The sequence below is a fragment of the Capricornis sumatraensis genome, chromosome X (assembly GCF_032405125.1).
Source record: "Capricornis sumatraensis isolate serow.1 chromosome X, serow.2, whole genome shotgun sequence".
NCBI classification, from domain to species: domain Eukaryota; kingdom Metazoa; phylum Chordata; class Mammalia; order Artiodactyla; family Bovidae; genus Capricornis; species Capricornis sumatraensis.
The window spans coordinates 133,690,901-133,751,848 of record NC_091092.1 but is presented as its reverse complement, the minus strand read 5'-3'; the positions used below and the strand labels follow the sequence as shown (position 1 = coordinate 133,751,848).

Here is a 60,948-nt window from a genome sequence, read left to right as displayed (position 1 = left end):
ATCTTGATTATGCATACTGTTTAAAAATAACACCATACCGAGGACAGAGAGAGAGTATATATGTATGGTAAAAAGGCAAGTGAATGAAGCTATAATTTTTATTTCATTTCTCGTAATACATCCACAGCTATTTCCACCTAAATAGATCTTTAAAATAAGCATACACAGGTATTGACTATTATCTACAAATATTTATTGTAACACTTGAATAGAACTACAGGAAGCCCTTGGCACTGATAGAAAATATTGATTCACTGTTAGGTTACAAAAATTTATACATAGCAAAATTTAATGCTCTTTACATAAAAAATATTAGACTACTTAAACAAAACTTTCAAAAATTCCTGGTAAGAGCTACCAGAATTAGAAAAGTAAAATTAGGCTTTAGACACTGCCTCTTCTAGAACACTGGACTCAAACAGCACCTCCACTGCTGGAAAAAATATTTAGGTCTGTCATGCAACAGGAAAACAAAACACCAAGCTATTCTGGAACAACTGTTCTACACAGAAGAGATCGTCTCCCGATTTAGAAAAAGAAAAAATAGTCAAGATCCAAATAGGCATTTTTAGGCATTAACAACAACACCAACAAAAAGAATCCAAATGAAATATTATACTTGCTGTTCAATTTTAATAGCATCTGATAAAGGTATGCTTCCTTTCATTTTAACACATTTCTGCATGTGGATATGTTTAAAATCCAGGAAACAGCCAAACCACAAGTTAATTCTTAACATGAATATACATAGTTAACCCTATTATATTATGCAGCCCCCTTTAAAAGCACTGATGCACCCAACAGTTATATGTATCATTTCATAAAGAACAACACAAAGTTTACCATCACTAATACCCAATACCTATAGTCACTTAATGTTCTGAAACACAATGATTTAAAAGGCAAGTTTCTTTTGAAGATGGCTTAAACTCAAGCATTTGGGTTTTTTTTTTTTTTTTCTTTTCCTGAACATTGAACTTTATTCCAGGAAACTTAAGATTTAGATAAGAAAACGTGAAATAAATACCAAACCTAATTGAAATTAATTCAGTATTCAAGTCTATAAAAGTAGGAGGTCTGTGGTCTGTTGGTAATTAGGTTTTGGGTAGTTGGTATGAAATTGTAAACTTGCTATTCAGACCACATAAAAATGGTTTTGAGTGGTGGTCATTTTAATAAGGTAACACTTCTTCATTAAGAAAAACATTTGTGGAACAAAATTCTTTGAAGGATTTGGGGTTACCTATTTTAAGTTCTTAGAAATTGAAAACAAATACTCATTAAGGCAAAGCTGACATTTATGTAAAAGAAACCTATTACAAAAATTGATTTTGGATAGCTTGTCAGTCTGAATCTAGCTTCATCCATGGGAGGTAATGCAGAATTATTATAATGGGCTCATTTTAGCATTCTTGAGAGAAAGAAAAAAAAAACCAATTTCTGACTGGACCAGGAAATTAGTATGTCCTGGACTTAAGAGGGGTGGGGAGGTCAGCTATTTTTCTTACAAGGGTCAACTCTAAGAATCACTTTATCTTTGAGCCACAATTTCATACATGTCAGCTGTCAGGAATGCAATGTCACATCAATTCCATTTTAGTTCCTATTTAGATGTGTTTGAGGACAGATGGTAGAAAGGAATGTGTGGTCATACCGCCTGATGCTGTGATGGCATGGTCCTTATCAAGGGGTATCGGGTTCTCAAAGCCTGTCTTGGTGGGATTGTGAACATGCCACAAATTTCAAAAGGATAAATATTCATTTTGTTGAAGTGTTGCCTTTTAAAATGGCTCCCATGAAACCTCCAATATCTTGTAAAGAAACAGAGTTACCTACTGGAAGGTTTTCCTAGAAATACATCCCAGCAGCTTGAGACAGACAGTGAAGTGTTTGGACTTTTACGTGAGTTTGTTTGGTGGGGTACACATCTGTACTGCAGAGCAGCTGTCTGATGATTTGTCAGAGCTGTAAATTCGTTGGCTGAGACCCTCTGGCAAACATTTATGTGTAAGAATTGAGTTGTTCTTTTGACCGAGACTGGATATCTTGCAGTTCCTGTTCTTCCTTTGCTTTGATATCCTGGTAAGCCTGCATTTTGCTTGCATCCTTTAAGTAAGCCCAGTTAGAAGACAGTATCATGAGGAAGTGGATCTGGAAAAGAAGGGTGAGCATGATGGCTAGTGAGCATGTGAGAAGGCAAAGCGAGCTGTGAAGGCAGATTAGACGCTCTGTGCTGTAAAAATGGAGAGGGTTATTCCGGATTAATATTCATTCTGCTATCAGAGGCATCGGAGACTGAGTGCAAGCTCTGCTAGGACGCTTCATATTAAAAGGGTGAAAAAAGTTAGTAAACAAACATAATGAATCAAGAGAAAATGGCCCAAGTTACTGTTAAGAAAAGGCAAAAATGAAATACGACAGGGTGCTTTTTACCATTTTAAGAGTCACTTGAAAAACGAAGGCAAAAGTTCAGAAACACGCTGTGTGGTTATTTTGGAATGAGTGTCGTGCAAAGATCTTTCCTATCTGTGGACAAAAATCAATTTCCCCAAAGGCCTGAAAGTGTGAACGGTGTTTATTTTGAGTAAATAATATAAAACTACATATTTAACATGGAAAAATTAAGTGAATGTCAAAACCAAAATTAAGAACTATCAGCAAAGCATGCAGTCCCTGTGTTAACACACTTTTAGTAGTGAAACTAGTTTTCGTGTATAACTGCCATGATTTCATTTCACAAAACGTCAAAATCATTATGATCATTCTTTACAGTTTGATGTGGCAAATGCTTCTTTCCCGCTTATTTTCCTCATCTTTCCTGCAAAATCTATATATCAAGTTCCTTATATTTCCTTCTCAACATATTGGAGACTTTCAGATCCAAGCACAATTACTTTCCCCATTAGAATCTTACGTGCAGTTTGAGAAGTGGCTATGAGGAATCAGTTACTACTCACCCCAATCCAACACTGTGAGGTTATCCATTCTGTGGGCTCTGAAAGGACTGATGATGTTGTGTAAAAATAAAACTACAAATGAGCTCTTTTTCTTCAAATTTTTGTCAGCTTATTTGAGGGGCATTTATTTGGTAGTGAGCCCTATAATCATTAAAAATACGGTAATCAGATTTAAAAAATATTTATAAAATATTTTCCAAACAGAGTCTGAGAAGACCAAATCCAGATGAAAACGGTTCTCTTCCAATTCATCTTCAGCACGTGTGTTCATTACTGAAATGGGTTATCAAGCAAGCAAAAATAATGGAAAACACAGGTATTCCAGTTTTAATACTTCACTTAGAGATACTGCTCAGAGTTTAAGTTCAAAGAACTTTGTTAAAAAACAAAGACATTGTTTTTCAGTGGCTGCTCACCAATGTCAGTAAATAACTGAATCCTTTCCACAATGTGGAAATAGCCAGATCTCATCATCATTTTGGAGTTCATGTACGGTAAGTCATTTGAGTAATCTACCATGCAAAATGAGTTGACTAAAGCGATTTACAAATTACTGTAACAAAACTGCAGAAGCCTAGGCTCTGCTTTAGTCTGGGGGTCAGTGATACTTCACGCTACGGAATATAGCTCTCTAAAGCTCCTTATTGGCCTTATGCAACTTAGAACTTAGTGCAGCAATCTTCCCGACTCTTAAACTTCAAAACCGCATAGTTATATGTGGTAGCCATCATGTAGATCAGCTGGTGGAAGAGAACAGAACAGGACAGTAAGATACAGGCAGTGCGGGCCTCTGCCCCGACACTTCTAAACTCGGCCGGGGATGGGAGCCAGCTCAGAGCCTAGGGTGTTTCTTTTTTGCCATTTGTAAGCCCATTATATCTCGCACACTCAAGTTTCTGGAGTCTCACGTATACAATAAGTCATCAGCCCAGAGAACAGGTCCCCATCCTGAGGGAATAGAGGGTTGCCTCCACGTGGGGAGGGATGACATCAAAGGTTGGACAAACTCTGAAGGACTCACGTCCTCATTTCTCAGCACTTGAGGTTCCCCCTCACTCTACCCACCTTAGAGCTCTGGACACCACAAGCCAAGCCCTCCCAAGTTTTCGGTCCACGTGATACACACAGACACACGCCTGTGTGGTGGCATCTTCCGTATTTGTGAACCGGTCCTTGTGCTAAAATTTCCTTAACTCTCAGGTCAGCACTCACAGCCATGCGGACACACAGGATGCGGAAAAGCTGACATGCCCAAGGCAACTGTGGCAGCCTTGGCAGCTATGGCAAGCTGTAAACAAGCATCTTTTTCATCATGTGCCCTGGTTTTTGCATTTTTGTGACCTCACTCTTTCTGTGGTCCCTCATGAGAGTGCTAAAGGGCCGTCTAGTGTTCCTAAGCGCAGGGAGACTGCAGGGGACCTGACGGAGAAAATACATGTGTTCAGCAAGCTCCAGTCAGGCCTGAGACACACTGCTGCTGGCCGTGGGTACACTGTTCATGAATCAGCAATGTATACCCCACAAGATGCCTTTAAACGGAGGCAAAAGGATTCTTCCCACCGAATCTGAATCTCATCACCTACCATGAATGCCAAGACCAGCACCTCATCCTTCCTGCAAGCTAGACACGGGGTACGTTTACATAGGGGCACCTGAACCGAGGCAGAGTCCCAGGTGTGTTGGCTGGAAGGGAAGTCTGTTAGGATGGTGCCTGCAGGAAGGGGGCCAGCACTCACCAGGGCAATGACGGTGGCGCCAGCTCCGGCACAGGCCACGATGAACAGGTGATAGGACATGTAGAACTAGGAGAGAACCGGGCACCGAGGTGAGCATTCTGCGGGGGAGTGATGGCCTCCTCTATTCTGGGCGCACTCCCTCTTCCTCTGTAGGGCTGATTTCTGAAGACCGGGCACATGCTGGGCTTAGCTGGGGAGCTTTCAGAACTTGGCAAGAGGCTGTACCCCAGGCCAGTTACATGGGAGTAGCTGGGGCTGCTCCCCACGAACAGGGTATTATCTTGCTCCTGCCTGCCTGCTACCTGCGGCCCAGATCATGGATGTACACACCCAGCAGCCAGGTAGGCGGGCCCTGATTATTGCAGTTGTTCCTTACTTCCTAAACCATGTCAGGATCATCTTAAATGCAAGCTTCCACCAGTGCATTTGAGAATCTGCTTTTATATAGTTATAAGCCAAGGCCTGAAGACTTTCTAGGGCAGAGAGATTTTTCAACCATAGTGTGTCAGGATTTACTGCCAAGTAAGGGTGAATAAGCAATAGCAGCAACTCAGTCTAATCAAAAGAATAAGTTGCCAATGTATAAAAATTCAGTTGTATACAAATTGAGGGCAGTCCTCTCTGGGAAAATTTACATTGGTCCTATGACAAATGTTCTACTTTGAAAAACGATCTGAAGATGAAGAACTGAGATATATTCAGACTGGGCAGGATTGGGATCACTCTCCAAATATCACCAAAAGAGAAAGCTGTCTGGTGGGGCAGGACCGTCACTCTGGATTCAGCCATGGCACAGGGCCATTGTCTAGGTAGAAAATGGTGGCTCAGCGCCCTCTCGTGGTCTTTCTCCCTAGGCGCACCCTTTGCCTCAGCCTGAAGTGCCCAGTGGTCGTCTAGGATCAGCTGAGGGGCCGGGGCCTACCTCGTTGGTGTTGCAGATGTTTTCCAGGGCCGAGCCACATATTCTTCCTGGGAAAGCATTCCAAGGGATGATTCCTAGAAAGTGAATCCCAGCAGAAGGTTAGTGATTAGCACAAATGCCAGTGCCCCTGCTTGCACTGGGCCCCTCCACTTTCAGAGGCAGTTACAACACAGTCACATGCTGTGCTCTTCATCAACAATTGATGTATCTGCCCTCTGCAGAAGAAACTTTCTGGAATTAAAAAAAGTCCTATTTGGACAACAGGGCAAGAGCAAAGGCAACTGGTCCATGAGAGAATTAGACAAATTATGCTTTGGTTAGTTGAGCTGATATTCATGAACTCGAGTTCAACAGCTGCAGGACAACCCCCATCCTACCCCCCTTATAAGGCATTTCCTCCTCCTGAAACCAAACACATCTCGCCTTGAACTTCATGGTCTGCGGCCTTGCTCCTCAAGCTCTTTCACCATGATTGGCCCTGACTCCATTCTGAAAGGGAGAGGCTATGCTCAGAAAGGTTCATGGCAATTTGAGAGGAATTTGTTTATATTCTGTAATCTGCACTTCCATTTTGTATGTCTTTGCTTTTCTGTTCCTTTTTGTTGTGTTTTACAAGTATCTCAGAACTACTTCTGGATTGAAAGTCCAATTGGAAGCTTGGAAAACCACTGTACTTCCTCACAGAGTGAGGCCAGCTCAGCCTGTGGTGTCCTTGCTGTATCCAACTCCCCTCTGCTGCTTTTTCTGTCATTAATGCCTCGATGTACCCTTAAATATGAGACACACATCAAGTTCTCTTGTCTCCCAGGAGGTCAGAAAGGAAGATACTTAAAAACTATTCCTTCTACCTTTGTTATGGACCAGTAGTAAGTCTTTGTTTCAGGAGAATAGGAAATGATGAAACCACTGATTTCAAGAACAGAAGATTTTTAAAAATGATTACTGATGACATTTGTAGTGAATGCTGAAGAGTAGGGAAATGATACATGCACCTAGATATTCATTTATAAATCTTTTAAAAATCAGTTTGAATCTCTGTTTTCCATCTATTCTAAAGAACAGTGTAGCTGAACCTTTGGCTCTAAGAGAAGAGCTCAGTGCAAGGGGCATTTTAGGTTAAGTTTTGTATTATGGTTCAAGGTAAGATGCTGAGGATAAGCCAGACAGGAAGAAACCTCTTTTAGAAAAGCTCTGAAAGAACAATTACTTCCTCTTCAATTCTAATGGAAAACTTTTTTTCCCCTAGTTGATCCTGCCAAGAACAGGATTTCCACCATCCTGGACAGAAGTACTACTGAAACTGCCTTTTCTCATTCAGGAGGGATGTCTGGTTTGCAGTGATGGACAGGAGGTGCCATGGCCCTTTCTGTGGCCTCTCAAGATGAACTGAACTTAGGTGAAGTGCCCACTCAGAAAAATATGTTTGAATAGATATCCAGCGCTCAGCTTTGTTAAGAGTCCCTTTGGATGACTTTAAAATATGCCTGGATTTTATGTTGTCATCTAGAGCCGCATCTCCTCTCCTGAATCTTCAAAGTCTCTACTCACATCCTGAGTCTCCAGAATCTCATCTCCTGAGTGTCCAGAATCTTGTCTACAGTCTCCTCTCAAGACTAGCCTAGGTCTTCTCTCCTTTCCCGAGTCTTATCTCCAGAGTCTCCTGAGTCTTCAGGGTCTAACCTCCAGAGTCTCATCTCTTAAGTCTCCTCTCCCGAGTCGCCTAACCCTCTTCTCCTCTCCTGAGTCTCCCTTCTTGAGCTCCTGAGACACCAGGGTCTCATCTCCTGAGTCTCGTCTGCTCAGTCTCCTGACTCTCCTCTCTTGAGTAGCGGAAGCCTCGTCTGCTCTGCTGAGTATCCTAGGTGTCCTTTCCTGAGTGTGCTATCCTGAGTCGATAGTGTATCCTGTCCAGGGTCTTGTCTCCTGAGTCTCATTCGCTGAGTCTCCAGGGTCTTTCTCCTGACCCTCCTGTCCAGGCTCTCATCTCCTGTGGCTATAGATCTCCTCTCCTGAGTCTCCTGTCTCTCCGCTCACGAGTAGCCTAAATCTCCTCTCCTGAGTCTCCTCTTCACAGTCTCCTGTCCTGAGACCCCGGGCTCTCATCTCCTGAGTCTCGTAACCCTCATCTCCTCTCTTTAGTCTCCTAAGTCTCTCCTGAATCTGCTCTCCAGGGTCTCGTCTCCTGAGTCTCTAGTGTCTCTTCTCCTAAGACTCCAAGGTCTTGTCTCCTGACTCTGCTATCCAGGGTCTTGTCTCCAGAGTCTCATCTCCTAAGTCTCCACTGTGTTGTCTCCCGAGTCTCCTAACTGTCCTGTCCTGAGTAGCCTAAGTCTCCTCTCGTCTCCTTAGTCTCCTGTCCCAAATCTCCAAAGTCTCCAGTCTTGGGTCTCGTCTCCCAAGTCTCCCTAGTTCCTCTCCTAAGTCTCTAGGGTCTCATCCCCTGATCTCCAGAGTCTCGTTTCTTCAGTCTTCTCTGCTTTCTTCTGCTCTTCTCCATCCTAATGATTATTAGAATTATTATTATTACAACCCTGTAATAATTTAGACCCGCATATGCACATAGAACACAAATCACGGACTGCACAGGAAGTACCATATTGCCGGATGTCCACACAGATCTGCTCCACTCCTGCTGTCCCGTTGGTTTGGGGGGACTTGATGACTTCACAGGTGGACCATATGTTGTAGAACATAAACACTGGCACTGCCGAGAAACCAAACACACCCAGCCAGGCCACTCCCAACACATAGGTGAGGAAGACGAACTAGGACAAGAAGGAGAAAGAATCTTCACCAACCAGTGCAATCCCTGGGAGGAAGAATTAATATATTTCTCCTAATACTGAACTTGCTGGATGCAGTCACTGGACCATAGCAGATACAGGGAAGTTTTGGAACTTTACAGTTCCCTATTTAGTAAGGACGTAAGTAGCCAAGGCAGGCTGTCCCTTGTCCAAGGTCACTGAGCTAGCTGGGACAGGGCCTCCTTCAGCCGTGCCTTGTAAATATCAGTTCCACACTTACCAAGGTGTGTGGATGCTCTCACAGGCCACTGCATTAGAACCCTGTTCCAAATTGCCTTTATTCTACATAATAGAGGGGCTGTAGAACAGCCACCACTATAGGAAGCTCTTTCTGGAAAAGAACCTGGGTAGTTTCATGGTCCTGTGAAATCACTAAAAAGCATTGGATGCACCTTTACTACATTTACAATAGCCATGAACACAAGCTTAGTGCACAGTAAACCTGCTCAAATGCTCATTTCCCTCTAGTCTTGCTTGGTTTTACATCTTTAAGAGTCCTCACCTCAAGACAGCAGAGAGCTCAGTTGGTGTCCTCAGCCCTGCAGCCTGTGTGTTTATCTTCCTCCTTCCATGACTTTCTGCCTCCATGTGAGTGCATCTCTCTCAACTCTCCAGCTGTTTTCTTCACATCCGACCAGTTTTCAAATGCCAGACCCACACATCCAGCTGCTTGGCATAGGCCATTATAAACCCCACTTCAACGACCCCCCCCCCAACTCCAACTCCAAAAATGCCTCCTTCCCATCTCTCCCTCCACCCCTGAGTCTCCTTTTGTGATAGAGCACTTTCTGACCCTGTCTCTTACCAAGCCCCTTACCAAGCCTCTGTCCTCCACTAGGTCAGCAAACACTGCCTGTGAAAGGCCAGAGAAGGAACTGGTCAGGTTCCACTGGGTCACACAGACGCCTCAGCTTTGCTGAGTGAATGCAATCACAGACCACATGTCAGCAAGGGAAGCCGGTGCCAAAAACCACACCAGACAGAAAAAACTTGAATTTTGTATCATTTCATGCATACTCACCATCCCACTGATGCATCGGCCACAGGCAGTTGTTTTAAACTCCCCATGCAGTTCTTTCACTGCACTCGTGGTATAGAAGCCTTCTGCCAGCAGAATGATCCCATACAAGAAGAAAAAGGATGCAATTCCGTAGATGACATACTGCATCAGTTGAATTCTGTGAAAAGAAGATCCCAAGTGGTTACATTCACAGCCTGATTTTGGCCTCTGGAGGGAGGCTGTGAGGGTAGGTGACATCCTGTGACAGCCGACCCACTGATGGCTTCGGTGGGGGTGCCGCAGACAGGCACCCCTGCCCAGACCACAGCAACCTGGACCCTTCTTCCAAGGGGTGGGCAACTTCCCAGATGAGGGCGATGTTTCCTTTGGGCGGGGCCCTGATGGACTTCTAGTACTTACTAGATGATACTCCTTTGCATGTAACTAAATGCAGAGATTGACGAGTTACAGCCACTCATCCAGGACACACATACAGCCAGCATTTCAACTTGGGTCCAGTGGACGGCCTGTTCCTTCCACCACAGCAGAATGTCTCCCAACCAGGCTTTGTGCTTAATGGTTTTCTGCTAAAACCCCTAAGTAAGCATTCATGGCCTCTCTATGGAGTAACTTGGGTGAACGCTTTTTGCACAAGACACTGTCATAACACAAGTGATAATGTATCAAGCAGGTTTAAGATACAAAAAGTTAATTCACATCTAATTTTGTCCTATGAAAGCCAACAGAAATGCAGATGACAATCTTTGGCTGCCCAGTGGAACCAGCTGGTGAGTTAGAGACTACAGGTACCTGGGTCCTATATCCCCAGAGATTATGATTCAATTAGTCTGGGGTGAAACACAGACCTTTGGATTTTTTTAGAGCCACTTACCAGCATCACCAGCTAATTAAACTACCATGCTTTCCCGAGGCTCAGTCATGGTAAATATTTCTTGGTCTTTTTTTTGTACCCAGTTGGCACTCATTGAATCCCTTGTCCTGCTTGATCCTCCTCACAGCTTCCCCAACTGCTGATTTCTTTGAATCATTTCACAGATAAAAAATAAAATTTCCCGAGGACTCTTCCAACATGCTTCCCTTATTATTTCATAAAAATTCATTCCTGCCTATTTTCAAAGGGCTGGTAGAAAAGTATCTCCCAATCACAAGGCACCTAAAGACTGTCAGACTTTGGGAGTAAGGAAGGAAAAAGCAAACAGTGAGGGGCAGGGGAAGACACACGAAGACAATCATCAGTACACTGCTGCCGGGCAGGCACGCTTATGAGAATCCATGCATGGGAGTTGGACACTCAGGAGGATTCTAGGATAGCAGGGCTGAGGCCATACCCCTAAGTCTTCCCCTTTTCTGAACTGGAGGATCCCCGGGGATTTTTCCTCTGCTTGAAGAATGAACGTCCAGGTCCTGCTCCTGTAGACTTCGGGTGGGGCTAAGCCATCTTCTCTGACAGCACCGGAGGGCATCTGTTACTCGGGGACCGTGGTAACCCTCGGTGAGAGGATGGGCAGTGTTGCACCAGCCCCCTTGGCCACACGTGCACTGTGTCTTATGTGTGCACCGTCCCATTCCCCAGGCGCAGTCCTATCCCAGGTCCCCAACACCCACTGCACTCCTGGCCCTTTCTTTTCCCTTCTTTCCCGGCCCTTTTCCTGTCTATCCCTGGGGAGCGTGAATGAAAGGCATCCATTTTCTCCCAGGGGCGTCCACAGCAGTCTTTCTGCAGCCCTCCTGGGGTGGTGGCACTTTAAATGCACTTCTAAAAGGAAGGAGGCAACTTACACCTCACTCAGCAGGGCATGGTCACTGGTGTTGGTGGAGAAGTGCTGCTCCAGGATTGCCACGGTGCCTGCCAGAGCCACGTGCCCACAGCCGCAGAACAGGGCGACACCCGAGAAGCAGAGGATGGTGGCCACCAGGGAGGCGTAGGGGACTCCGCCCAGACACTTGATGCAGCATTCAAAGCAGCCTGGACCCAGGGGAGAGAAAACACGGCTGGTAAGGGTAAAATGCCTACGACTTCATGAAGACCACGCATTAACAGAGAAGGTCAACTCTTCCCTCTGCCCCACATGCTCTTTGGGCAACAGCTCAGCATCGCAGGGGCCAAGGGGAGCTGTCCCCATCTCCTTCTGTGGGTGAGGACCTGGGGGCTTCAAGGGGAAATGAAGCTTAATTTGTTCGGGGTGTGTGGCAGAGCAGCTAAGTGACAAATTGTTATGGAGTAAGGCACAACTCTACCACTTCCTGATTGACCCAGGGTTGAGGTTAGGGGACCCCTGGTCAAGTGACAATGAGAAGCAATCACCCCACTAACAATGTCAGAAGAATTTCAGTGAAGCTGCCGTTCTATGAAGACAAGTGACCATCAAGTTCCCCCCAGCCTCACCTTTATGGGGTTTCAGGTAGCTATTTCTCTATTTTCACAGCGGCCAAGGGCTTTCCCCAGCCTCTGACCTCCTGGGCAACCAGAAGAGTCAAATACAGTAATTACACTGTTGCTGTGATCAGAAAAATATCAAGGGAATCAGTCTGGAAAAGGGGTGGGCATATGGGTCCCTAGAAGTACCAAGCCACCCAGATCCACTCAAATGGGCTCACTCAGGTTTCATTCATGTCAATACCACAAATCAGCTTAGCTTTTAAATAAAAATGTTCCCCCAGAGCCAGGCAGCACAAGCAATTTAATCATACTCATCCCCCGAACCCACCTCCTCAACTTCCACCTGCCCCCGCCCAACGCACATGTTGAGAGTAAGAATCCAGAACTGGTGGGTGACGTTTAAGTACCTGAAGCGGGAAAAGGAACAGGGCTGCGGTGGGAGGGGACAAAATGAGCATCCATGAAGTGAAATGAAGGAGAGAGCCACAGTTCACTCTTCATTCTTGAGAGAAATTAAACTCATTCATTTTTCAAATCAACTTTGACTTGAGATGTCCATAAGGACCTCCCCAGGGACTGAGTCAGGTGACATTTTCAGTTCGGAGACACTTTATGTTTCAGTGGGGCAGTGCAGGCCTCAGGGTAATGTTGGTCCCTCTCCTGACCTCCCATCCCTGTTTATACTATCCAGACCCTTAACTAAATGGCTTGTCAGGGAAATCGAACTCTGAATGCATTATGATGTTTAACAGCAATCAAGAGCAGTTCATGACTTCAGGGCAAGCACATTAAGGTGGCTAAATTTCTTTCCCCCAAACGGCCTTTACAGTAGATAGGGAATGACTACCCAGCATGAAACACTGGAGCTAGGTCTTTCCATTTTGATGATCATTCCATGCTAAACTAGGGTTTGCTTAAACCTACCCTAGGAGATAACCCCATCTCTCTCTTCAGTTCATTGGAAAGTAAAAATGCCAGGCCCTCATAACAAAGTGTTCTTCCTTTCATTTCAAAAGATGACCAGCTATTTTCAAGAAGACCAACCTCCCTGAAATGGACTGATGAAACTGCCCAAAATGGGACCCAGTACACAATACAATTCAAGTCCACTAGCAAGTCGGTACCTTAAAGAGATTCAGACATGTGAGATTTGTGAACACAGATGATGGAGGTCAATCTCATTTTGTCCTATGACTTCCTAGCAGGTTAAAGTGAGGTAAGAGGAACGCAACTAAAAGCCCAAATTCTCCAGGCTCCCAAACCAACAGCAACTAAAATTCCTGGCCTTGATATATGTTGCATCATACAAGAGAGAAAACAGACCTCTTTTTTCTTGTGTTGTATCATCCCCACTTCTCCCATTCCCAGGCTCCACGATGAAGTTAGGGACAAGATGAATGCCTGCTTCCATGGCTAATGAAGTTATCTCTGGTCTCTATTGGATAGAGATGTGTGGCCTTGAGACTGCTGGCCAAGATGGTGGCCACTGGGCACATGTGGCTGTTTAAATTACTCAAAATCAAAAGTTCAGCTCTTCCTTTGTAGAAAGTCACATTTCACATGCTCAAGAGCCACAAGGGCTTTTGGCTACCATCTTGGACAGAAGAGATACTGGAGATTCTCTCACTGGAGAACACTGCTGTTGTGGAAGATCAATTTTGACGTGCCACATACTCACTTTCTTGTGACCTGAGCTAGGTTCTGAGTTTTACTTTGGATTTCATTCGTTCAGTCCTTTTTGAAGATCTAGAGGGTGATAAGCACTGTTGTTGGCACTGGGAATACAAACATAAAATAAGACGTCTTCCTTGCCTTCAAGGAGATCAGCTAGATGAGGAACAATTTCTATGGCACACCGTGATGACTACCAAGACAGAGGCTGCTGGAGGGCCAGTGGATGGTCAGGTGGAGGAGAGAGATACAGTAGGACAGGAGGAAATATAATTCAAATTGGAGAGGGATCCTGAAAGGCTTTCTACAGTAAAACCTAGGATGCCAAATACGTGAACAGCTGACACGGGGACACTGATACATAGTCTGATAAAACTTTAAGAAATCTGCGTATTACTGGTGTACATTATCTTACTAAGCCTACATCCCTTCTCATCATCTGGGATTAGGGTTAGGTGTTATAGTGCAGTGCACTCACCCTTTAACAAGAGAACGCAACCTTCCAAATCCATGGTTGCAACTTCAAAAAATCTTTCCTCCAAATGGGCTAGAGCTGTCTGCTTCTTTCAAAGGAAATGCCACAGCTGTTCCGTGGCTCAAAAAAGACAAGGGTGGATCAGAAGAATGATGCTCTTCAGTCCCCAATTCACCACCAGATCAAGGCTAACATTTTCCTCCAATTTGTCTCTCTCATGGACTAGAACAGCAGGGGAAACCAGAGACTCAAGACTTTCAGGATCACTTCAATGAAGCATACTCTCTCAGCAGAAGCCAATGCTCTTAGGTTTTGGGTGGGTTTTATTTATGAACATGGAACTCTGGCTCCTGTAGAAGTCTCCATATTGGTCAGGGCTGTTGCATGTGCACACCTAAAACTCTTATGGACCCTGCTGGCCACCAGGAGCCAAAGCCTGTGAAATACATCCTGGGAAAAAACTATAGGAAATAATAGAACTGGATACAGAGGTTATTCTAACATGGTTGGCCAGTTACCCACAAGGCTACAGCTGCATTTCTGGTGGATATCCAACCAGCTGTGGATGGATTGCTCCCCACTGTACATTTTCTGTCAGTCTAGAAGCCATCTCTCCCTACACTGTGTAACATATCTTTGAACACGGGGTAATTTGGTCATATGCCACACACATCCCAGAGGAACCAAGAGTGCTGCAAAAAGCTGGCAAGGAAAAGCTAAATATGTTTCTAAAATATGATATCAATACTGTTAGTGTCCTCACATTAAGAGCATTTCTGACCTATGGGTACGTGTTGGCAGAGGTAGGGGGTGGAGGCCATGGTGACGCTGTGCGTTCAGGCTAGCCTCACAGGAGTACACCAGCACAGCCCCATGGAGTCCTGGGTTTACTATAACGCTCCGCTACTGCCATCTTGACATTCTTACTACTTTCCGCACAAGGGTGTCTGAATTTTCAATTTTGCACTTGGCCTACAAATTATGGAGCCAGTCCTGGGTGTACTTACGTGAGTGGAGACAGGAGGGGTTCTTCCTACTTTATATGCCCACTGTGGCATGGTTTTATTTCAGTGTCAGATAGAAATATAGCCTAGAAAGGCAGATGTCACCTTGCCTACCTACCACGTTGTCCTGAGCACAGCAACTGTCCCATGAGGTCAAATGCCTGGCATGTGGGAGAATTACTAGCTTCCCCTTTGCTCTGAGAGGGAGTAGGAATCACCCACTGTACTACCCCCAACAGAGCCAACACTCCAGGTTCTGCTAAACCAGGAATCTGCAAACTAGAGCCTGTGGTTTGTCAATAAAGTTTTATTGGAACACAGCTTACATCCCTTCATTGACAAATTGCTGGCGGCTATTTCTGCTCTACCAAGGCAGAGCTGGGTAGCTGTGACAGAGAGTGCGTGGCTTACAAAGCCTGCAACAGTTACTATTTCCAGGAAAAGTTTGCAGACCCCTATCTGGAGGCACTGACGTGCAGACTGTGGTCTGAGGACCAGGAGCACCAACATCACCTGTGAACATGGGAAAGATGCAGAGTCTCGGGTCCCACCCTAGGACAACTGAATCAGAAAATCAGCAGTGCGGCGGGGTAGCCTGGCATCTGGGCTTTCAGACGAGTCCCACAGAGGCTCAAATCTGAGAACCACAGTCCTAATGAGTCGTGCCAGCTCTTCACTGTGGCAGTCCCACCAGCTTTCTTTTATTACCAGCCAAACTCCGTTGACAATAAACACCGAACACCATGAAACAATTTCCTGGCTTCTGGCCAAGATGGAGTATCAAGGAGCCAGTTTATCCTCCAGCCTGAAACCACAACCAAACTGAATGAAACCTATGCAACAATGGTCTTCAAGGTATTAAGACAGCAGGCTGTGAAGGACCACCCATGGCGAATGAGTCAATGATTAAAATAAGTTCTCAACACAACCAAAGAAGCCACGTGAAACGCCCTGCGACACGTTTCAAAGACGCAGTTGGTATGGGGTCACCTGAAGGTGCAGCTCAGCTCTCACTGGAACAAGAGAAGCTTTTCCCCATAACCTTGCTGTGATCATCATCTCGGGTACTGGGGTTTCTTAATGGCCTGATTGAATGGAAGCTGTCAGTTAAGCAGGGTAGTAACGGATATGGGTGGACAAGAGCACTGGGAGGGAGGGCACAGCTGTCCATTTATTCCATCTCATTCCATTAGCACATTCAATGCTCACCCAAGTGTCTCTGAGGTCCCATGGACTGGGCTGGACACTGGAGACTCAACAGCCAGCTAAGATAGGCGAGCTACATGCTAATGCAGTTTATAGCCTGGGGGAAAACAGACATTATCCAAATGGCGTGGGGATCAGAAGTGCTAGGAAACAGTAGGGACTTACTCAGTCTTTTGGAGGGTGACCGGGGACAGCCTCCACAGCTTAGACATGAAGGGTGGGTTTGAGCTGAGGGATGGTTAGGGAGGGTGTTCCAGCAAACAGGAACTGCGTGAACAAAAGCTCTGTGAGGGAAAAAGGGCACGGCGCTTTCCTGGGCATGGAAGATGATGCCAGAACTGAGAGGGTATGGGAGGAGGGTGGGGCAAGGAAGGCAGAAGGGGGTCTAGGGGAGCCGGATGCACTGGAGGCTTTCCAGGCCACCCAAAGGGATCTGGACTTTGGCCTCAGAATCACAGGACACCACCAAGCCTTTCTGACCCTGGGGAACAGACCGGGGCTGCGGAAGATTCCTCTGGCGGATATGACAGGAACAAAGTGGCACTGGAGATGAATAGGAGCTCACTGCAATGGTGCAGGCAAAAGAGGACAGGTGCTTGGACCAGGGCAAAAGCAGCAGAAGTGGAAGAAAGGGATGCGTCAGAGAGAGGTTTGAGATGGCAAGTGGGCACAACTTGCTGTGAACTCAAAGCAGGGGTTGGGGATGGGTGCTGAGAACCAAGAGTGACTCCTCCATTTCTGCACATGGAACCCCATGGTGCTGTGCTGTTCCTTGAGCTGGGGTTGATGCAGGAGGGCTAGGCTTTGAGGACAAAGATGCTGAGTTTAACCCTCCTACACTGTTGGTGGGAAAGTAAATCAGTGCAGCCACTATGGAGAATAGTGTGGAAGTTCCTCAAAAAAACTAAAAGAAAGGTTACCATATGATCCAGCAATCCCACTCCTGGACATATACCCAGACAAAACTCGAATCTAAAAACATAACATGCTTCTCTATGTTCACAGCAGCACTGTTTACAATAGCCAAGACATGGAAACAACCTCAATGGCCATCGACAGAGGAATGGACAAAGAAGATATGGTGCGTACATACAATGGACTACTACTCAGCATGAAAAAGGATGAAATAATGCCATTTTGGAGCAACATGGCTGCATACTAAGTGAAGTGAGTTTGAAAGAGAAAGACAAATACAATATTACTTATATGCGGAACCTAAAATATGGCACAAAATGAACCTGTCTATGAAATAGAAACAGACTCATGAACATAGAGGTCAGACTTGTGGTTGCCAAGGGGAAGAGGCATGGGGGAAGGAAGGACTGGAAGTGAGGGACTCAGTTCAGTTCAGTTGCTCAGTCATGTCCGACTCTTTGTAACCCCATGAATCGCAGCACACCAGGCCTCCCTGTCCATCACCAACTCCCAGAGTTCACTCAAACTCACGTCCATTGAGTCAGTGATGCCATCCAGCCATCTCATCCTCTGTTGTCCCCTTCTCCTCCTGCCCCCAATACCTCCCAGCAACAGGGTCTTTTCCAATGAGTCAACCCTTCACGTGAGGGGGCCAAAGTACTGGAATTTCAGCTTTAGCATCAGTCCTTCCAATGAACACCCAGGACTGATCTCCTTTAGGATGGACTGGTTGGACCTCCTTGCAGTTCAAGGGACTCTCAAGAGTCTTCTCCAACACCACAGTTCAAAAGCATCAATTCTTTGGGGCTCAGCTTTCTTCACAGTCCAATTCTCACATCCATACATGACCACAGGAAAAACCATAGCCTTGATTAGATGGACCTTTGTTGGAAAAGTAATGTCTCTGCTTTTTAATATGCTATCTAGGTTGGTCATAACTTTACTTCCAAGGAGTAAGCATCTTTTCATTTCATGTCTGCAATCACCATCTGCAGTGATTTTGGAGCCCAAAAAAAGTCTGACACTGTTTCCACGGTTTCCCCATCTATTTCCCATGAAGTGATGGGACCAGATGCCATGATCTTCGTTTTCTGAATGTTGAGCTTTAAGCCAACTTTTTCACTCTCCTCTTTCACTTTCATCAAGAGGCTTTTTAGTTCCTCTTCCCTTTCTCCCATAAGGGTGGTGTCATCTGCATATCTGAGGTAATTGATATTTCTCCCAGCAATCTTGATTCCAGCTTGTGCTTCTTCCAGCCCAGAATTTCTCATGATGTACTCTGCATGTAAGTTAAATAAGCAGGGTGACAGTATACAGCCTTGACGTACTCCTTTTTCTATTAGGAACCAGTCTGTTGTTCCATGTCCAGTTCTAACTGTTGCCTCCTGACCTGCATATAGGTTTCTCAAGAGGCAGGTCAGGTGGTCTGGTATTCCCATCTCTTTCAGAATTTTCCACAGTTTATTGTGATCCACACAGTCAAAGGCTTTGGCATAGTCAATAAAAGCCGAAATAGATGTTTTTCTGGAACTCTCTTGCTTTTTCCATGATCCAGTGGATGTTGGCAACTTGATCTCTGGTTCCTCTGCCTTTTCTAAAACCAGCTTGAACATCTGGAAGTTCACAGTTTATGTATTGCTGAAGCCTGGCTTGGAGAATTTTGAGCATTACTTAACTAGCATGTGAGATGAGTGCAACTGTGTGGTAGTTTTAGCATTCTTTGACATTGCCTTTCTTTGGGATTGGAATGAAATGAGTTTTCCAAATTTGCTGGCATATTGAATGCAGCACATTCACAGCATCATGTTTCAGGATTTCAAATAGCTCAACTGGAATTCCATCACCTCCACTAGCTTTGTTCATAGTGATGCTTTCTAAGGCCCACTTGACTTCACATTCCAGGATGTCTGGCTCTAGATGAGTGATCACACCATCGTGATTATATGGGTCATGAATATATTTTTTATACAGTTCTTCTGTGAATTCTTGCCACCTCTTCTTAATATCTTCTGCTTCTGTTAGGTCCATACCATTTCTGTCCTTTATCGAGCCCATCATTGCATGAAATGTTCCCTTGGTATCTCTAATTTTCTTGAAGAGATCTCTAGTCTTTCCCATTCTGTTCTTTTCCTCTATTTCTTTGCATTGATCGCTGAAGAAGGCTTTCTTATCTCTCCTTGCTATTCTTTGGAACTCTGCATTCAGATGCTTATATCTTTCCTTTTCTCCTTTGCTTTTCACTTCTCTTCTCACAGCTATTTGTAAGGCCTCCCCAGACAGCCATTTTGCTTTTTTGCATTTCTTTTCCATGGGGATGATCTTGATCCCCATCTCCTGTACAATGTCATGAACCTCCGTCCATAGTTCATCAGGCACTCTATCTATCAGATCTAGTCTCTTAAATCTATTTTTCACTTCCACTGTATAATCATAAGGGATTTGATTTAGGTCATACCTGAATGGTCTAGTGGTTTTCCCTACTTTCTTCATTTAAGTCTGAATTTGGCAATAAGGAGTTCATGATCTGAGCCACAGTCAGCTCCCAGTCTTGTTTTTGCTGACTGTATAGAGCATCTCAATCTTTGGCTGCAAAGAATATAATCAATCTGATTTCGGTGTTGACCATCTGGTGATGTCCATGTACCCGAGGTCAGGGGCAGCGGCCGAGAGGAGCTACTCCATGCCAAGGTCAGGGGCGGTGGCCGAGAGGAGCTACCCCACGTCCAAGGAGCAGCAGCTGCGTGGGCACAAGAGGGCCGAGAGGAGCTACTCCACGTTCAAGGTCAGGAGGGGCGGCCGTGAGGAGAACCCCTCGTCCAAGGTAAGGAGCAGTGGCTGCGCTTTGTTGGAGCAGCCATGAAGAGATACCCCACGTCCAAGGTAAGAGAAACCCAAGTAAGACGGTAGGTGTTGCGAGAGAGCATCAGAGGACAGACACACGGAAACCATAATCACAGAAAACTAGCCAATCTGATCACATGGACCACAGCCTTGTCTAACTCAATGAAACTAAGCCATGCCGTGTGGGACCGCCCAAGATGGACAGGTCATGGTGGAGAGGTCTGACAGAATGTGGTCCACTGGAGAAGGGAATGGCAAACCACTTCAGTATTCTTGCCTTGAGAACCCCATGAACAGTATGAAAAGGCAAAATGATAGGATACTGAAAGAGGAACTCCCCAGGTCAGTAGGTGCCCAATATGCTGCTGTAGATCAGTGGAGAAATAACTCCAGAAAGAATGAAGGGATGAAGCCAAAGCAAAAACAATACCCCACTGTGGATGTGACTGGTGATGGAAGCAAGGTCCGATGCTGTAAAGAGCAACATTGCATAGGAACCTAGAATGTCAGGTCCATGAATCAAGGCAAATTGGAAGTGGTCAAACAAGAGATGGCAAGAGTGAACGTCGACATTCTAGGAATCAGCGAACTAAAATGGACTGGAACGGGTGAGTTTAACTCAGATGACCATTATATCTACTACTGCGGGCAGGAATCCCACAGAAGAAATGCAATAGCCCTCAAGGTCAACAAAAGAGTCCGAAATGCAGTACTTGGATGCAATCTCAAAAACAACAGAATGATCTCTGTTCGTTTCCAAGGCAAACCATTCAATATCACGGTAATCCAAGTCTATGCCCCAACCAATAACACTGAAGAAGCTGCAGTTGAATGGTTCTATGAAGACCTACAAGATCTTTTAGAACTAACACCCAAAAAAGATGTCCTTTTCATTATAGGGGACTTGAATGCAAAAGTCGGAAGTCAAGAAACACCTGGGGTAACAGGCAAATTTGGCCTTGGAATACGGAACGAAGCAGGGCAAAGGCTACTAGAGGGAGGGACTAGCAGATGTAAACTTTTATGTATAGGATGGGTAAACAACACAGCCTTACTGTATAGCACAGGGAACTATATTCAATATCCTGTGATAAATCATAAAAGAATCTTAAAAAAGAATGTCTGTATGTATATAATTGAGTCAGATTTGTAGTTAAATGAGTGCAGATTTTCCTGCATGAAATATGGAAATCCATGAAATATGGATTCACTTATAGGATTATCTAATCTTCTTAATTGTGTGTGCTTGCCTGCTAAGTTGCTTCAGTCATGTCTGACTCTTTTGCAACCCCATGGAACATAGCCCACCCGGCTTCTCTGTCCATGGGATTCTCCAGGCAAGGATACTGGAGTGGGTTGCCATGCCCTCATCCAGGGGATATTCCCGACCCAGGGATCGAAGCAGCATCTCTTATGTCTCTTGCATTAGCAGATGGGTTCTTTACCACTAGCACCACCTGGGAAGTCCCTTATACTTCAATTTTTAAAAAAAGTTTTTTTTAAGATGTTGAGTTCCGTTTCAGACGTGCTGACTTTGAGGTCATCTGATGCCATCCAAAGGGAGAGATTCCAGGGGGTGATCAGACATTGGGTCTGTAGCTCAGATGAGCTGATGCTGGATGCTGTCAGCTTCTGGATTGCAGTGAAAACTTTCAGAGGTCAAGGAAAGACATGGGAGCGCTGAGCACTTCCAAGTGCTTTGGACCCTTTCTTTTGCCAGGCATGGTCCTTGGACAAGCAGCAAGAGCTTCAGCAGGGAGTTTGGGGGAAATGCAGAGTCTCAGGCCCCACCCCAGGACCAGTCGAGTCGGTGGAATCTGCGTGAGAACAAGCCCCCAGGAGTGAACATGGAAGTCTGAGAAGCCCACTTCCAGTCACCAGTCCTATCTGTCCAGTCCCAGGTGCAGAGCCCCGAGTCCCTGTGAAGTGCTTGCTTTTGTGTGCAACTGTGTTTGGTGTTTTTTCCAAAGCCTGCTGGGCTTGGCCCTAACTCCAGCCACTTGCAAATCAAATGGCAAGTTCCAGGGGCCACAAAGAAGAAAACACAGTGTTCCAAGCTGTTCAGCCGCCTTGAAAAGAGTGCCACTAGAGTGTTTCTTCTGAGCCAAGCAAGCACTGTTAAGCTCAGATTTTTCACAACAAAGATGCTTTAGTGTCATACCACTGACAGGGTCTGAGAACACAGACCTATCCCACCTCCCCCGTTCAGACAAGCACCTGGGTTTTGGGCTGTCCCCAGCAGGAGAAGTCACAGGCCAGGCTGATGTTTTTTTTTAAAAAAGAGGGAGGTGGTGCCGAGTATCAGCAGAGCACCACACCATGCAAAGTGGATGCCAGCTAAGCAAGAGCAATGCTTTTCTTGGATATTCCGATAAATCCACATGCTGAGTTTTCCCAAGCTTCAAACCAGCAATGACAACGCTGGTGAATATGAACCAGAAAAGGGCAAGGAAAGCATTTTTTTTGATGACTGTGAACAACTCATGGAAAAAACAAATCACTGCTAGGCTTTCTAGTGCATTTTACTAGTAATTCTCAGTGCCTCTCACCCGGCCCCCTGAACCTCCATTAGGTTAGTCACATCTTCAGCCTTCATTTAGCTGGTCTCTGCGGCTAAAGAGAATTTTCGGTTTTGATTTGCACAAAAACTCCAGTGTGCGTTAGTCTAAGATGGTTTAAATATAAACCACACAGTAGGGAGAAAAAAAACAGGCCTCACCCTCTCAATGGCCATTTTGTCTCCGGCATCTCTAGAACCTTTTGTGCAGAACAACAGAAGAAAACTGGCTTTGTCCTCAGGCTCGCGGATGCCCGTTGCCATGGCTGGGAGTTCACAACGGCCCAGTCATTTGCCCCAAGTTGTCTGTGATCCTGGCTGCAGCTCTCATGCTGGCTCCCAGGAGGGCTGGCAGCAACAAGGGCTCAGATTCTTCCCCAGGGAATGAATGTCTCTCACACACACACACCCTCAACTCAGGACCCTTCTTGCCACTTTACTAACTCCTAACAATCCATCAAATTAAAAAGAAAAGAAGTAACCAAGGTTTGCAACTTTCAAACAACCAGCAGAAAAATGGAAGCTCCTTAGTTAAGAGACGTTAAGATTGGATGGTGGGGGACCAAGGTCTCCCTGACTTAGTTCTCCACCAGGAGTGACTGTATCCCCTTGGGGACATGGGGCAACATCTGGAGATACCTGGGGTTGTCAGGACTGGTGGAGGGGATACTCCTGGCTCTAGTGGGTGGAAGCCAGGCATGCTGCTCAATATCTTACAGGGCACAGGAGAGCACCCCTCCCTCCAACAATTACACAACCCCAGTGTCTGCAGCACCACGGGGGAAGAGTCCTGAGACAGTGCATGCACACACGTGCTGCACAATGTTCACATCCCTGGTTTTCACCTGGGGACGACTCTGCCCCCAGGGGAGGTGTGGAGACACTGCATCATCACAGCTGGGCAGGTGCTACTGGCAGGTAGTGGCTAGAAGCCAGTGATGCTGTTCAACACTCCACAGTGTATAGGACGGTCCCCAGCCCAAACACAACAAAGACTGAGGCGACACCAAGGGTCAAGGATGAGAAACCCTGCTCTCAGGCTACCGTGTACCATCCTGGTCTGAGACACCAGCATGACCACCAAATTCTACAATTAAAAAAAAGAAAAAGAGCTTAAAATAACCTTACTTTGTTTAAAAAATATTACAGACAGAAGTTTACAAATTTTGCTGTCCAAGAGAATTACCTGGAGCACATGGGAAAGCCCTGATGTCCAGACTTTCCCCGAGACCAAATTAAATCACAATTTCTGGAGGTGGGATTCAGGAATTAGAGGTTTTGCTTTTTTGCTTAAAAAAAAAAAGCTCCCCAGGTGATCTTAAGTTGGAGAACACGTGTTCTAGAGCAGACATCAGCCAACTGTGGCCCATGGGCCCAACTGGGCTCTCCACAGGGCCTGTGAACTCAGCACACTTTTTTACATTTGAAATGATTGTGAAAAAAACCCAAACTCAAAGAATAATCCTGCTTCGTGACACAAGTATATGGAATTCAAAGTTCTGTGTCCAGAAATAAAGTTTTACTGGAACACGGCCGAGCTCAATCCTTTCTGTACTGTATGTGGGTATTTTCAAGCTGCAAAGGCAGAGCTGAGTAGTTGCCAGATATTTACCATCTGGCCTTTTACAGGAAAAGTTTGCAGCTCACCCTTCAAGAGCACTGGTTCTCCACCTTTCATGTGCACATCAATTCCTGGGGAAACTCCTTACAATGCAGGGTCTCTTTAGGCAGGTCTGGGCCATTGCTCCTCACTGAACCTCCTCACTGAACCACAAGGGCAGAAAAGAGGGGCTCTCCAAGGGGGGCTGGTGCAGCCTTGAGAGACCCCAAGACTCCGGAGGTGCAGGAGGCCCAAACTGTCTTCATGATAGCATTAGATAATACTGACTTTTTCCCACTGTTGACGTTTCCACAGGAAAACTGCCAATGGCTATAGCACAAATCAGGCAGTGGCACCAAAGTGAATGAATCAGCAGTTCATTCCTTACCACCACACACTCACAGGGAGAAAACATTGAGTTTCAGTTTGATGTGGTTGAAAAAAATTATCAACTGTGATAAATCTACACACCCTGTTGAAGATTCTATGCAATGAAATGAGGACACATCCAGGACTTCTGTAGCATTCCAGAGCATGATGCAAAGTTCAAGTGCGACTGAGTGTCAAGCTAAACTAGTATCTTGTTTTCTGGTGGACAGCTGTTTTTTTCTTTAAAGAATGACTAACACAGTATAGTTATTAAGACTTAGGAAGAAGACAGATGGCCAACAAGCATATGATAAACAATGCTCAACATCACTCACTGAACATCAGGGAAACGCAAATTAAGACCACAATGAGATATCACCTCATACCTGTCAGAATACTATCCAAAAGACAACAAATAACAAGTGTTGGCAAAGGTGTGGAGAAAAGGAAACCCCTGTGGGCCACTGTTTTCCATAGTGGCTGCACCAATTTATAGTCCCACCAACGATGTTTTCTTGTTCTCTGGATAAACACTCAGAAGTAAAATAGCTTTGGTTATATTGGTAATTCTATTCTTAATTTCTGAGGAATCTCCACATTAATTTGAAAAGATATATGCACCTCTGTTCACTGCAACATTACTTATAATAGCCAAGACATGGAAACAACCTATGCCCACTGATGGATAAATGAATAAAGATGATATAAGAACTACCATGCGTGCGTGCATGCTAAGTCACATCAGTCATGTCCAACTCTTTGTGACCCGATGGACTGTAGCTCGCCAGGCTCCTCTGTCCATGGGATTCTCCAGGAAAGGATACTGGAGTGGCTTGCCATTTCCTCTGGTTTGATCCTGAACCCACATCTCTTATGTCTCCTGCCTTGGCAGGCAGGTTTTTTACTACGAGCATCACCTGGGAAGCTCAAGAACTACCATATGATCCAGCAATCCCACGCCTGAGCATATATCCTGAGACAACTGTAATCTGAACAGACACATGCAACCCAATGTTCATTGCAGCACTATTTACCAAGACAGGGAAGCAACTTCAGTGTCCGTCAACAGACGAATGGATAAAGAAGATGTTGTTCAGTTGCTAAGTCATGTCCAACTGTTTGCAACCCTATAGACTGCAGTACACCAGGCTTCCCTGTCCTTCACTATCTTGCAGAGTTGGGCAAATTCATGTCCACTTAGTGGTATATATATACAATGGAATACTACTCAGCCATTAAAAAGAATGAAATAATGCCATCTGTAGCAACATGGATGGACCTAGAGATTATCATACTGAGTTAAGTCAGAGAAGGACAAACATTATGTATCACTTATAAGCAGAACCTAATTTTTAAAAATGATGCAAATGAACTTATTTACAATACAGAAAAAGACTCACAGATTTCAAAAACAAACTTATGATTACCAAAGGGGAAATACGTGGGGAAAGGATAAAATAGGAGCTTGGGGTTAACATATACACACTACTATATATAAAATGGATAACTAATAATGACCTACTGCACAGCATAGGGAACTATACTCAATATTCTGTAATAACCTATATGGGAAAAAAAATTTGAAAAAGAATGAATATATGTGTAACTGAATCACTCTGCTGTACACCAGAAACTAACACATTATAAACCAACTATACTTCAATAAATTTTTTACAAAGATGATATGATATATATCTTATGTGTACGTCTCACATACACACACAATGAAATACTACTCAGCTATAAAAAAAGAACAAATTCTTGCCATTTGCAACAATATGGATGGACCTTGAGGGCATTCTGCTACATAGGGTAAGTCAGGTGGAGAAAGACAAATAGCATATAATTTCACTCATATGTAGAATCTAAAAAAACAAAAAACAATTCATAGATACAGAGAACAGATTAGTAGTTACCAGAGAGGAAGGGGGTTGGGGGTTGGGTGAAAGGGGTGAAGGGGGGTCAACTGTTAGTCTGGTGATGGACAGTAACTAGATTTTGTGGTGGTGACCACTCTGCAGTGTACACAGATGTTGTATACAGATGCTGAATTACAATACTGTACCTGAAACATGATACACACACACACACACACACACAGACTTGGCTATCTGGCACAAATTTTCTTAAAAACGATGTAAATGAGCTTGTCAACTTCAAAGATAATAAGCGACAGTACCTGTTGCCAATCAATTTTGGAAAACTTGCACCTGTGAAAGGCCCAGCTTCCCAGTACTCAGAAAACTTCTTAATGAAATCAGTGGTGATGTTAATAAAATGTGACTTTTGGGATATGGTGTAATAAAATGTGTCAATACTTGGAAGATTTGTACCAGCCAGAGAACCGGTATTTTCCAAGTGACCAATGCAGGATGTTACAAAATCATTCTCCAATACAGACCGATCAGACTGCAAGGGAGAGCAATAGATTTTAATGGAACGGAGTAGAAAAAGTTCACTAATACCGTTTCAGATTCCACATTATCAATAATCTATAAGAAATCACCACTTGCTGGATATTGGTGTATTATCAAGGAAGAGTTCCACAAAAACATGAAAAGGCCATTAAAACATTCCTCCCTTCCCCAACCACCTATCTGTGAGAGACTAAGCTTTCTTCATATACTTCAGCAAAAACTAGATGCTCCAAGATGTGAGTGAAGGCAGAGGCAGATGTGAAGATAATAGCTATTGAATATTAAGCCAGGTATTACAGAGATCTGAGAAAATGTAAACCAGTGCTGCTCTTCTCACTCAAGCTTTGCCTTGTTTGGGAAGAGTTATCTTTCTTAAACATTATTTTTGTTACCAGGTAATGGGTTTACTAGTAACATTTTAAATAAATAAGTTCATTATTTTTTAAAGGATAGAATATAATCTATTTCTGAGGTCAAATACTAATAAAGACAATATAAAAGAAATTATATAACTTTTAACTTCTATGATGAAAACATTACTTAAGTAATATCTTCGTTATAATTTCTAATACAAAAATACCTAGAGATATAACCCACATGAGCAAAAGCTTTTGGGGTCTTCAAGTATTTTTAAGAGAAAAAAGGGACTTTACACCCCAAAGTCTGTAAACCACTGGCATATACCATTAAGAAGGTATCATGAAGTCCGTGGACATGGGAGCTTCCTGCTAAAGACTTAAGAAAACACCTAAACGATAGGTTGCTTCCCAGTTCTCTTAAGACCTTCTTAGAGTCATTAATGTACAAGCCCAACTGTATAATGCCAAGAACACTGAAACTATTTTTAATGATATAAAGAGAATTGTTTTGGGATATCCTTCTAAAACCTGGTCCTAAAACCTGTGAAATCAAAAATTTTCATTTTTGTGGCATGTTGTGCAATATGGCTTGGAGTAGGAGATAAGCAATCATAGAAAAGGAAAGCTATGTTCACATGGTGAGAGCAAATAAAGTTAAGACACAGATCTTGTTAGTCCCATCCTTCACCTTCTTTGGGGACTGGCTTTGGTTTTCTTAAAGACCACGTGTGTGCTCTAAGCCTAGTTAAGTGGGGAGCAAAGAACCAGGGAAATCTAGGCAAGTTGGGGATGCGTGTGTGCTTGCTCAGTTGTGTCAGAGTCTTTGGAAAGCTAGCTCTAAATCTAAATGACAGAGGTTTTAAGAGCACGGAGATCTGTAGGGTGTTCAGGAAATTTGAGGCGCCCCTGCAATACTAAGCTTTAGCACCACTCAACCTCCTTGACCATCTAGGTTTCAGGGTCTATGTGTTGCTGGATTGCACTGAGTTCAGTGATTGTCTATGGAATTGCTGCTATATGCAAGGCACTGTGCTGGGAGCTGCAGGGATTTGGTTTGCCCTCCTGGTCTTGACGCTTTGGAGTGGGGTGAGGGACACGAACACAGCAGAAATATTCAAGTAGAATGAAGAGCGAGGTGACTCAGGGACATGGGGAAGGAGGTAGAGGCATCTCCTTGGCTTAGTGTGGGGAGCTTAGGAAGGGGCATGTGGGTGGCAGTGGTGTAGACAGGCCTTTAAGAATAGAAGGATCCTGTGGTTAGGACAGATTGACAGGCATGAGTGAAGAACAGGACTGATGTGGTTAGGTGCCAGTAGGGAAAGTTGAGGGCGTGTGTGGTGGAGTTTGTCAAGGGCATTGGGACAGTGTCAGGAGACAAGCTGGAGAGGTAGGCAAGGCCCTCCTGCAGGGAGGTCTCTGAGCCAGCCTGCAGCCTTGGGTGCTTCATTTTGCAGGCAGTAAGGAGAGAGGGAAGGTTTGTGAACAGGCGAGTGACATGATCTGAGGTGTGCTTTTAAGAGATTAATCTGGTGCTAGTGTGTAGGCTGAATTGCAGCGGGTGCGAACTAAACTCTTCCACTGTGGGTGGCAGCAGAATGGGTCTTTTTGAGTTTTATTCAAAGGGTGCAGGGTGTATTCAATGAAGGCAGGAAGGGTAAAAATCAGACAAAGCTTGGAGCTGTGAAGCAGTCAAAGTCACACAGCATTTTACAGGCATGGCTCGGTGAGAAAACACGAGAGAATATATGTGAACGAATTTTCTTAGGGGCCACTCCAGAAAATATCAACTCACCCAGAGACAGAGGTTGTGTGGAAAGAAAGGGCTTACAAAGGGACTCAGGGGATTGGCAGACATGTCACCACCTTGCTCGTTTCATGGGCACATATGTATGTCAAAGTTGATCCAACAGGTCACTTTACATGTACGCAGGTTGTGCATATCGACTGTAACTCAAAAAAAAGTTTTTAAAAATGACCTTTCTCTTTTCAAGATATGCTTCTTAAGTTCAATTTTTACAAAAGATGCTAGTAATGGTAAAAGGTTATAAGTCCCTTTTGGAAACTAAGGATTGACAGCCAAAGTCAGGAGCCTTAACAACCACATCGACCTGGGTTGGGTGGGCTGGTGCGGGGGGAGGGAGATATCCTACAGCTACAGAACCTATGGGCTAGTTGGTGACAGGGAAGTGTAGGGGCTACTGTCATTAAGAAGAGAAGCCAGTGCTTTAAGGGGACACGTGATACATTTCCATTTTGAAACGTTTATATGGCTTGCAGCAGGTAGCCTTCTAAGACACCCCCAATGGTCCTCATCTCCTGATATTCATACCCTCCCTCACAGTATGGGCTAAACCTACTGACTAGCTTCCCTGATTAGGTTTCAAAAAACTGACTTCCATCTTCCTAGCACTCTCTGTCACTCTTGCTGGCACACTCTCCCACTCTCTCTGATGAAGTCAGTCGCCACATCATGAGGGAGATATGGGAAAGCCCACATGGCAAAGAATCAAGGGAGGTCTCAGGCCAAGAGCTAGTGAGTAGCTGAGGCCCTCAGTTCCACAGCCTTTGAGGAACTGAATCCCAACAACAACCACAAAAAGTGATCTAGGAAGTGGATTCTTCTATGGTTGAGCCTTCAGATGAGACTGCAGCCCTGGCCAAAGCTTTCAGTCACAGCCTTGTTAGAGACCCAGAGACAGCTAAGCAGAGTCCAGACTCCTGACCTACAGAAACTGAGATGATATATGTTACTGTTTCTGACTATTGAGTGTAAGATTAATCTGTCATGCAACAGTAGATAACTAATACACAGCTTCAGCTCTGGTATATGCCTGCAGCTCTACAATAGAATCTTTAAAGCATTTTTTTAAAAAATGCAATGACACAAACATGCAATGACAATCTTAAAACATCAAGAGAAGTTTGCTTCAAATTCACTCTCTGCTAGGGGTGTGGTGATTTACTTTGGGCATCTTGATAGAAGACATGTATACAAGTTGCCTTTCAATTTCAAGTTTATGTTGCCCTTCAGAAAGGTATTTTGACCTGAAACAATACTTTACCAAAGATGTTATCATGGGGAACTATTTTTTCCATTAAGATTTTGATCCTCCACATATACAGTAGTGGTGGTCAGACTTCAGTGTGGCTCTGAATTGCCTGGGGAGCTTATTAAAACAAATCAAATTCCTGGGACCCACCCCAAAGGGGGAATCTGGCAATCTGAACATTTAATCAGCATCCTTGGTGATTCTTTTACTTAACACAGAAAATAATACTCGCTAAAGTACAACAAATGGAGTAATAGATGAAAACAGCCCATGGTATCTATTTAACAGGACTCGGTTTATTGTGGGAACACTCAGAAAAGGGCTTGTAAGAGGCCAAAGGGGCTGAGCTTCCAAAAAGAGCCAAGGGACCCTCTGAAGAAAGACTGAGCTTTAGCCTAAAGCCTGTGAACAACCAGTACCCCAGGGAGCAAGGATTCTGGAGCCTGGAGAGAAGAAGGTGAGGGATCTTGGGTGGAGATTTTAGGAAACTGAGTGACTAGCAAACTGTTTAGGTCTTGCCTACCATAAGTGACTGGATTTATAACGAGTGCTAAGAATACAATCACTCTAAGTCAGGGGGTGGCTTTTTTTTTTTTTTAATGAAAAGGGCCAGATAGTAACTTTCTTTGGCTTTACAGAGCATATGGCTGAAACCACTCAATTTTGCAGTTTTTGTAGGAAAGCAGCCACAGACAATCTGTAAATGAATGACCATAGCTGGTTCTAATAAAACTTTATTCACAAAAACTCAGTTGTGATTTTTGTGTGGTGAAACACAGTTGTGATCATCAGCCTGGTCTAAGCCACGTGCTCATAGGTCTCCATAATCTCCATCTATCACCACTGGGAAAGAGCACGGGACCATGAACAGGGTTGTCTTAAGACCACAGAAAAGACCTATTTTGCTCCTACTGGCCTGACATTTCGCCACTAGAGTTACTCCTTGGGGTGAAAGCACTGACTCTGGAAGTTCCTAGAGAAAACACAAGCTGCTCTTCAGAGAAAGTCTCATCCTACCTAGATGACTCAGACCTCCAGAGCTTTCTGCTTCCCGGTGCACAAGCCATTTTACAAAAGCTTTTGATAGATCTAGAAACACACGGGTATGGGTATATTTGTGAGTGAACAGGGACCCCCGAAAGAACACAGCTTGGGGAGGCAGGAAGACTAACCTCTAAAAGCAGACTTGAGCTGCTTCCCAATGTCTCCAGTTAGCTCTCTGGGGCGGGGGTAGGGGGGTGGCGGGCCAAAGAGTTCAAGACGAAATTAATTTTAATTAACTCAAACTGAAAACATACAACATGGGAGGGGGTACTATAAAGGTAACGAAGATCAGATGTCACTGTTTCTAAGAGACTACAAATTGCTGCTTTGAATAATCCAAGTCAGTTTCTCTAAAACCAGATGCTGTACCTGACAGAAAGCCCCAGATAGACACTCAGTTCTGACTGATCTCCTTTTCATCTCTGCTTTCTTTGTCTGCTCTGAGCTGAGGAATAGCACAAGACCGAAAGGCAAAGCGAGTTCTGTATGTCACAGACACAGTGGCAGCCACTGCTACATAATTGAGTACTAAGCATGTATCAACAATATAGCTGATAAAAAGTTGCACATTTGTAAATGAAAAACTCTACGTATATGACTGACATAATAGCCTTTGGTAAATAAGTTATAAAATAGTTACCTGCCCTATACTGGCACATTTTGGGGTGAAAACTTCAGGTAATTTGAAAATGGAATAAATAATCCACAGCAGAAAACAAAACGCAAAGAACTCTTCAAAAACTCAGAAACATTATGGCATGAACCTGGGCTAGAACATGCTTGTACTGTGTCCATTGTTCACCTCCATGTAACCTGAAACACCCTCAATCAGTGGCAGCCATCAGACACACACACCGGGTGCTTCCCCTGGCCATAGCTGTGTAAACTGAGAGTGCTTCTCCAGCCAGACTCCGGGGAACAGCTGCCCTGCCCGAAAACTCACACGACACTGTCAGACCCAGGGCTGTAGTCCACACGTGACCAGCAACAGACACCAAAGATGCACGCAGAGAGATTACAGGTTCCCCACCTTGAAATACAGTTCAAGTGTTTTCAGAAGAGGCCTCAAACATAGTTGCCTTACCACTATAGGTTAGGACAGTGCGACAAGACAGTTTAACACCAAATCCAATAGGATTTCCCGGGACTCTCATATCTCAGGTGTCACTCTATAGAATGGATCCATGGCAGAGAAGTCCCAAGCTAGGGGGCCAGAGGGAGAAAGGCTGGGGATCTCAAGGGGCCTGCCTTCTCAGGTCCCACCTGGGCAGATAGGAGGAGCTCAGCAGTGTGACCTGATGCACAGTACTACGCAATCTTGGTATTTGGCTGAGTGTTGAGCAGGAAGCCCCTGTGTTCGGATTTCCATGGCTGCCCGGGAATCTTGGCCATGGAAATCCCAACACGGGGGCTTCCTGCTCAACACTTGCCCAAATACCAACATTCCTCATGCTCTCCCCACACCTTCAGTTCTAGTCCGTATGTGAGAGGGTGATCTCTTTGGACTTCTGGAATTATCTAAAACATCTGAGTCCAAGCATCAGAGCCATTAGGATTTGTGAGCTGGCCAAAGGGGCTTCCCTGCTGGCTCAGTGGTAAAGAACCGGCCTACCAATGCAGGAGATGCAGGTTCAATCCCTGGGTCTGGAAGATCCCCTGGAGAAGGATGTGGCAACCCACTCCAGTATTCTTGCCTGGGAAATCCCATGGACAGAGAAGCCTGGAGGGCTACAGTTCATAGGGTCGCAAAAGACTTGGACATGCCTTAGTGACTCATCCACAAGAACAACAGGAGGGGAACTGGTGACTGCTGAAGGGAGTGGTCTTTGTACTCCTTACCTGGTAGACTGAAAGCAGAACTACACAGATTTACCAGTGTCTGAATAGTCATTCTTGGTCTTTTAGCTTACAGCTGCATTAGGTGGCAGCATCTTACATGTCACTGAATTATATTCAAGAAGATGATGAGGGGCATTTGAGAACTTCTCCCAACTCCTATCAACTGCTTTCTCTTTGCTTTCTCCAGAAGGAGACAAGCCAGACCCATTTTCACTGCCCCATCCCCCACTCTCATTCACCACGATTTTAAGGAAAGAAATAAGAGGAGGCACATTTTCAGACAAGTGGCTAAGAGAATCCAAGGTCACCGGCCTTTCAAACTAACCAGGCCTCGGTGCATTAACAACTGGCAATTCTTACACCTACCTCCCCATAAAGAGGGACAGAAAGGACAACGGAAAACACAGCAATTTCTCAAACTTTTGAGAGTAAATCCACCTCAATTCCTTCTTCTGTCTTCTCCCTTCTTGCTTTTGGACCTTGCTCTCAATTAGTGCTTCTCGAACTGCATTATGCCCAGGAATTATCTGGAAAGTTCTGAAAATGCAGACTCGGATTCAGCAGGCCTCAGGGGGGCCTGAGACTCTGCACTTGTAACAAGCTTCCAGAGGATGCCAATCCTGCTGGCCCATGGACCATATGTGGAAGAGAGGATCTAAATTCTCTCTGATGACACTGACTGAAGCCCTTGTGACAACCTGCAGTAGCCTGAACCATGCCCTACACGTTAAGCACAATATTCCATCGAACGCAACTGAAGCCCAAAGGGCTCCTTATTTCCCAAGTGCCACCGCTTCAGGCCTAGGTCCCCAAGGCAGTGTCACCCGAGGTGGCCCTTGTGGCCACCCGCCCCTTGATTTCCTGGAGGCCCAAAGAAGATCGTGGATGCCACCTGGTCAAAGAAGTTAAACAATTCAAAAAGAAGAAAGCAGTACAGATGGTGAAGGATTCACTATCCAAGTGCTAAAAATGTAACTCCACAGAGAAGTTTCACCCAAAAAGGAAGATGGGAAACGACTGAGGCAAAGGAAACTGGAAGCACCTTGACGTCCCTCACGGGGAGTAAGCAGTTCGGGGGGAGGAGGTCTCTGCCACACTGCCTGCATTTTCCTTTGGCAAAAATCTCCCCGTTGGCATGGACCAAAACCTCTTCCCACTGTCTGTCCCCCACTGGAAAGAAACTGAGAACTCTGCAAAGGGGGAAAATAAAAGACACAAGAGCCATATGGAATCATCTATTTTTTCCCTCACACCATCTGGTTTGGGATCTAAGCACAGAATGGCAACTGCGCTGATTGAGGAGACAGCAAAATCTCTGGGCCACTGGGAAGGGGACACCATGGCTAGGGTCAGTCCCTCCCTCTGGGGATTTTCTTTCTCTCCCTCTGACAAGAACCCGCTTGATCCTGGAATTCTCACCTGAAACATCACCCACAATGTGATTAACTATTAGAGTTCTACAGTTTCTCATCATACCACTCCAGAATTCCCAAACCTCTGAAAACTAAGGTTGGTTTCTTTTTGGGGGTGGGGTGGGAGTGGAGTTCATCTGGCAGCGAAACCCATCCTGCTCTGAATTCCCTTGATATCCAGAACTGACCTTGAATGGCCCAGACACTGTTCACAGATGTCATCGACCTGAGTCCAGCGCTCCAGAAAGATCCATGTGTTGGACTTGAGGGGCGCACCCGGACCTTGCTGAGGACACGGCAAGTGCATACGGTATGTGCGCCACATCACTTTTCAAAAGCCCCAACTCTTCTGAATTCTTAACTAAATTAAGAATTTAGCCCCAACCGTTACAGATAATGTGGAGACCTTCTTGTCATGTTAACAAGTACTGCCCGTGGTGTAACCATCACCACGATCTAATTTGAAAACACCTCCATCACTCCATAAAGGATCCTTGTACCCTCAGCAGTCACTCCCCAACGCTGCCTCCCCCAGCCTCTGGCAAACACTCAGCTATTTTCCGTCTCTCCGGATTTGCCATTTCTGGACGTTTCATGTCAGTGGAACCCTGCAGTATTTGCTCTCATGTGTCATCTTTGACTCAGCATCCTGTTTCTGAGACCCATCTGTGTTGCAGTGTGTAGTATGCGTCCCTCATTCCCTCCCATCGCCGCACAGTATTCCACTGTATGGATACATCGTGCCTAATGGCAGTTTTTTAAAATCAAGCTTCTAGAACCTTCCATCCTTCAAAGGCTCCAAGAGAACAAATGTCTGGTGGCATTTCTTGCTCACCTCTTCGAGCTGGCACTACACAGGCACACAGAGCTGGCACCTAGTGGCCAGAGTTGGAGCGAAGGAATATGTCACTCAAGGTATAGAACTAAATCCAAAGACAGATTTCATGTTAATTAACCTGAAGCCACAATTCAGGTTTTAAAGGAAAAAAGCTTTAATTATTAAGTGAATGACAGGTGCTATGACTTTGTAACTCAGTATAGGTCTTACACTGTACCTCCAGATCGCTCTTTCTAGACTTTTCGGTTCTATGCTGTCATTTCTGATTTATTCTTACAGAAGTAAGAAGACATTTCAGATGAACGATGCTATGGGTTCACACAGAATTCCAGCAATAACTTGAAGCCTGGTGTGTTTCTCTGACCCACCACCATCTCTTTGTATTCCCATTTTAAGTAACAAAACCACTGAATCTAACTCTGTGTGGACTTCAGGGATGTGGAAGGTGGGTGTGCATATCACTCAGGTTTCTCCCCTTCCAGGTCCCCAGACGGGCTGATGCACAGTTCACTCAGACCTAGCACTTAGATGTTTTGAGAGGCCGGTGTTCCTCTGAGCAAGGAGACTAGAGATCGGACCCCATGGACCTACCTGATGGGGTCAAGTACCAAGTATATGATCCTCATTTCATGGGCTCTGAGTTTTCCTTCTCAAAGGTAACAGACTGATGTTAATAAATCAGAGGGCTGAAGAGCCATGTGGCCAGAGAGATGTTTGGGGCCACTGACAGCACTCTCAGAGCCCAGGCTCCTTAAATGTCCCAGCTCAGTTCTTAGTCCCATGATGGGCACGTGTGACTGCCCCCTTCCCCGACTGGTGGTTCAAATATTAGACATTTCGTGCTTAACCCCAAGGCACATCTCATTGCACCTTGCTCCCTTTGAGAAGAAGAGGTGAGGGGAAAAAATAGGGAGGAGGGAGAAGAAAGAGGGGAAAGATGGGGTGGAATGGAGAGGAAGAGAGAAAAAGAAAGATGATGAAAACAATGTTTAAAGGGCCACTTCCACCCCAGCCCCTGTAAACAAATGAATGCATCAAGCAAAACAAAAAACAGCACCAAACCAAAAGAGCTATCACAAATCATATTAAAGATAACAGTTGAGTTGCTATGCGAATGCACCCCGAGGCTGTATTTACCTGGACTGCTCAAGGGGTTAGCCCTGTCCCCCAGGGTTGGCACGGGACGGTACTGGTGGTTCTTTGAGCCTGGGTACATCCAGTGGTACCTGCCAATTTCCATTTCAGCTCTGCTGTTCACTGCCAATTTCAGGTGGCAAAGAGTCAGTGTCTCTATCTCCAGCAAAGATTCTACATCAGCATTTTAATGTATTCTTTTACCATATAATTAAAGGAAACGACGAATACACAAAAAACGCTATTGAACTGCAACATTGCAGTACATCTTATCAACTCAGCATGATACGCTGAGAGCGTTAGCATCTTCTCCTCCATTTTTGAATTTGACAAAAAAATCACCAATATTTTCTTTCTCTGTTTTCTCCATCTCCTCCCAATCCTCCTCACCCCTTCCAATGCTCGTGTTAGGCAGACGCTGTTGATAAGGAAAAGCTGGCTTCTCACCATTGTATTTTTTCTTTCTGTTCAGTTCACTTTCAGACCCACAGAGCACAATCATCATTGTTGCTACATAAGTGAAGGTGAACCCAGGCTTGCTCTAATGCTAGCTAGTTCCAGCCAATAACCCCATGGTCTGCTGAATCTTAGGTGACACTCCTGTTCTCCCAATGACATCAGCAGTATTCTCTGTCATCTCATCTCATCTAAGCTCAGGACATCAGAGTCTAGAATTTTCCACATTCAGTCTTGTTCCAATGATCTCCCAGTGTCTTGACAGAGAAAGGGCTGTGGGCACTGGGCTTGAAGCAGGGCTTCCTCACACACAAGGCGACAAGTGGCCTCCTGGGGACTCAAGTAGGTCCCAACTGGTAATCTGACTATATGTCGTACTTCTTAGGGAACCAGACAGAAAACTATCTACCAACTTGCCTGACACAGAATCAGATGCTGGTAACTGTTAGCTGAATTACAACCCTGAAATCCCAAGAGACCATAAGGTCACTGTGCCTGGTTTCTAGCCGAGAATCCTATCAAACCTAATGATGGGTTACAGCATCCGGGGTGCCACAAATATTTAAGGATTAAACAAATGGTGCTGACATTGATGTGGGGGAATTATTCCATCAGAAGAGCACATTACAATGCCCCATCAGGCATCTTAGACCACTGAGGATGAGGACTAGGCAAACCATCACATGGTAAGGTAAAAGAGCGAATGCCCTGAGCAGAGTCACTGAACACCTCCTCAGCCATTATGAAACCTGACTCTGCTCTCCACAGTCTCTGAAAACTCTTGTGGTATTTCCACTTGGGAAGTGGAGACCTACGTTTCTAAGTGGTGTTTTAGGGCAAATCTCTTTGGTTTCATGATAAAGTAATGTTTTTTAGAGACATTAAAAAGAGTTAAAGGCTTTTAAAGACATTTGAGAGGGGGAAAAAGGATGTGAGGACAAGATCAGAACTGCACAATGAAAGTATTTTTATTGCGGCTGGTTCTGTTGTTAAATGGAGATGTGTGCTACCATGTGCTGGGCGCCCACAAAGCATGTTACATCTGTTCCCTCAGGAATTTTTTTTAATGCAAAGTGTTAAAAGTTTTTTTTTTTTAACTATGTGTAACACAGGCGAAACTATTTAAGTCAATACATTTTTAAGGAATGTCACATGTTCTGATTCTGCCAATCACTTTAGTCTTTCCAAAGTTTGTCGTAAGTTTCAAGACAGTCCTTTCAAAAAGAATTCTTGCTCAGTCCATGGTTGTTATCCCAGTCAGTCCACAATTTCTTTAGTTGGGCTTCTTTGATCTCCAATAGAATATTGGACACACTTCAAAGTTTCCCACCTGGAATCACGGGGATCTGATTTCCTCAAGCAATTTATTTTAGGACCCTGTTTAGGGTCAGAGGAGATGGATCTGCCTTGGCTGTGAATTTTAGATGGCCTCTACACATGCATTAGGTTTAAATCAGATACCTTCCTAAGCAATCACAGCTTAGAACATTTGGGATATGCCAACACGTAAGATAAAAACAGTCTCACTGTTACCATGACCTCAATCATTTGAGATCAAGGTATTTGTCACAACCATCCTATGAAGGAGGTACTCTTATTACTCTAGCTTTACAAATGAAGAAGCTAGGGGCAACTGAGAGTTAAGTCATTTGCCCATGATCACACAGCTGGAGGGGAGGAGCCTGTGCATAAATGTGGGTGATATGACTCCAGAGGGCAGGTTATCCAGCTGTGGCCTGTGCTGTCACTGTTTCTACTCTTTTGCTAAGGTCTGTCTGGAGGTAAGCTGTGCTTCTGTGCATCAAGACGTGTTTCGGATCCCAAGCTCCTGATGCTATTTCAGGGTTCTTAAAAGTTCTGAACTCTCAGCCTTTCCTGCATTTAGAGTTTTGGTTTACTCTTCAGGGGAGTTTCTCTCACACCACAGGTTGTGCTATATTCTCCAAAAGCAGGGCAACCCACTGGGGCCGGTGGAAAGAACCAGGAGATCAAGTCATACTCCTGGTTAAAGTGGCTATAAGCCCTCTATGTCAACCTCAAGCATGAGGATTCCCAGTAGCTCTATCACTTCTATCTGAAAAGTTTTCATCCTCCTTTCAAAAAATTTCTCTCTCCAAGTCCAACACACAGCAGGTGCCCAATCTATGTCTGCCAGATAAATAGTTGGCTGAATGCAAGAGAACATCCTGGGACCTTGTGGATCAAGCAACAGGTCTCCAGGTCCCCACCCCCACTGCACCCACACCAACCTCACCCAAGGCAGGGTAGGCAATTCAGGACGTGTGTGTCAACGGCCCATCCCTGCTCTGCCCTCATCCCCTCATGTGGGCAGTCAGGCACAGGCTGCTTGGCAATGACGGTGAAAAAGCCCCAAACTAACATGTTTTCTGAGTAAAGCCTGGCGGCTACACCCAGGACACTCGGTTCAGCATTCTTCCTCCTCCTGTAGATGTGGAGATGGGGTCAGTAAGTGGGTGACAAGGCCTCTGGACAACAATTCATCTTTCCATATGGAGGGAAAGAAAACCCTCTATTTTGTATCTCTGAGCCAAACTTAAAGACAGTAAGTATCAAATTATAAAATTTCAAAGAACACAGGTTATGTTTTGTTTAAAAGAACAGGGGCCCAAAACCTAAAAGGGAGTCACGTGATCATGAGGGGACGCCTCAGCTTGGGGAGTGCTTTAAAATGGCGTCCTTTCTGGACTGCCAACTGCCAAGAAGTAGGGAAAACGTTCAGACGCAGGAAGATTTCGGCTTCTGCTCTTCAGCGGGAAGACTGCAAATGCTCCCCTTAGAGAGTAGGAGGGAGATGTGGGCAGGAGACCACTGGATATTCTCGAGGAAGCACAGAATACTATGACATTTCAGAAATGGTCTTGGTCAAGAAGTTTGATTGCGTTTTTCCATAAAAGGGAACCAAAAAATCCCAATGAACTTCTTGGCCAACTGCACACTATTTATGGTGGAGGCTGAGGTGAGACACAGAACTGAGTGGTCATCGCCAAAGATGGGCATGACACAAACGATGGGCGGGCTGATGAAAGAAAATAAAAATAATGCTGTGGACACTTTCCCCCCATTGACTCAGATGCTGTGATTTAGAAATGAGGCTGAATAACTAAGCTGCAGGCTGGTGTGCTTTCTGCCATCTAGGAAATTATCACTGGAAGCAACTAAATAACAAAGATTGAGCTTCCTAAATAAAAATAAGTAAACCATACTCAGTGGGCCAGGTCTCTGAAAGCTATGTCTGTCACCCTCCATTCTCAAGTAGAGTTTAAAATATTAAAGGACGCTATAACAACCCTATAGGATATAGTAGGGGTCAGCCAGTGATGGCCACCTGGTTTTGCAAATGAAGTTTTACTACAACACAGCCACACCTATGCACTTATCCACTATCTATGGCTGTTTACTACCTGGAAGGATTGAGTAGTTACAACACTGTGTGGCCCACTGGGCCTAAATATTTACTCTCGGGCCCATTACAGATCAAGTGCACTGATCCCTGATCTCAAAGATAGTCAGGCGTGAATGACAAAAAGAAATTAATGCAATTCATCAAATGAGTCTACAAAATAGGAAAATATTTTATTTTCTCTATTATACTTTCTCTGGGCTGGCCAAGGATCAAAATTCTCCTCTTGGACATCGTCATCTGAGATTTAATCTGCCACCAATCAACAAGAGTATTGTTAAAAGCAAGATTATACCCTACAGAATGGTTCCTACGATGAGTTGGCACCTTCTGCTCCTATGACATGAGCTGACAAGGCAGAAGAAGGGTGATGTTCAGAGGGGAACATTATTAAATGAATAAAGAAATGAACCAAAGAATGCACAACCAGGTACATTTGTGAAGGTAGGAGTCTGGCTTCCCTCTCTTAAAAGCCACCTTCTTCTTCCGCTCCACAGCCATCCTTATTCCTGGCCAACCATCTCACATGGATGGACACTGGGTCTCAAGGAGAAACAAGCAAGGGAGTATCTCAGAACAGGCCAATTTATCACCAGTCCCAGTGAGGGGAAACTTACGTCATGGGGACACTGGTTACGTCATGTGTCCTCAGATACAGCGAAGTTAATAAGTCATGTTATGAAGAGTGTTTACTTTACATTAGCATGTACTCCCAAATAACAGGGAGAGATGATGTTTTTCAACATTACAATCAGAATTCAAGATATCCGCTCACTTCCAAGGAAGATAAATCTCTGTCTCCAGAAAGGAGTCCAAATTCTTTGTCTAATGAATGAGCAAGGCCAAATCTTTGAAAGGAAATGATCGTATCAAAGGAAGAGAGGTACCAACTGGCTTGCTGAGATCTTCTCTACATTTAAATTTTCTAAAAAAAATAAATAAATAAAAGCAAGCTGTATCATACCTACCACATATGTCCAGCACCATCTGGCCGGCCCTGTTTTCTCTACAGTCTCATCCCCAGATAACCTCTCTGCAAATGTCCTCCTTGGAAGATCCTTATAGGAAAAAACTGCATCTACAACTTTCTCTGTATCATACGTATGTAATCAAGTCAGAAAACGTCAATAAAAATCTCAACATCAAATAATTCCTAGATCACCAGGATGAGTGTAATGTGTTAAATGTGTCCCTCTGGGTTTTTAGCCTACGGGGCAGATATTCTAGAGGAGTGTTTTCCTTCCTAAATAAAAACAATACAAATAAAAATTTTTTTGGCCAAAAGTACACATCTTTCACTCAATTTTTTTTAAAAAATAAAAACCTAAGAAATTATACCTATTTGATTAAAAAGATTTAAATGGATGTGCTCATTTTCTAATTATATCAACCATTCACATTCATATCTTATGTTGACTACGGCCTGCAATTCATTTTAAATTACACATTATTCCTGATTTTCTACATTTTTCTTTTTATGTGCTTAGAAATTTGACACCTGGAGTTCTGAAATGTAGCTGAGCAATGATTCAGAGAAGCTTAACTAGCCTGACTACAATTGCTTCAGTAGACTCCAATTTCCTACATGTAATAAAAATAATTTTCCTAACAGATACTTAGGGTTTTTTTTTCCATCCAATAGAGCAAGTGATTCAATTGTTTTTCTGCCCCTAGATTACACCCTCCCAGTGAGTCTAGATGCATTGGTTTTTCACAAATGAATTGACATCCATCAAGTAATAGTCCACAGAAATAAATAGAAACCTCACTCTCTTTATTATCGAGTCTCATGATCTAGTTGCTTTTATTCTGTCTTCTCCATTTTTCCCACTTATTCCATTTCAGTGAATCTGCTTACTGAATCCCCAAAACTTTGATTTAATACTTTCGATTTAAAAACTGTCATTAGTAATAATTTGGCTTTTTTTGTTTACATCCTTCTGAGAAAACCTCTTGGTTTCTGTAAAAATTCCTGAATAAAGGCTAAATTACTTCTTGTGAATTTCAAGCATCCAGTAGGGTTCCAAGACAAAAGCGAGGAGACTGTTTGAAAACACATACGCTTTTTTTTCTTTTAGGGACTTGGATTATTTTTGTTTACAATAGGAACAAAGTCATTCTGATTGAGTTTAAAGAAACAGCTTTCTTTGTCCTGCTAAAACTCTAAGAAGTGAGACTGTCTGGAAAAGCTGAGGTCAGTTTATAATGACTTGTATTCTTAGTAAACATTATTAATAATTATCTGAAGCCATTAATCCACAAGCTACTGGGTTTTAGCCATTGGGCAATAATACTCCAAATTCAGAGAGAAGTATCGCCCGTACCACCGACAATGAAAACAACTGGGAAAGGAAGAATAGAGGGGGAAAAATACATGTTCATAAAACATTCTGTGGGAAGTGACAAAACGTAGAGGATTCAATTTACTAAAATAAATCCTTTGGTGACAGGCTTAAAGGAAAATACCCCGCCCCCTAGATCCACCTGCTCAAGAATTATATAATGCATTCTCTGTGTCAAACTTGTAAATGTTCATTTCAATCAAGTGAACACTGATTTTATAAATTTAAAATTAAATCTGAAGGAATCCTGGAGTGGCAAGCATGTCCAAACATGTTTATCATTTTATGCCTCTGTATGTGCCTTGGACTACAATGGGAGAGCAAACTGGGCACACTACAAAGACACACTCGTGGAAGCTTTGACCCTGCCTGGCTGGCAGATGAACTTATTCATTTAAACCAAGCTCAGCAGGTAGGCTGCCGTCCAGATCAACACTCCTGGTGGGTTAAGGGCAAGCGCGACCCCTGTTGCTGTGCTCAAAATCCAATCCCGGGCCCATGTTCTTACTCAGGTATAAGCCATATGTGTGATCGTGTCTTGCAGTAACTTGGTACATCTGGACTACTCAACAGCTAGTGTTTATCCATTTTGGTAATTTTTAAAGTTCCTCCAGAAATTAAGTTTTGCTTCTAATTTTGTCTCTGAAACCCTCACTAACGAGTTTTCATATACAGACTGCCAGGGATGGAGTAGCAGCTGTAGATTTTCGGTATGAAATAATAAATATTTAATGGATGTGAATTAATAGCACTCCAGACGATAAACAATGGTGAGAACCAGAGTTAGGTAGTAAGGATTCTACATTGGTTTTATGCCCTGTTCTTGCTTCTGTGGAGACCAAAAGTGGTTTCAGCTGCATATTAGTACAAAGTATGTTCTACGCATCTATTTTGGGGAAAATTGCTACAACTGTGATCGGCTTCTTCACAACAATGCTGTTATTGCGTGATTACATTGCCCAAGCTTTGTCTCTAATTGTCATGGAAATCAATCTTTCAACTTTTATCTCAGTTCCTCAGCTTTACAGATATTCCCGCGAGTTTCCCTTACTGCTATTTATTTGGTCATTCATATAAATGAACAAATGTATACATACAAGAAAAGACAGGGGGATATGGGGGCTGGCTTTTGCTGTTGTTTGGGGGGAGGGGGTGGTAGGTTTGCCGCAGCAGTTAAGTTCAACTATCAACTGCAGAAATCTAAATGCTATGTACTTAATTCCACCGAATTATCCATCTAAAAATGGTTCAAAAGGCACATTTTGTTCTCTGCATATTTCATCATACTTTGAAAATTAATTAATTTAAAAAGTGAAATTGCTCAGTTTAGGGGAGAGTGTTCTTCAAGGACTGTTCTACTCAAGCATGCTGGCACAGTGAAATTCTCGAAATTGCTGTTTTTGCGGATGCAAAATGGTTGACTATCAGGAATTTCAGAGGGATCAACCTACATAGTCTTACATAAAACGTACCTGTATCTCTATCCGGGAGACTGACTATTGTTTAGTGACTATTAGTGGATGTCAGGGTCAGGAGAAATAACCCTAGCACGGGGAGCTTTTGCTATAAGAGCCACTGCAGGTACGGAACATGTCCTGGTGCCTTTAGGACAGTACTTCGGGTGAAGGCGGTAAATTACAATGCAGTGAGATGCTCTTCACCTCACAGGCCTGAGCTGCTTCTGGGAGGCAGTGAACCTAAACCAGTCATTATCGAGGAAAAGAGAGATTAATGTTAGCCTCTATTTTCTGCCGTCTTCCTACTGCAAAACACTGACTTCTCCTTGCAAAAGTCAAGATCGGGATGTGTTCTCAAATGCCCTTTGAAGAACAGGACCTGTGTGGATTTTCCTGTTGGAGATCTCCAAGTCAGAAACAGCAGAAGACCAACCTCCCCCTTCCCCTGCCCCCAGCAACCGTCTTCCATCAGTACTAGCCCACAGAGCTGATGCTTTCTCTCTCAAGCTCCAACTGTAAATGGTTATTACACATCAGAGTTAGGGTCTGATACACAGAAATAGCAATCGTATTAAATACAAAAATTAGAGCATGTCCAAAATCAGTACAGCATCAGCAGAACCAAAGCGTATTTTAATACGCGTGTCCCTCCAGTTTCCCCTCCGCATTACTAACAGACAATGCATTCTATGTCCCCAGAATATAACTTGCCGAGCCTGGGATCTCAGTTAGGGTTCATTATAGTAATTAAAACAGTTTCCCCAACCCAGCTTCCCAAGGTGACAGATTGTGGACCTCCTTCCGTGCAATACCACGTTTGGGAGAAAGATTTGGACGAGCGATGCACTGAAAAGAGGCTGCTCTCTATTCATTTAACACCAGCCTCCAGGAGAAAACCACCCCAAGAGCCAGGCCAGGCCATCCGGATGGTTTCAGAGACACAAATCCGGCTGCCCCTTTCTAGCCACTCCCCCCCCCCAGTGAAAAGCTTTACACGGGCTCTTCTCAGAGCCCAGGGTACCTTTTCTTTCTCCGCTCTGTTCAGTATTCTCCTCCGCTGCAGTTTCCATGGCTGGCTTCATACCATCCACCAAAAATGCTTTGCCCGCTCCCCCCCCTCGACACCCACGTCTCCCCCTCCTCTTCCTTTTCTTTTGCTCTCCCCTCCGGCTCTTATTTACACCCGGGTGATGGAGAGCTTCGGTTCTTCACTCCAGAAGATTACAGTCCCTTCCAAGATGCAAAAGTCTCCGGCGGCGTCGATCCCCCTCCGCCTACTGGTCCAGAAAGACAGCTGCCAAGGGGCCGGCAGCCATACGTCACGGAGGATCCCGGTTATAACACCGCCACCCCTGCCCGCCGCTGCCCAAGTCCCCGATGCGGCTCCCGGGGGAGGCCCCCCCCGCACCCCACAGACCGCGCTGCGCCTCTGGCTCGCCTGCCTACACGCGCGCTCCGGCTCCCTTCTTCCTCCTCGCCAACTGCACCGGACGAATGCTAATTAATTCTCCCAGGAAAGAATAGATTTGTGACATCAGAGCAGGGGCTGTGAGAGAGAAGAGAACCCCCTCCCACCACGTGACTCCGCGCTCCGCCGGCCCCTGTGTGTTTCTGCAGAAAGCCTCGTTTCTTCCCACAAGGGAACTCTCACCTTCCCCTGGGACCCCTGGACACAGCATCAGTTTGTTTTATTTCCTTTACCCCTGATTCTAGACCCTAGGATCCAGGTAAAGGACTTGCCCGGGGTCTCCGTTTTCTTTTTCATTCTTTAATATGTGTTTTTCCAAAAAAAGACAGAATGCCATATGACATCACTTATATATGGAATGTAAAAATCAAACAAAAATGATACCAGTTACCATGTACAAAAGGAGACCCATGGACAGACAGAAGAAAGCAAACTTACTGTTAACAAAGGCAAAAGGGGAGGGAAGGGGTAAATTAGGAGTTTGAGATTATACACACTACTGTATATGAAACAGATAAACAACAAGGCCTTACTTGCTAGCACATGGAACTCAATATCTTGTAAGAAGCTACAATGGAAAGGAATCAGAAAAAGAACAGATATGCATATATGTTCTGAATCCCTGTCCTATACACCTGAAACTATTAACAACACTGTAAATCAACCACGCTTCAATTTTTTTAAATGTGCCTTTCACACAACCTCTAGCAAGCTAGCTAGATTGACCTGAACATATCAAAGAGGGGAGAAAAAGGACAGAAGAAGGAGGAGGGCCTAAACACCGAGTTAACAAGAGCAGTATAGCAATTCAGCCCCAGAAGCCTTTTCCTGATCTATAGCTAACATATGAGATAGTAAGAGAAACTTCAGCTGAAACCTAGTTCATAAAAAAGTATCCATCTTTATTTTAAAGGGAGCATAATACGCTACAAGTATATCTAGCTGACAGTTTGCTGACTCCTTGGTTGAAAAATCAAACTAGAGTGGTTTTTCTTCTTGGATGTGATTATTTCTGTATGGAGCCTTAGTCCTTAGAATCCCACATTGGGAGTCAAAAGGCTGTTTTCAAGAACGTTCTGATTGTTCAGCAGAAAGGCTATTTTAAAAACAGTGATTGTGACTACTGCTCTCACAAGTCTCCTTGCCTCCTCAGATACTATTGGACCATGTTCTCAACCCATCTAAGCATATACATCAGAGTTATAAGCTATATGGTTCCAAACATCACTAATTTCTGCACCATTTTTAAGCATTTGTTTGACCTGCTCACCTTCACTGCTCCTATTCAAAAGATTTAGAAAAATTCAGTGTAACACCCTCAAGGTCCATCCATGGACGCTAAGTGAAGTGAGTCAGACTGAGAAAGACAGATACTGTACCATCTGATTTCCCTTATATGTGGAATCCAACAAACAAACCAAACCAAATAAGCAAAATCCAGACTCACAGATACAGAGACAAGACTGGTGGCTTCCAGAGGGGAGAGGGTTTGGGGAGGAGGGAGAAACGGGTGAAGGAGATTAAGATGTAAACATTTCCAGTTATAACAATGAGTGAATCGTGGGGATGTGACATATAGTATGGGAAATACAGTCAATAATATTCTATTAACTTTGTAAGGTGACAGACAGCAACTAGACATATTATGGTGAGCATTTTGCCATGTATGCAAACATTGAATCACTATGCTGTATACCTAAAATTAACATAATATTGTATGTCAGTTGTACCTCAATTAGAAAAAAATTCTAGAAACTTGAGTCAAATACAGTCATGACCACTGATAAGTACAGCGTGAAGGGTTTCCTGATTCAAACAGTCTGCTAGTTGTTTGGGGGTGAACACATCTCAGAAGCAGACATAAAGACAAGTAGGAGGCCACCATCTCCTAAAAAATCCTCTCCCAAGTTTTGAAGGTCTGTTGCTCAACACTTGAAAACAAAAAAAAGGTATAAGATCCTGAATCAAAATCCTCTAACAACCTGAGCTTTTAATGCATTCATGTGAGATAATCCCTGAAGACTTCTACATTCAATGCCTCTGGCCCGGTTGAATCAGAAAAGATTTTAAAAACCAGTTTAGCTTGTTTCAACATTTTTCATTTTGTACATCTCATTTTCCACTTTCAGCCTTCTTAGGAGACCATGCCCACAATCAACTAGCCCCTTGAATTCCGGCCCCAGACAACTTTATTGTCTCACGGTGGAAGGATTGAGAAGCATGGCAGCCTAAGATTTCAGACTTGCCAAAAGAAACACGGATGTGATGTAACTAACCCGCAAAGAAAAACGTGATGATGTGTCCACATAGGATGGTCTGCAAACATTTTTAAAAGATGGCTTAGGTGTATTCAGAGGGGAAGATGCCAAATGTTCTTTCATGACAGGCTTGTTCTCCCTCAGCAGTTCAAGAGAGAATTAATACCAAAACAAAATTCAATTCAGCACAAAAGGGCACAATTGAGATTAGCTACATTATCGGGTTTTATTTAAAAAGTGCAATCATTCAATCAAAAGCAAAATCAGTCAATTATAGAAATGGCAGAGTAGAATAATTTTTTGAGGGGGATATTACTTGAGCATTTTAAAATGTTGGTGGAAGTGGGCAGGCAGAATATAAAACACATTCTAAATTTAGGGGCCACTCTAGTTCTGTATCAGAGTCATGGAAATCATAACCATTGGACAAAATATTTACAAATTCTCCAGTTGATAGTCTGATCTCTTTTTCACCTTGAAAAACTATAAATAGACTATGCATTGCTTTTGCCTTATTCACAACTTTGTCATTTTCTTTTCATGAGACAATGAGTATGACAATTCTAGAAGTTACCATTGCATCACTTTCTAAGCATCCTCAAATCCTCACTGGTGTTTGTGACAAACCATGTGAATCAGAAGAAATATGACAGAAAAGTTTTTCATAGCCAGAAGGAAAGCGGAGTCTACACTGAGAACTTTTCTGAAGTTCACATCCATTTTTGGCCAGAAAAATGGACTATGTAGAATGAATAGGATGCAAAATATCTCCGAGAGCTGAAAATTATTGAGCCCCATGCTTTAAAGCATTCTGGTGGAAGGTATGAATATTTCTGAAAGCAAAGCCAAAACAGGAATAACAAGTATTGACATAAACTGGATACAGTAGATTGAACCATATAAGCTTCCTGATATTGACTAAAAGAACAGGAGTTTCTCATGGTTCAACCAGGTACAGTGTAGGCTAATGGAATACAGAGAACCCTTCTAAACAGGGGAATCCAATCTGATACAAGCACTATGGTATCCCAACAAAGGAGAGGAGGGCAAGGTGGGGGAAAAGCTTCACAGAACAGAGTTGGCGACCGCAGTAAGGTTAAAAACCTACAGAGTTGTTCTGTTAGTCACTCAGTCATGTCCAACTCTTTGCGACCCCATGGACTGTAGCCTGCCAGGCTCCTCTGTCCATGGGATTCTCCAGGCAAGAATACTGGAGTGGATTGCCATGCCCTCCTCCAGGGTATCATCCCGACCAAGGGATCGAACCTGGGTCTCCTATATTGCGGGCAGATTCTTTACCTTATGAGCCACCAGGGATTCCCAGCCTGCAAGGCATGTGAGCAAAAGACTAAGAGCAGGGAAGCCGGCGGGGAGTGGGGAGGGGGGCGCAGGGACAGATCAGTCCAGGAAATGGTGAAAAGCATACAAAAGGAGAGAGGGTATTTTCAAAGTGTTGGAGAGATGATTTTCTTGACAGAGGGGCCAGAGCATAGGGTGTGGGAGTGGGGAGGGAAATGAGGCAGCTGAACCAGCAGAGTGGGATGCAGGGAGGTTGAACACCTGCTAATCCTGGAGGCAGTGGGCAGAGATGGAAGGCTTGAGAGTAGATCTCACCCATGAGTTCCGAAGGTCGTCCTGTTGGTAATGGGAAAGACAGCATGGCACAGGGCAAACCTAGAGGCTGCCAAACTCATTTGGAGTATCCTGATGGAGTACAGGTGAGAGAAGGGGCGTGTGAATGAGGGCACGAGGAGGAAGGCAAGGACCCTGATGACACCTGACTGGATCAGGGGAGTAGAAAAGAAGGTGGGAAGGGAAGTCTGGAGTCTCTAGCTTGGGAGAGTGAGGAGCTGGCCATGCTGTGAACCAAATGGGGAAACGAAGGAGGAGGCAGAGGTTTGGTATGAGAGCTGAGTCTGTGTGGTTTCAGGGGTCCCCAGATGGCCCGCAGAAGCTGTCCAGGAGGCAATCGGGAACCTGGCTCTGATGGACTGGGGGCTCCGAGACGAGGATCTAGGAGGCTGTGGTCTAGAGGGACCCCTGGGAATGCACGAAGTCCATCTGTGCTCAAATGTACCTTCACAGGGGACCCTCCCTGACTCTCTTGCCTCAAAGAGGAGCCCTGACAGGCTCAGCCCCTTAACCTTGGTTGTTCACTGTGAGTTTAACCACAGTCCACCACTGATCTACCTATTCGCTCATCCACTCACTGCCCCTCTTCCCTTAGAATATCAGCCCTTTGCAGACAGACATTTTGGTCTCTTTGTCCTCTGCTGTATCACTGGCTCCTAGAACAGTCCTCAACTGTAGGTCTTCGAAGAACATACTTTAAATGAACAGCAAACAAATGACTGGGGAGAGATTAGAGAGTCCAGCGACACTGAGATTTGAATTTTAAGGAACACTGACTTTTAAATACAAAGGTTAAGGAAACACTTGAAAGGGAGGTCAGAGACCAAGAAGGAAAAAATCAGAAAAGCCAGGGAATAAGGCCAAAGTGGGATGATGGGATGAGAAAAAGGTCCCATGAAGGGCATCGAGCTAACAGTGTCAGACAGAGCTAAATAATACAGGAGGAGCAAGGAAGATGCCAAGGGGCAAGCAGAGTGGGCCCTTTAGCACCACACAGCCAGAGAAACTTCCATGAGAAGGGTTTTGGTGGGATGATGGCAATTCCCAAGTCTGAGCACAACTATCACTCAAGATGCAAGGCTCTCGTGGTCCGCTGAAATTGTAATCTTGTAATAGGGCTCTGTGCCCAGGTTTGTTTCTCCGGGTCCAATATTCCACTTGTCAAGACCATTTTGATTTTTCTTCTATGATCTATTCCTTTAAGAATGATCTTCCCAGGCTTACTTTGTCTCTAACCATTCTGGTCACCAATCTGTGTGTGTGTCGGGGGGAGAGATGGGGGTGGACTTCCCCACACCACCAAGGAATTCTCTGACACCACCAGGGTGACCTACAATTCACCTCAAGTACGACACTCCCAGGACCCAGCACCAGATCCCAGAGGTTAAGGGTTCAGGTCCCCCCACACTGGCTCTCCCCACCCCCCCACCCACTTTAGACAACAATCCGGTGGAATGAAGAAGAGGAAGCAGGGGCAGCCTGCTCTCTGAAGAAACATGAGGGGAGGGTGAGAGAAAGATGCAGGCAGATGAAGGGGGAGAAACACCCTGAGGAAGAGAGTCCCCAAAGGCTGCAAAGAAGATAGGGGGTTGAAAGAGACTTAAGGAGAATCAAGTGAAGGTGCAGAAATGACGGATGGAGGTCACAGGAGAGGCGGAGGAGGATGGAACACTGCTCCCTCTGACGTGGGAGTGAGCAAAGAGGAAGTGGAGGGAATAGTTCCTCTAAGATTGAAGGCATTTCATCTTAGAAGAGGTGCCAGTAGTGACAGGGAGGCTACAAAGGCACCCCCGTAAGGCCCTGAGAAGGGTCCATTTGCTACTTGCTTTTTGTAGTTCACATCACAGCCTTAGGAGGGAGGGATCATTGGCTCCTTCTAGGATGCCATCCATAACGATGGGAAGGTATGATGGGTTTGGTCTCAGTCAGAGAAACAGAGTGCTGAGTGCAGATGGCTTGGGATCCTGAATGGGGCTGAGACTTCAGGAGATCCGCAACCAGAAGTTGAATGAGGAAGATAAACAATACCCTCACTGGGGTTCTCATCGTGCCGGACAGAAATGGACCCCAACACCCTGGAACCATGCTGAAAGCCAAACCATACCCAAGGATGAGATGATGGGCTTTTCAACCAGTTTCAGTGAAAAAAGGGCAAGTTTTCTCCTTTTTCCTGTGTACACAAGGCATACATGAAGAGACAAGGCAGCTGATCCCCTGACAATATGCTTCCTGATTAATTATCACATTCCGTGGGGAACTGAGTCTCCTCATTAAGAGTGGCGTACCATCAATGGGCTCTCCCTGGGAGGGCCCCCAATTAACTCGTCCACTAAGCATGGACCAGCCAATATGAACAAGGGCAGGTCTCCCAAGCCCTTCTGCTAACTGCTGACCTGCAACTATTGAGATTGCACTTGTGGGATCAATGGTGCCATCCCTTCTCTGTTAGCTAGAGACCCCTGGGGCAAGGATGTCCTCTTACTCAGGGGGAGGTGGTAGCTCAACCTCAAAGCTGAGTGGGTCGGGGGTGCTCTGAGGGGGATTTTTCTCTACATTATCTGCCAAAACCCCTCCCACACTGCCTCCCCAGCTCTTCCCCTTTTCCAGGAAGGCACAGCTCAAAGTCTCCTCCTGCAGAAAGGCCTCCTGGGTTCAATCTACCCACTTCCTCTTCCTCCCATTCTTCCCTCAAACCATCTCTCTCTCAGTTATAAATGCAGCCACTCCGAAGGGCAGCGATTTCCACTGGAAAGACACATCACCTCCCTTTACCCACCTCCCACACCGGTGGGAAGGAAGCCAGACATTTTCAAATTCAAAATGAAATCTGAAGACATTGAAGCTTCAAAAATTCTCAGCAGAAGAATTTGGCAAATTATGGGGTGAGCCTGTCAGGCTAGGGAAAAAGCTGATGGGAACCCTTAAACTTGAGAACTCTGGGAGCATGAAGACCTTATTCTTGCCCAGTCATTGTATACACTCCTCTGCAATGATCAGCAAGTCATCATATTAGACTGGAAGCACCAGTTACCAGGGACACTTGGCCAGTTCCCTTTAAAAGCTACAGCGAAAGATCTGGATGGGTGTGGAACCAAGGTAGCACCGTGTCCAGAAGGCCACCATACCCCCCTTCTCCCGGAGATGTGACACCAGCTCAAAAGGGGTGGAAAGTGGCCAGAACTCAGGGATTGCTGCTGGAACTTGCTTGAACCCATGCTCTTTCATTCTGGCCTTCATGATGGCATTGGGAGGTGGGCATAATTACCCCACTTGCCTGGACAGAGGGACCCAGACCAAAGGAAGCCAACAGGACTCAGTCAAGGTCACAGAGCTGGTCAGAGGCCATGCTGAGTATTGACTGACTCAGGCCATTGGATGCCAAAGCTGGGAACTCAAGGGTCAGGCAGCCATGATGGTGACTAGGTGACCAGCTGTGTCACCTTGGAGAATCCGGGTCACCGCCCAAGATGCACTCAGGATGCCCACCACCCCTTCAAGGCCAGCTCCACCAGGTACCGACCTTGGTGATGCCATGTGACCTCAGCTTTGTCATCTGTTAAAACGGCCAGTAGAGACCTGCCCTCCTCAGGCTACTGTGAGGGTGATGAAGTCCTGCCCTTAGAGACTCATACAAAGTGTCCTATGGGGTACTCACGAAAGTCTAGGATTTCTTTCTTCTGGGTTCTCAGGCTCACACCACAATCACACAGGTCCAAGAAGGAGGGAGAGAGAGGAAGAAGGAAGAGATAGTGATTCTGCATCCTTTCAGACCTTAACCTGTCCATGAGGGTTCCCTTCTGTGCCCATCTTGCCTGAATGAACTTCGAAGGGCACTCTGCGTCCCACACCCACCCCAGACCTCCCTGCAGAGGCACAGCTTGTATGCGACCTCTGTGAATAAGCTATAAACAGATCAATGGGCCTGAGATGAACAAGGCAACGGGATTAAAAAGAGATGTGCCTCCAAGGGCACTTGTTAGTACAGTGTCCAAATTGGTTTCTAGAATCTAGAAGATGTTGCTAATACCTGTGTGTGTGTGTGTTAGTCACTCAGTTGTGTCCGACTCTTTGCAACCTCATGGACTGTAGCCCACCAGACTCCTCTGTTCATCGGATTTCCCAGGCAAGAATACTGGAGTGGGTTGCCATTCCCTTCTCCAGGGGAACTTGCCAATCCAGGATCAAAGCTGGGTCTCCTGCATTGCAGGATTCTTTACCATCTGAGCCACCAGGGAAGCCCCAATACCTGGGTACTCAAGACCAAATTAGATTTGCCCCTGATGCTTGTTTAAAACAAAAATCACATAGAGCCCACCATCAGAAGGGCCTCAAGATTGGTTTCATACACTTGTGTTAATGTCTTGAAATTCTTAATAACTTACTTGTGAACTTTTGTTCTGCAAGTGAAATCCGATGGGACAATGGCGCATGCGTGTGAGCAGGGGAGCCATGTGCTCCTTGCCCCCTATTTGCATACAGCACTCACAGTGCCTCATGCACAGAAAGCCGGTGGGCCCCCGAGGCAGGGAAAGAGTCGGCGACAGGACAAGGTGAGGATGTTCTGTCTACCACGGAGTGCGCACTGGCTCCATCCCTTGCCAGTCATGGCAACTTGGGCAATGCATGCCTGAGCCTCCACTCCCTCATCTATATGAAGACTGGACAAGATGCTTTGCAAAGCCCGTCCTGGCTCGAAGGTCCACAGAGCTTGAAATGACTGGTTTGGCAGCGTGGTTACAAAAAATAAAAGACATCAGGTCAGAGGCTCTGCACACGCCCCCCACCCCCACCTCCATCACTGTTCCCGTGGACCTAAGTCGTCCTCTTCCTGTGCAGGTCATGCTTCACCTGCTCTGCATGACGTGTCAACACCCTGCGATGGATTCTGCTGGGCTCCTGGCATTCTCTGGAACAAGATGGCAACACCTCTTCCTTTGGAAGTATGTGGTGCAATTCAGTTTTTCTCAGCTTTGCCCTGACTAACTTGGAGCTTCTTTAAGCAGTTCCACTAAACTTAACCTTAGTGCTGACAGCACAGTTCAGTTCAACCACTCAGTCGTGTCTGACTCTTTGCAACCCCATGAATTGCAGCACACCAGGCCTCCCTGTCCATCACCAACTCCCAGAGTCCACCCAAACCCATGTCCATCGAGTCAGTGATGCCATCCAACCATCTCATCCTCTGTCACCCCCTTCTCCTCCTGCCCTCAATCTTTCCCAGCATCAGGGTCTTTTCCAGTGAGTCAGCCCTTCACATCAGGTGACCAAAGTACTGGAGTTTCAGCTTCAACATCAGTCCTTCCAATGAACACCCAGGACTGATCTCCTTTAGGACTGGTTGGATCTCCTTGCAGTCCAAGGGACTCTCAAGAGTCTTCTTCAACACCACAGTTCAAAAGCATCAATTCTTCAGCACTCAGCTTTTTTTTTTTTTAATTTAAATCTATTTTAATTGGAGGCTAATTACTTACAATATTGCATTGGTTTTGCCATACATCAACATGCATCCGCCACAGGTGTACACATGTTCAGCTTTCTTTATAGTCGAACTCTCACATCCATACATGACCACTGGAAAAACCATAGCCTTGACTAGACGGACCTTCGTTGGCAAAGTAATGTCTCTGCTTTTGAATATGCTATCTAGGTTGGTCATAACTTTCCTTCCAAGGAGTAAGTGTCTTTTAATTTCATGGCTGCAATCACCATCTGCAGTAATTTTAGAGCCCAGAAAAATAAAGTCAGCCACTGTTCCCACTGTTTCCCCATCTATTTGCCATGAAGTGATGGGACTGGATCCCATGATCTTCGTTTTTTGAATGTTGAGCTTTACGCCAACTTAAAGAGGAGAGTGAAACAGCTGACAGCACAAAGACAATGGAAACCAATAGAACCATTACAAAAACTTTTCATAATGAAAATTTTAGACCCTGTTAGCCACTTGGGAAATATGTTTTTGAAGCAAAATGAATAAAACATGGTGCTTTCCAATAGAAAATACTAACACTGAAGGTCACATTCTAATGTTTGGGGGTTTTCCACACAGAAATCTGGTAGAAGGAAAGTTTTAATTGAGGTTTGATTAAGATCTCTTCGTGGGTCAGGGATTTTAATTTTTGGTACAAATGAAGTATACAGTTGCTTACTTTTGACAATTAAAAAGTAGGCTACTGAGAGGCTAAGATGGAATGACTATAGTATTTGTTGGCCCTTGAACTCCCAGTGTGGACTGGGTGGACTGGGCGAGCATGTGGCTGTCATCTGCTCCTACTGCCAACATGACCTTCCTGAAACCCCCGACTCAGATGAAGGAGAATGAATAGTGTGGACAGGCAGTCTCACACCGAGTGATTCTGATAAACACACCAAAGTCTAGAAACCACTGATTTACAGGAGAGCATGATCATCTAACATGTAGCTTGACAGAACATTTGCACGTTACCAATACTTAGCCCGACAGAGTACATGACATCTCTTTTGGGCCGTTAGAATGCCTATTTCCTGCTAGTTCAGGGAAACACCCAGGATTCATTGATACATAATTCAAGTGTCCTCAGATGAAAGTCCACAGAAAAATCAGTCCCTTGGTGGATCAGCAGATGGGTGGTCCAGGGCTGGTATAAAATATAAATTGCACAAAACTGTGAGCTATGTCATTTAGTCAACTGCTGTTAAGAACCTACACTAAAAGAGAACCCAAACTACATACTTCAAAATATACCATATTTATTCAAATGCAATCTTTTATTCACTTTGGCCTCTTCTGTTTCTTTTCTGGGATGGAAATGAAGAGAAGTAGGATGAAGTCATTTAAGGCCCCTGCACTAAAATAATCTATGGGCTTTTTGCTTTTGCAGGTGGCTCAATCTCTGGGCGGGAAGATCCCCTGGAGGAAGAAATGGCAACCCACCCTTGTATTCTTGCCTGGAGAATCCCATGGACAGAGGACCCTAGCAGGCTGCAGTCCATGGGGTCACAAAGAGTTGGACGTGACTGAGCGACAAACACTTTCACTTTGCCTTTGCAAGTTGGAAACCACCGGGATGACTTGAAATATCCGTCCCTGTCAGGTCAGACATAAAATATCCTAGAGCATCGACAAGGCGGCCAACACAGATTACATCTTAGCCATCGCACTGAAATCTATCAAACTATTTGATGTCACGAATTACTTCTGATGCAATTACTTCTTATTGGGAAATCTAAGCGGTTCAGAGCATCTCAGAGGCAAAGGGAAAATGTGAGGGGCAACCTCTCTGTATGGGTCCTGAAAGGTGGTGATTGCATAGCAGCTACAGAAAATCACTGTGAAACCAGAGAAATGCTGGAAATTGAGACAAAAATTATCCTAAATTTTGAAAGCAGACAGAACAGAGTTCTCTCTGATCACTGGAAAAACTTGAGATTCTTCAACAGATGACTCAGGAATATAGGAAACTGTGATGTCCAGAAGGCAGCCCAGGTTTCCTGAGGCGCAAGTGATACCAAACTAACCTATGCTCTTTTGCAATTTGAATATTTAAAATTTGTGGATTTGACATGTTTAAATGCCAGTCACTGAGGACAAAGCCTGCCGTCTCCCATGAACATTCTGTGAATCAATTTTAGTCAGACTCTGTTCTTACATCTTCAATATTATTCTTTCACTCAGTCAGCATCGTGGTCACCAAGACAGCGCCAACTGGAGTCACGGACTGGTTTCCCAGAGCCTGTTACCTCTGTTTCCTTCCAAGCTGACACCCAGCACTTCTGAAAAGTCTGTGGCTACTGCTGAGATTTGCCCAGTAGACGACAAGCACTAACTGGCAGAATTCACCTCTTCAGGTGGGTCAGGCAGTTAGTGTTTATTCTAAATGGAGGCTTCACTATTCTTACACCAATGGCGTTCTGTATTGCTAAAAGGAATCTTTGTTTGCTTTTAAAGAGAGAACAACTAAGGCAGGTGACTGTCATCATCTACTCTGACCTCACAAGCCATTTGATAAAACCCTTCCTGGGTTTTGGGGGATAAGATGGTGGAAGGCTGGCAACACGCCAGTGCACTTCAAAACACTGTGCTCATCCTGCGCTTTTAATCAACAACATTTCAGGGCACTTAATCATACACTCAAGCGGAATCAGAATGGGCTAATGTGATTTCAAAGTGGTTACTGAATGATGGATGTCAATTCACAGAGGAAGGCTTCTGTACCACTGGGCTCTGTCCTTGGTCTGGGGCAGTGGACACGACAATGTCACTTTACCACCAAGGCCACTTAAGAAGAGGCCCAGGAGTCAAACAACGAAACTACAATGAGAAGAGATGTGTTCAACCCTTGCCTGATTTTCTGGCCCTGCTTGAAATAAACATTCCATGCACACAGAATTCTACGCAGAAGGAAAATTTTAAAACCATCACTCGCTTTTCCAGTGTGTAATTAGGAAAGACTGGACTAAAGACTCAGGTCTCTTGACTCTTAGCCAAACATGCTCTTGTTTTTGTGAGATGTGTAGTTATCAAAGTAAATATTCTGTTAGGCCCAGGCAAATGCCAGATCTGCAATGTGCACACTGGATAGAGGTAATTCCTAAAATATACATCATACCTTTATAAAAAAACGCTTGTGTATTTTACAAAACATCTCTTAAGAGTAAATCATATTGGGCCAAGACAGAGAATAAGGGAGGAGACAACACAGATCTCTGCAAATCAATGCTTCTTAATGTCAATTCATCTTTTTAATGAAAAGCCACTGATAAACCATGCCATTGGGTTAAGTATCTAATGCATGCTGTGGGCTTTGCACAAGAGCTGGGAGCACTCAATAAGTAGCTGCTATGATGAATAGGCAGTTTATGCTTTCACACAACAGCAATAAAACTCCAGGATGGTGTTTGTCAAGCAGCCCCAGCCCAAGTGTAATGGATAGATAATGGTCACCCCTTAAACCCAATGCCAGAGGGCCAGCCTAGGATTCTGGGTAATTACCCACTCGCACAGATGTTCAAGCTGGTTTTAGAAAAGGCAGAAGAACCAGAGATCAAATTGCCAACATCTGCTGAATCATCGAAACAGCAAGAGAGTTCCAGAAAAATATCTATTTCTGCTTTATTGACTATGCCAAAGCCTTTGACTGTGTGGATCACAATAAACTGTGGAAAATTCTGAAAGAGATGGGAATACCAGACCACCTGACCTGCCTCTTGAGAAACCTATATGCAGGTCAGGAAGCAACAGTTAGAACTGGACATGGAACAACAGACTGGTTCCAAATAGGAAAAGGAGTACGTCAAGGCTGTATATTGTCCCCCTGCTTATTTAACTTATATGCAGAGGACATCATGAGAAACGCTGGGCTGGAAGAAGCACAAGCTGGAATCAAGACTGCTGGGAGAAATATCAATAACCTCAGATATGCAGATGACACCACCCTTATGGCAGAAAGTGAAGAGGAACTAAAAAGCCTCTTGATGAAAGTGGAAGAGGAGGGTGAAAAAGTTGGCTTAAAGCTCAACATTCAGAAAACGAAGATCATGGCATCTGGTCCCATCACTTCATGGGAAATAGATGGGGAAACAGTGTCAGACTTCATTTTTGGGGGCTCCAAAATCACTGCAGATGGTGATTGCAGCCATGAAATTAAAAGACGCTTACTCCTTGGAAGAAAAGTTATGACCAACCTAGATAGTATATTTAAAAGCAGAGACATTACTTTGCCAACAAAGGTCCATCTAGTCAAGGCTATGGTTTTTCCAGTGGTCATATACGGATGTGAGAGTTGGACTGTGAAGAAGGCTGAGCCCCAAAGAATTGATGTTTTTGAACTGTGGTGTTGGAGAAGACTCTTGAGAGTCCCTTGGACTGCAAGGAGATCTAATCAGTCCATCCTAAAGGAGATCAGTCCTGGGTGTTCATTGGAAGGACTGATGTTGAAGCTGAAACTCCAATACTTTGGCCACCTCATGCGAAGGGTTGACTTTTTGGAAAAGACCCTGATGCTAGGAGGGATTGGGGGCAGGAGGAGAAGGGGACGACAGAGGGTGAGATGGCTGGATGGCATCACCGACTCGATGGACATGAGTTTGGGTGAACTCCGGGAGTTGGTGATGGACAGGGAGGCCTGGCGTGCTGCAATTCATGGGGTTGCAAAGAGTCAGACACGACTGAGTGACTGAACTGAACTGAATCTGAGATCCCAGTTAGGAAAGGAGATAAAAGTGTGAGGGAGTAAACGGCAGTATATGACAAGAAAAGACGATACATTTATAAAAAGAATAAGGCAATCAGTGTACATCTCCATGCTTGTACATTAGTAACAAATTAGAACTTCTCACCAATAATTGGAGCACATGAGTGTGATGTGTTCCCCAGCTGAGAATTTCTGGATACTTCAATGGAATATGAAATGCCTTTAAAGCACCTAAAATGAGCAAGCATTAAAAAGAATCCAAGCTCTTGTTGGTGTTAAAATGCCAAAGGAGAAACGCCCACCAGTGTCTGCAATAACAGAAAAATAAGCACATTCTTGATTTGGGCAAATTCTGTAAATCCCCAAAAGAAATATAAGTTTGCAGCTTTTTTAAAAAGTGTCTGATCCCAGGGGTTGCTATCTAAAGGATAAATTGAACATGGCACTGTGAAAGTCACATGTATTTAGAAAATTTAAACATTTTTAGTTCTAAGTGGCCATCCTAATAATTAGCTTAAAATGTCAAAAATCTTACTTGAGGGATTGGCTGTGTGACTTTTTCTGCTGCTCTGTCAGCTTCAAGGCTAAAAGTGACAGGTAATTTGTCATGTTCATGCCAAATAGTTGATCAGTCAATATGTTAATTACCCAGTGTATTTACTCCTTTTAAAAAGGTAATTTGATTATTTTTCACTAATTACTGCTAACCCCAGTAGAAGTATGTAAAGGAAATGAGATATAGATTTCAAAGTCATTAACCCCATGTTTATTTTCATATATTCGGTGGGGGCAAAGACAGGAAAAGTCTGTGAAAGTGCTGCATTCAACATGCCAGCAAATTTGGAAACTCAGCAGTGGCCACAGGACTGGAAAAGGTTAGTTTTCATTCCAATCCCAAAGAAAGGCAATGCAAAAGAATGCTAAAACTACCGCACAATTGCACTCATCTCACACACTAGTAAAGTAATGCTCAAAATTCTCCAAGCCAGGCTTCGGCAATACGTGAACCATGAACCTCCAGATGTTCAAGCTGGTTTTAGAAAAGGCAGAGGAAGCAGAGATCAAATTGCCAACATCTGCTGAATCATCGAAACAGCAAGAGAGTTCCAGAAAAATATCTATTTCTGCTTTATTGACTATGCCAAAGCCTTTGACTGTGTGGATCACAATAAACTGTGGAAAATTCTGAAAGAG

General features: G+C 44.5%; 1 protein-coding gene across 3 annotated transcripts; it reads right to left on the bottom strand.

Annotated features, from left to right (window-relative positions):
• Positions 1 to 240: 240 nt before the first annotated feature.
• On the bottom strand, positions 241 to 45,309 carry GPM6B (glycoprotein M6B). Of its 3 annotated transcripts, none has more exons than XM_068962041.1 (8): positions 45,249 to 45,309; positions 36,555 to 36,674; positions 11,220 to 11,406; positions 9,441 to 9,597; positions 8,209 to 8,380; positions 5,616 to 5,689; positions 4,694 to 4,759; positions 241 to 2,151 (listed from the first exon to the last, which is right to left on the bottom strand). In XM_068962041.1, exons 1-8 carry the CDS (start codon positions 45,307 to 45,309, stop codon positions 2,002 to 2,004), a joined length of 987 nt encoding a protein of 328 aa, XP_068818142.1. In that variant the 3' UTR covers positions 241 to 2,001. The 3 variants fall into 3 exon arrangements, with proteins under 3 accessions (XP_068818142.1, XP_068818143.1, XP_068818144.1); XM_068962042.1 differs by lacking the exon at positions 241 to 2,151 and adding an exon at positions 3,236 to 3,697; XM_068962043.1 differs by lacking the exons at positions 241 to 2,151; positions 36,555 to 36,674 and adding an exon at positions 3,236 to 3,697.
• Between the last annotated feature and the right edge of the window lie 15,639 nt (positions 45,310 to 60,948).

Excerpts from the sequence above, each read along its gene's own strand:
- GPM6B (XM_068962041.1), bottom strand. The coding sequence starts at position 45,309 with ATGAAGCCAGCCATGGAAACTGCAGCGGAGGAGAATACTGAACAGAGC. Across the intron at positions 9,598-11,219 it reads CATGCCCTGCTGAGTGAGGT|AATTCAACTGATGCAGTATG; the intron begins GTAAGTTGCCTC and ends TTCTTTTCACAG. Across the intron at positions 8,381-9,440 it reads GCCGATGCATCAGTGGGATG|TTCGTCTTCCTCACCTATGT; the intron begins GTGAGTATGCAT and ends TTCTTGTCCTAG.